This window comes from Salvelinus namaycush, chromosome 3 (genome assembly GCF_016432855.1).
Source record: "Salvelinus namaycush isolate Seneca chromosome 3, SaNama_1.0, whole genome shotgun sequence".
NCBI lineage: Eukaryota > Metazoa > Chordata > Actinopteri > Salmoniformes > Salmonidae > Salvelinus > Salvelinus namaycush.
Genome location: NC_052309.1, coordinates 86307965 through 86376892, shown reverse-complemented (window position 1 = coordinate 86376892; position 68928 = coordinate 86307965). Strand labels below are relative to the sequence as shown.

Sequence of the window (68928 nt, the reverse complement as noted above, 5' to 3'; positions counted from 1 at the left end):
TAGAACATTTTTCCTGAAATACCATCCTTAAAGCCTGGGACATGTTCAGCTGGGCACAATATTGTAGAATGAATGTTATATACATAGTCTTCCTTGACAAAGAAATGCAGGTGTGGTCCCCTTCTGCACGTTGAATGCATTTTAATGAAATTGCTGAGAACACTCATACTTGCTGACCAAAAGATTGAGTTTTCAGAACATTTATCTTAAGTAGTCACTTTAAATTTGTACTTTAATATTGAACAATTTCTCAGACTCACTACCCACTTGGCAATGTTTTAATTTAACACATTTTGCATTAAAGTAAAATTAATTTTGGATTTAGAAGTTAAATCTTTTACCTAAATCCTTTATTTGATATCTAGACATTGAACTGACATCTGGGCCGAGTGGGTAGACTATATCGATAACCGTTCAGAATATTTTTGAATATAACTAGGTGAGCCAGTTAAGAACAAATTCTTAATTACAGTGACTGCCTAACCCGGACAATGCTGGGCCAATTGTGCGCCACCCAATCGCGGCCGGTTGTGAATCAGCCTGGAATCGAACCAGGGTCTGTAGTGCTGCCTCTAGCACAGATGCAGTGCCTTCAGACCGCTGCGCCACTCGGGAGCCCCAATACATGCATATTCGTCTCCTTTTCAGCACCAATTGGTAATATGCAAATACTCAATTGTATATGTAAGGTTTGGAAAGTTTTTAAAAGTAAACTGGTTTAGACTATATTGGTGAAATAAAAATACTGTTCTGGATTGACCATGTCTAAAAGTAATGGACTATTGTTTCTCTTATTTGAGCTGTTCTTGCAATAATATGGCCTTGGTCTTTAACCAAATAGATATATCTTCTGTATACCACCCCTACCTTGTCACAACACAACTGATTGGCCCAAACACATTAAGAAGGAAAGAAATTACACAAATTAACTTTTAACAAGGCACACTTGTTAATTGAATTGCATTCCAGGCGACTACCTCATGGAGCTGGTTGAGAGAATGCCAAGAGTGTGCAAAGCTGTCATCAAGGCAAAGGGTTGCTACGTTGAAGAATCTCAAATATAAGATATATTTTTATTTGTTTAACACTTTTTTTGGTTACTACATGATTCCATATGTTATTTCATAGTTTTGATCTCTTCACTATTATTCTATAATGTAGAAAATAGTAAAAATAAAGAAAAACCCTTGAATGAGTAGGTGTTCTAAAACATTTGACTAGTAGTGTAGGCCATCTAAATATGTGAAAAGAGGGGCCTTGGGGAATAAACCCCTGCTTTACTGTACTGTGCTCTACTGTACCCTACTCTACTGTTCTCTACTCTACTGTACTGTGCTCTGCTGTACCCTACGGTATTGTGCTCTAAGGCTGTACGTTTGTTTATGTGTAACTCTGTGTTATTGTTTTTGTCGCACTGCTTTGCTTTATCGCAGTTGTAAATGAGAACTTGTTCTCAACTGGCCTACCTGGTTAAATAAAGGTGAAATAAAAATAAAATAAGTAAGGCACTGTGCTGTAACGTTCTCTACTGTTCTCTACTGTACTCTACTGTACTGTGCTCTACTATACTGTACTCTACTATACTATACTGTACCCTACTCTACTGTATTGCACTCTATTGCACTGTACCCTACTCTACTGTACTGTACTGTACCCTACTGTACTGTACTCTACTATACTATACTGTAGCCTACTCTACTGTGCTCTACTATACCCTACTCTACTGTTCTCTACTGTACTGTACTATACTGTGCTCTACTGTACTATACTGTACCCTATTCTACTGTTCTTTACAGTACTATACTGTACCCTAGTCTACTGTTCTCTAGTTGGGTGCTAGGGAATTCAGGTAAATATTTCAAATATGCAGTAAGTGTGTGAATAATATTCTGTGTATTCCTATCGGAAGACATGTGTGCAGAAAGTTTGGTAAAAATAGGATACAAATTAGTCATTTTTTTTAACACCAATTTTCACAACTTCTGCAGAATGACCCATATACTGTTAATATGTAATTAAAAGTTAAAGGTCCATTAACAGTCTAGCCTATGTCATCACTATGTGTTAATTTCATGAAATTTGAATTAAAGAAGACAATGTGTAAAGTAACTTTGTAAAAAATACTTTGAAGTACTACTTCAGTATACAGTATTTATACTATTACTCAAGTAGTATTTTACTTGGTTACTTCCATGTTGTATGAAGGTATCTTTACTTTTACTCAATGACAACTGGGTAGCCTACTTTATCTACCACTGGGCCTAGGTAGCCTAGCCAATTAAAGTTAATATAAACCAAAGTTGATCAAGTTCACATTTTCTCTTAACACAAATACATTGGTTCAGGCTATAAATACATAATGTTCCCACTTTGTTTCCCCTGGCCAGATGGGGACAGGGCGTATAGAGGCCTACAGTTGATCAGACTGATACTGCAGGTCAGATCACTAATGTTTAGGTGTAGGGCTGCTACACATTTCTCTAAAGAGTTTTTGCTTGTGTCTTTCGGGAGTGAGTTATTTTCTGTTTGCTAAAATAATACCTTATGGAAGTGGAATGCGTGCTCTGCTTTCTATAGACGTGTGCCATGCCTGACCAGCGATTTCTGGGAATCTGATTGGACACAGAGGTGGCAGTGGCACCACAGGTCCCAGATTGTTGGGGCCATTTTTTGTCTCCTGATGGTAACCAGGTAACAGTTTGGAACCTAGTTGTAGCAGGGACCTTAATCTTGTGAAAATTGTCCCGTATGGATTGGGCCAAAATAAAAATGTTTCTAACAGAAGAACTATAAAAAGGATATGCAAGACATGGTAGCAATTGGAAAGGAACACCAAAGGTGAGGACAAAACAGTTCACCTGACACAAGACTGAATCCAAACATTACACTGTTCAATTTATGTGCATTTTACATTTACTGTGCTATTTACAGCATTTGTCAATAACTACATCTGAAAATACTGTAAACATTCAGTAACATAAATAAGAATATTCATTCACAATTTGGATTAGCTGCAAGATAAGAAAAAACGATTACAAGGGTTTTGAGTGAGAGGTCCAACTGGTGTCTCCAAGTGGCAACAGAACTCTCCAACTGTAAAACGTTACTAAATAATTTCAATGCTCTATTATGACTCAAGGAAAGAGCCTTAAACTATCATGTGCTTTTTTGAGCGCTCTTAGCTTTGCCATTGAGGAACTGAATCAAGCACACTTGTAGTTTCCAATCCCAAAACATTCCATTATAAATCGCAATCTGGGTTAGGTGGGTGGGCATCATTTGAAAGGTATTCTATTGCCAACAAGGCAGTGTTAGCCCAGCTAGCACATAACGTTCTGAGAACCATTTGCTTCTTAGAGCTTGGTGTGAGTGAGGTCGTCCTATGGCTATTTTGCATAAAATCTTCCCACAATGCAGGCCCATCATTAAGGGTGGGCCCTTAAGTGTTCTCGTCCACCGTACCTTACTTCCTTGCCTGTCCAAATAAAATATTAAAATATTGATAATTTATTTGACAGAGATGCATGCAGATAGAAAGATGTATCTGATGTTGTCTGGACAAAAATAGTATGGCATGTCATACTATTTCTGGCCAGACAGCATCAGATACATGGGTCACATACAGTAAGACAGAGTGGCGCTGTTTTGCTCACACAGATGTTTTCTATGGTACGATAGATTCAGCAGAGAGGAAGAGAAGAAGTGAGAGGACACACTCTCGCAAAAAGATCTGTGCAGAATGAGCACAATGCGTTTCTATGGGCAGTATATGTAGACCTAAGCTTGTCGCATGCCTTCCTGACTTTGGAACGACTCCCATTGTTAGGGCGGAGACATGAGCATCTCGTCATTATAACAGATATCTGGTTTCAGTGCAGTTGCGAATTGGAAAGGAAAGTTGGTGGGTGCACAGAGCACTTGCTGGATTCCGCTAAAGTAAATGTATGTTTTGCCAAAATTATATAATTACACCTGTCTAAATAAAATAATTCAAAATACTTCACCAGAGACCATGACTTAACCATAGAGTATCATTAGCTTCTTAAAAAAAAAATATCTCTGCATTGTTTCAAATTACAAGTGCGTAGGCCATGCCTATTTTATTGGGAAGACCGAAATTGTGTTAGCACGCGTGGCAATAGAAATACTTGATTATTGATTTGTGGCTGTCAGTGAAAAGCAACTAAAATATGTGTTTTGAGTATAATTTAAAATATTGAGATGAAGAAGGGGAGGGGTGTGTGGCGAAGATATGGCGCGATTCAGTCCAGAATGCATGCACTCAGTTCTCCAGAAATGTGCTCAGCTCTCCCAACAATTCTTGCACATTCATTGTTTCATTGTGTGAATTGTTTGCCCTTTGTTAATTTTGATAAATTCTCCATTACATATGTACCAGTAGGCCCAGTAATTGTACTGTTAATACCCATCGTTTGGTTACATAGATTTATGTTAATGCAGGTATTAATTACATTCATTTACCGTTCTCAATCTCCGAGTGGAAACATTATTTGCAGAGTTCAACCTGCTACACTTTATTTCATAACCATCATTTACGAGTTTTGTCATTTTTTTCATTTACCTTTGTTAGGAGCGCTCCGTGTGCGCAATGAGCATGTGTCTGGTTTCTCTGTCCAGATAATGTTGAGTGAGCGCGCACCTGAGCGTGCATAAAAGTAAGCCTAAATGACCTGCTGTGGGCAAATGTAGGAAAGTGCCCATTAGGGGATATCGGAATTCTGATTGTCTTAACTCACCACGTCCACCACTAATAAGCTGAGCTTCTCAGTATTTGTTTCTTCACCTCACACAGTAGACCTGAGTCAACGAAGCCTGTTTTAAAAAAAAAACATCCATTACAAATAATAATAGTTCCTCACAGTATTTGAAAAATCTTTTCAACACCCGATAATCACAGAGCCTCGATGTGAAAGAGCAAAATATCATGATCTGATTATCCCATATCTCCAGTGGAAACGAAATTTAAAAAAAGCTGTCTGTCCCGAGCTCACTGGTTCAGAATAGGTTTATTCTAGTTGATACAATGTTGACAGTTCACTAGGAACAGCTTCGGCCCAGACCCAGTTGATTGATTTGATAGCTTACAATGTTGCAGTTAACCAGCGATGGCTCAAGACAGATAGAAAGGGGGGCAGACAGGCAGAGAAGATAGATTAATGTGATTGAAAGAACCTGCATTTTCATCAGGATATTTTCTTCTGTTTTTATTTGTTGGGTTTAGGATTATGTATTTGACTTAGTTGAAGACTGTATAGGCCTAATTCTGCATTGGCCTATAGGCTATCTCTGAGTTCCATGCGTTAATTTATTTAGCGACCAATGCATGGATCACGGTGTATCAATGTGTCCATATGGCAGAGGCTGGTACTCTTGCATTAGGTGAATTTTAATTCTGAGTTTATGATTAACCAAGTAAAAACATTGAGAAAAACAAAAAGGTTATTATTGAAATGAAACTGTTCAACGGAATGCTGTTATAAAAATAATCAACTGGTCGGCAGATCGGTAGAAATAGTAGGATAAATTGTAAGCTCCCCAAAATTGAAACTGACGAGCGGCCTATGGTCTTTACTCTTACACCCATTAAAAATGTGTGCCTGCATATAGAAATCAAATGCCCTTCCAACTGATTCCTTCTAGCGCTGGCCCTGCCACAACTTTATGGGAATGGTGCAGGATACCCAGCTAGCACATAACGTTCTGAGAACCATATGTTTCTTAGGTGGGAATTTCAGTACTTCTGCATAACGTTTCCTACAGGTTTGCTCATGGTTCTATTAAAGTAATGTTCTCCGATTGTTCAGGGAACATTAAGAAACAACGTTCTTCTGTGGGAATTGTAGTACTTCAACATAACATTTCCTACAGGTTTCCTCATGGTTCTATATAAAGTCATGTTCTCAGCACATTTAGAAAACTTTCTATAAAAACCACAAGAAAACATTGGTAACGCTCAAAGAACGTTCTAAGAATGTTATTTAAAAACATATACATTCTGTTCTCAGCGTCAACAAAAACTTTATCTATCCTGTGTGTGTGTTCAGGTGTATTGCCCGCACCCACTAATTGTCCACACCTGATCCCCCTTTGAAATGGGGTCTGTTTGAATATACTAAAATGAACGGCTTTGTATGAGTTAAAAATACATGGAATGCTAGCTCCATCTTGGTGATGCAGTGGACTAATTCCATGGATAGAGAACAGAGCATGTGAGCGGAGCTGGAGCGTTCTCAAATCTGACTGAAGCGCAGAGCAAGTTGCCCAAAGGCTGGAGCATCGGCCTTCTCGCCGCCTACAATTTCGCTCCAGTACCACTCCAGTACCGCTCACTTCACGAGCTCAGTGCATGCCTGGCCCAGCATGCATTTGTAGGCTACTTGTGTGCTGCTTTAGCCCCTTGCTTTAGCTACTGTCATGGAGTTCACTAAATATTTTCATAAAGAAACACAAAGGTTTGAAATCAAGGTGACTTACAAAGATGAGGACCAAGAGCAAGAGAGGGAGTGTGGTGATGTAGTGTCCACAACTAAAGAAGAGAGGGAGTGTGGTGATGTAGTGTCCACAACTAAAGAAGAGAGGGAGTGTGGTGATGTAGTGTCCACAACTAAAGAAGAGAGGGAGTGAGGTGATGTAGTGTCCTTCAACTAAAGAAGAGAGGGAGTGTGGTGATGTAGTGTCCACAACTAAAGAAGAGAGGGAGTGTGGTGATGTAGTGTCCACTACTAAAGAAGAGAGGGAGTGTGGTGATGTAGTGTCCACAACTAAAGAAGAGAGGGAGTGTGGTGATGTAGTGTCCACAACTAAAGAAGAGAGGGAGTGTGGTGATGTAGTGTCCACAATTAAAGAAGAGAGGGAGTGTGGTGATGTAGTGTCCACAACTAAAGAAGAGAGGGAGTGTGGTGATGTAGTGTCCACAACTAAAGAAGAGAGGGAGTGTGGTGATGTAGTGTCCACAACTAAAGAAGAGAGGGAGTGTGGTGATGTAGTGTCCACAACTAAAGAAGAGAGGGAGTGCGGTGATGTAGTGTCCACAACTAAAGAATCATTGTGAAATCTGAAAAGACATCCCGAAAGCATGATGGTGTACTATGTGCACATTCTAACAGAAAGGAATGGGGAGCTAGCTAAGTGTGTCATTATAGCAAAGTATTTATAAACTAAAATAAGATCTCTTAAAAGTTTTGTTAATTTTTGTTCTATTATCTTTACTATAGGCTATCACTGATTTGGCCCAATAGACCTGACATAGGACCTCTTTCAAGGAGCTTTCCATTTTGATTGGGTTATTCTACCATAAAATCTTCAGGCCAACCTATAAAATAAAAGTTTAAAAAATCTGCATCCCTGCCCAGCCTGGCAAGAGTGGCCCAATAGGTGTTTAGCATCCTCAGTGGCTCTGCAAGGTCTGAGAGGGTATTCTCCACTGCTGGCCTGCTCTACCGGCACCATCACATGAGCCTGAAGCCACAGACTCTGGCCAAACTCGTGTTTCTAAAAGTGAATTCAAAGGCACTGAGCCTAATAAAGCATCTTTTGTTTAATTTGTATTTAATTCTAATAATTCCTGTCTGTCTCCTGACCTATTTAGAGTGTTTATATGCTGTTTAATATGACATGTGGCCTATTTGAAATGATGAGTGCTTCTTACAGTCACCTTTTCATGTTGTTTACTAAAATACTTTTCATTCAAATCATATGGTTTGGTGTCGATACTTCAAAACCAAATAGTAGGTCCAGGTGGTCGTTCAAAATAAATGTTTTTTTGTGATTTTAATGAATGGAGCGAATTTGGAACTGCAGTTTTTTATCCTGTGAGGAGTGTTTTTAGCACTCAATTCCACTCACATGCTCTGATAGAGAACAGAAGATGCCACATTGAAAAATAAATGTGTTTGTATGATTAATGCCCAAGCAAATTAATTTCCCTGTTTCCTTTCTGTGCTTGGTTCAACAGTTAACCCAAACTAAGCTAGCAGTGATTTTAAAAATCGGATGGAAACATGTTCTCAGAATGTTCATTAATTACCTTCAAATAACCTAACATTTGCGTTCTCAGAACGTTAATAAAACCTCCCAGGGCAAATGTTCTCAGAACCTCCCTGCAACCTAAAAAAATCAAATTCCCAGAACAGGTGAAATGTTCACTAACGTTCTCAGACCGTAAAAATGTTTTTTTATTATTAAAAAAAAAAAGTAACGTCAGGAAACATATGGTTTCGTTTCCAGAACCAATGGGAAACCAAAAACTTATATTCCCACAACTTCCAAGGAACCAAATGTGCTAGCTGGGAGGCTTTCAAAGGGCACTTCAGACAAACAGATTGCAATTTTGGTGCGCATAGAATGGAGTCTTGAGTACATTCAAGTGCGTGTTCCATGGCAAATCTTCTGTTCAGGACAACCCAGGGCATAATGCATGTCACCCTAGTAACTGTGGATTAAACATAGAGCTCATGAACGTTGACACTGTAAATGACATGAGTTTTCAAATATGGAAATGTGAAGTGCACATTCGGATTCAAGGTGTGTGGTTTGCTTGTATGACATCAAAGCGGTATTTATTATGATCCTCAAGGCCTCATCTTCCAGAACACATCGACTCCTCTCGATTTAAAGCGTTTCCCTCACTCATACAATATGAATGAAAAAGGAAACCGCACACTGCTCTTGATAGTATCACTGATCTTTAATAAGCTTACGTATCGGCCTCACGGCCTTCGTCAGAGCTTTTGTGATTAAAAATAAATTAGCACCCTTATGTAGACCTAGCCCCACCCACATCCGTTCCACGCATAGAAAGGTGTTGGAATCGAAGGAAAAACAAACAAGTGCTACCAAATATAACAATATGCATTTCATAAATATTCGAATAAAGTGTTTAAATAAGACGTATTAAACACGTCTGTAAAACCGCAATGAGGACATAGCAAGTTTACATTAATCAGTGGGTACATCGTACGAAAAACATCAGAGTAATCTTAAATAGGGACATAATTCATGTTCAAATTCACCACATAACATACATAGGCATTTCACCATTAAGTCCTTTAGGAAATCATGTCTGGAGGGTGAAAATCCCAAAACATTCTCTTTTACTCAGAGTGTTATTAATATCACCTCCCCTGTCTGATATCTTAACTTTCTCTATGCCACAAAATCTAAAGGTAGAAATGTCATGCTTTAGGTCATTAAAATGTACTGCGACTGGATAATCCCTGTCGTTTCTCCTGATTGAACATTTATGTTCACTAATTCTCTGTTTGAGAGAACGAGAGGTTTTACCGACATAGCAGAGCCCACATGGGCATTTAATAATGTAAATAACATGGGTGGTGGAACACGTAATAATGTCATTTATTTGGAACCGTTTTCCTGTGTGTGGGTGGCAGAAATATTCACACTTCATCATATTGTTGCACTGTGCGCATCCTCTGCATTTATAGCTACCATTTGGAAGAGGGTGTAAAAGAGCCCGGCTGATTTTCTTTTGTGGCTGGCAGTTGGCATGAACCAATTTATAGCGTAAATTGCGACCTCTCCTATACACAATAGGTGGTGGATTTTTAAATTCAGCCGGAAAACCTGGGTCCGATGATAAAATATGCCAGTGTTTCTTGATCACATCTCCCACTTTTCGCGAGTTCAAAGTATATGTGGTTGTGAACATTACGGAGTGTACTTTAGCTTTAGCGGGTCTTTTTTGTAGCAGTTCATCTCGTGCCTCTTCTTAGAAACCGAATGCGCATCTCCGCTGCTTTTTCTAGATAATGCTCTGTGGAGGGGCATATACGGTGCAGTCTGAAATACTGGCTTCTAGGAAGTCCTATTTTTAATGGCTCAGGATGGAAGCTGTCCCCCTGTAATATAGTATTTCTGTCCGTTTCTTTTCTATACAGAGTTGTAAACAGGGTTCCATTTGATTTCTCAATCCACACATCGACGTAACGAACACGTTGAGTGTCACATTCAATAGTGAATTTGAGATTGGGGTCAATGTCATTGAGTAGTGCCATACTATCTGACAGCTCTTTTTCCGTTCCTTCCCATATGCAAAAAATGTCGTCAATATATCGATACCACTTCAGGACTTTATTCAAAAATTGATTCTCGTTTTCATTATTAACAAAACGTATTAATTATTAACATAAAAAGACCCACATAGAGGTTAGCATAGCTTGGAGCGAATGTGGAGCCCATCGATGTTCCATTCGTTTGGAGGTAGTATTCATCACCAAACCTCACTCATACAATAACAAATGTGCAAAAGTAGCCCAATTAGCGGGGGATGGGGCATCTTCTTGTTGTACACGGTGCTCAGGAGCATGCTAGTTTTCTGTTCTACCTGATAATGAATTGCATCCACCTGGTGTCCCTGGTCAAAATCAGTCCCTGATTAAAGAGGAACAATTAAAAAATGCAGTGGCACTGGCTTCACGTCGAGGTCCAGAGTTGAGTTTGAGGGGCCTAGGGCAAGTGAACTGACCTGAGCAGTCGGGCAAGTTGAGCCTGCTTGAAAGTTACTCTAGGTGTTTTAAAAAAGGAATTCAAATAGAGCATATCCTAAAACGGATATTTCTGGTTCATCACCATTGTTTAGGCGAAAGACAGACAATTTATGGAATTTATGGCAACCGTGCAAGTTGAGCCTGCTCTGTGGATGTCCCGTTAAACAGGGTATTTTTTTCCAATGCAGTTGCTATGGTTCTGGATTAATAGAACGCTCAGCCTACCGCTGGCTTCGTTCTGACTGTGGGAGGAGCTCACAGCCTGAAATAAAACGGGCTGATTAACAGCGAAGGGAAAACAGATTTCTAGGTGTTTGTCTGGGAACAAATTTGAATGTTCTAGTGTAGTTTACAATTCGACTGTTCTTTAGCTTCTGGAGTAAACATTTTATCTTACACTATAGATATATTTTCCAAAATGACTTGGTCTGTAAGCAGTTGTTTCATCACTCTGGTCGTTTTGTTCCTTTGGCGGATCGAAGACATTGCAGAAGCTTGCAAATGCGCTCCTGTGCATCTTCAACAGGCTTTTTGCAGCGCAGACGTCGGTAAGGCAACTTTGGCAATATTTCTGACTTCTCAGGTTCTCAACTCCGGTCCTCGAGTTACTCCAACGGTACACATTTTTATTGTAACCCTGGACAAGAGCACCTGATTCAACTAATCATCAGGCCCTCAATGAGTTGAATCAGGTGTTTTTGTCCGGGGACACAACAAAATATGTGCTGTTGTGTGTACTCGACGGCTGGAGTTGGCAACCACTGGGCTACTACACTGTATCAATGCGCAACATGCAAACATTTGAAGAATTCTGTGGTCGTTCTAATAATAATAATAACCATGACATAAACATGATCATTGTATTTACATAAGTAGGCAACAGTAAGATGGGCTACAGCCAGGGCTCTCCAACCCTGTTCCCGGAGAGCTGCCATCCTGTAGGTTTTTGAGCCAACCCTAATCTGCACACCTGATTCTAATAATTAGCTGGTTGATGAACTGAATCAGGTTCGTTACAACTGGGTTTGGATTGAAAACCTGCAGGAGGGTAGCTCTCCAGGAACAGGGTTGGAGAGCCCTGGCTGAGACCTCTGCTACACCAAGTGTTATTTGCCTCTAGGCCTACACATAATGCCTACAGTGTATGTATATAGACCAAAATTAAGTTAATATGTTATCTTCCTACATTTAACCCAAGGCACTCAGTTGTAGTGTAGACTTTGTAGTGTATACTATTTTATTTATATCAAATAGTGGTAAGCTACAGATGCCATATCTTAATTTGAGCCAGTTTCACACATCAGGAAAATAATCCTCGAGCAATGTGTATTGTTATGCGGCGTATAATGAATGGATTTTTTTGTTGTAGGGTTTGATATATTCTTCTTTGGGGCAAATCAAGTCTGGCATTTAAGTGGAAATGAATTACTTTAGTTGGCTTTTTAAACCTTGAATACACTACAAGTTTGCAGTTCCTGCAACGGGATGATTAAATTAAGATTTGGCAATTGTATATTACTATTATTGGTCAGTTAATTTCTTATGTGCTCCTTAAAAGGAATGTTCTCAACCTGAATTGTACTTGAATTAAGGAAACACATATATTCTGCACAACCGTGGGCTGTGGCTCCATCTTGAGGTCTGAAACATCTGCCACATGATGTTTTTAGAGTAATGTCCCATAGTTGGTACAGCTCTTAGTAAAAACCTTTTCTACTGTAGTTTCATTAGTTCAGGATGGCTGCAAAACCAACTGTAGTTCCAGTGATGAAGCAACAAGTACATCTATGTGGTGTACTGGTCCTAATGATGATGATAGACAGCTGTGGAATAGAGGGAACTTAACATTACAGGAGTAGTTCATCGGTTTGGCAAGGATTAATCGCTTGAATATCTTCTGAATCAGACTGAAGTGAAGAGGTTGTTGCTGTCAGCACCTTCTACCCAGACAGGTGGGCAGAGGAGGAGCATGTGTCATAAGGTCTGTGTGCCTGTGAAGGCGCTTCAGCAGGCCAGGAATATTCCCCTCTGATTACAGCTGATGGGACGCTCATGTGCCCCAGCACCTGGTTGGCACCTGAACATCTGCAGACCAGACAGGGCAGCATGGTTAAACCAGGCGTGTTGAATTAAAGACAGGGCAGCATAGTTAAACCAGGCGTGTTGAATTAAAAGCAGACGACCAGAGCTAGAAATCTAGGATCTGGAGGGAAAATGGACTCGTCTGTTTAGCCCAAACAGTGTGAACTTATGCGCAAACATTTTTAAGACTGTAATATCTTGGGTCTGTGTCGCTTTCTACGTTCTCTTAGATCTCATAACACCCTGAAATTGTCAGTGTCTTAATGACCATTAAAAGGAAAATAGATTGTCAGTTAAACCACGTTTCTCTCTTCCAGTGATCAGGGCAAAGGTGGTTGGAGTGGAAGTTGTGTCTGGTAACACCAAGTATGACATCCAACAGATCAAGGTATGATCAGACTTTTTATTAAGTGGTTGTTCCTTCCTGCACTGAACATTGAAGCCACCTGAACCCCAGTCTGACAGATGGTCCCAGTTCTCTCCTTTCCCCTGGGCTCCATCCCTTCAGTGTTTGCAGATCTGGGTTGGCATAAACGGTGTAGTTGTGGAGCTTCCACCATATGAAAAGGAGCTTCAGTAGAAATGGCTCATGCCTCTTGCTGGAAAGCACATTATTCAGTTGACGGTCCTACCAGTCCTAGACTATGGTGACATCATCTATGACTGCAGCTGCCATTTCATCAAAGCTTTTAAAAGCAGTTCATCATAATGCACTTTATTACTGGTGATGGGGGTTTGGTTCTCATCACTGTATTCTCTACCAGGAAGTTGGCTGACTCTTTGTCACGTTGGTGGATAAATTGCCAGATTTTTATTTATAAAGCCCTTTTACTAAAACTCTCACTGTACCTAACATTATTACCCACCTTTAGACATTATAGTTACAGCCTGTCTCAGATCAGGGATGTTTAACTCTGGATATTCCATTGGTCGCTACTGAGTTGGATGAATCTGCCTGAAATATTTTTGCCGAACGATCTTCAAAATGTTCTAAATGTGACGTTTATTTGCCTTTAGGGCGACTCAGAATTGATTTTGACTGTTCTGCTTACATTTTGTGTGTTTCTGAAATTCGGGGATCTAAAAAAAAAAATTACACCCTGATAAAAAATGAAGGTTAGATGAAGCAATGTTTTTGATCTACAAACATCAGGATGGGGAATAGGGAGGGAATTAGGAACGACTGCCAGTGCCTGAGAGCTGCAGTCGGTTAGGTTCAAAACTGTATATGTAGATGTTTGACAGATCCTTTGTTCTCTCTTTGTGATTGGCTAGATGTTCAAAGGTCCTGACCGGGTTATCCACGCCGTCTTCACTTCATCCTCTTCAGCCTCGTGTGGTGTGACCCTGGAAACCAACAAGGAGTATCTCTTCACGGGTGTGGTTCTCACTACGTCACCCAAGTTCATTGCTAGCGCCGGTTACACTGCTCAACCTGTGCTTGCAGCATCATGGCCTGTTCTAAACTATTGACTTCATCTCGTACAAGAAATCAAGTGCTTTAGAAAAAATACTTTACTTTTTTTTTTAACCTTTATTTATCTTGGTAAGTCAGTTAAACAAATTCTTGTTTGCAATGACGGCCAAACCCTGACGACGCTGGGCCAACTGTGCGCCGCCCTATGGGACTCCCAATCACGTCCGGATGTGATACAGCCTGGCTCTTCAAGTTACACTTTATAATACCTAATGTTATGAATTTAAATGTTTAATGCTTATAAATGTTTACAACTAATGCATCACTTATTTATTATGATAAATTCTAGTGTTCCAGGCTGCATCGGTATGTCTTCCTGCTCCAGGGTAAAGTTACCCCCAGGGACAGATCTAGGATCTGTTTCCCCCTCCCCCATTTCTAATCTTAACCATTTGTGGGGAAAAAGAGGAAATGGATCTAAGATCAGCATCTGGGGTAAACTTCTACCCCACAGGTTGTTGACTCACTGTCTTCTCTCTGTCTCCAGGCAGGATGAGTACTGATGGCAGTATGCATTTAGTCATGTGTGACTTTATTCAGTATTGGGAGGACTTGAATGGCACACAAAAGAAGAGCTTGACTCGACGCTACCAAAGCGGCTGCGATTGCACGGTGTGTGTGACAGGAATTATAGTCAAATTACTTTACACCACTTTTGTTAAATGTTTACTTTGTCACATTGGCTAAATACAAGAGCTAGATTATTGGGGTAATGATCAGTCAGTGATCTGGATCTTTCTCTCTCCCTGCTCTGATCTACAGATCATCCGCTGCTCTTCCCTCCCCTGTCCCGTCAGTGCCCCAGATGAGTGCCTTTGGACAGACTTGTTGTTGGCCGATGGCCAAAGCGGACCCCAGGCCAAGTACTCTGCCTGTCTCAAGGGGCGTGATTGGTCCTGTGCCTGGTACAGGATGGCTCCATCCAATAAGTAGTTCCTGGATATTGAAGACTCCTAAACTCTACAGGCCTTCCACTCACTGCTCAGTGGCTAAATATGCCTGCAATTTAAAAGCTGGTCACTTCTTGTGCAATAGAAATAAACTACTCCTCAAATATAGTGCTCTAAGTATTCATTTCTTGTGCCATTCATCTGTTTTTAAACTGGAACCAAAGGTGTTATTGAAAATCAAAAGTGATCTCTCTGTTGTTTCTGACTAGAACATTTTTCCTGAAATACCATCCTAAAGCCTGGGGCATGTTCAGCTAGGCACAATATTGTAGAATGAATGTTATATACATAGTCTTCCATGACAAAGAAATGCAGGTGTGGTCCCCTTCTGCACGTTGAATGCATTTTAATGAAATTGCTGAGAACACTCACACTTGCTGACCAAAAGATTGTCTGAGTTTTCAGAACATTTATCTTAAATCGTCTCTTTAAATTGTTCAATATTTTCTCGGACTCACTACCCACTGGGCAATGTCTTTGAAAACTTTTAGCTTCAAAGTGAAACTAATTTTGGATTTATGAAGTTAAATCTTTTACCTAAATCCTTTATTTGATATTTAGACGTTGAACTGACATCTGTGCCGAGTGGGTAGACTACATGGATAACCGTTCAGAATGTTTTTGAAAGCTTTGTAATGTATTTAACTAGGTGAGCCAGTTAAGAACACATTCTTAATTACAATGATGGCCTAACCCGGACAATGCTGGGCCAATTGTGCACCACCCAATCACGGCCAGTTGTGAATCAGGACTAGGGTCTGTAGTGACTCCTCTAGCACAGATGCAGTGCCTTTAGACCGCTGTGCCACTTGTCCCAATACATGCATATTCGTCAACTTTTCAGCACCAATTGGTAATATGCAAATACTCAATTGTATATTTAAGGTTTGGAAAGTTTTTAATAGTAAACTGGTTTAGACTATATTAGTGAGAAATAAAGTGTTCTGGATTGACTGACCATGTCTAAAAGTAATGGACTATCGTTTCTCTTATTTGAGCTGTCCTTGCAATAATATGGACTTGGTCTTTTACCAAATAGATATCTTCTGTATACCACCCCTACCTTGTCACAACACAACTGATTGGCTCAAACGCATTAAGATGGAAAGAAATTCCACAATTTAACTTTTTAGGCACACCTGTTAATTGAAATACTTTCCAGGTGACTACCTCATGAAGCTGGTTGAGAGAATGCCAAGTGTGCAAAGCTGTCATCAAGGCAAAGGGTGGCTACTTCGAAGGATCTCAAATATATTTGTTTAATGCTTTTTTTGGTTACTACATGATTCCATATGTGCTATTTCATAGTTTTGATGTCTTCACTATTCTACAATGTAGAAAATAGTAAAAATAAAGAAAAACCCTGGAATTAGTAGGTGTGTCCAAACTTGACTGGTACTGTACATCTGTCCAAATGAAAGATAGCCAGCTATATGTTAACTCAAAATTGTCCAAACCGAAACGGTCACACCTGCAACAGTTGACACCATAGATATATATATATATATATATATATATATACTGAGTATACCAAACATTATGAACACCTTCCTAATTTTGATTTGCACCCCCCTTTTTCCCCCCTCAGAACAGCCTCAATTCATGTGGGCTTGGACTCTCCTAGGTGTCAAAAGCGTTCCACAGGGATGCTGGCCCATGTTGACTCCAATGCTTCCCACAGTTGTCAAGTTGACTGGGTGTCTTTTGGGAGGTGGACCATTCTTGATGCACACGGGAAACTGTTGAGCATTAAAAACCCAGGAGTGTTGCAGTTCTTGACACAAACCGGTGCGCCTGGCCCCTACTACCATACCCAGTGTAGAGTATTGAGATGCATAGGCAGCAGGGGGGGGTTCCAACCCTCCAAGAGCCCAAACATTGAAATGTATTCTGTTCATTCTTATGCACAATGCTATGTTCCTGTGCTAATCGAATTAGGAAACTGACGTTTTCTTGCAAACTGGTTGTTATACAATTGCCATATTCAGCCAGTTAGCCAGTTGGATTATTATTTTATTAGCACAGGAGTGGTAAAAGTGCCTCACTGGGTTGAATTCACTATAACTGCTTTATTCAATTGAATGGCTTATCTGCTTATCTTACTACGGACAAAAATATTCAATTTCTCTGCAACGTAGATGGTAAACCTGGTTGATTTGGTTCACAGTGCAGGTTAGTGTTTCTCGTCAATCTTGTACTGGAGTCCACATTGCAGATGGACACAGGCATAAAATCTGATTTTAAACTTCACTTTCACCATACTGCTAACCTTAAATTAAGAAAAAATGCAAATTTTCCTTAATTAATTGTTATAATTTGGATTGTGCAGCTGGCCTCAGGGGAAATGGCCCAGGTCTGCCTCCAGGACAAGACTCATGACAAACATCAACCTGTTCAGTGTAATGTTAACAGTGGGTATTCACCACCCCTTGGATTTTTTTCACATTTTGTTAGCGGGATTGAAATAGATTTAAAAAAAATTGGGATCCCAAAAAATGCAGACAAATTAACAAAAAATAGTTGTACAGTATTAACCGCCTTTTAGGCAAACCTAAATTAGGTTAAGGAAAAGCATTTGGCTTAATAAATCACATAAATGACATGGACTGAAATAGTAGTTTACATGATTTTTGAGTGACTACCCTTCCTCTGTTCCTCAAAGACCAGGGAGCTTTTTGAAAGGCTTATAAAGAAGGGCAGTGATTGGTAGATGGGAAACAAAGTTAACAATTATGCTGTGGATTATGTATAACACCACCCAGACATAAAAGATAGTCGTCTTTCTGAACTGAGCTGCAGGACAGGAAGGAAACTGCTCAGGGGTGTCACCACGAGGCCATTTGGGGATTTTAAAATGGCTACGGACTTCAATGGCTGTGATGGGAGAAAACTGAGGATGGATCAACATCGTAGTGACTCTACAATAATGACCTAAATGACAGTGAAAATAAAATTATTCCAAAACATGCATCTTGTATGCAACAAGGCACTAAAGTAATACTGCAAAAAACATCTTGAATGAATAGACTTTTTGGTTTAAATGCAATACATTATGTTTGGGACAAATCCAACAACATATCACTGAGTAACTGCCTCCTTATTTTCAAGCATGGGGTGGCTGCATCAGGGTATGTGTATCCTTGACCTTGGCAAAGACTGGGGAGTTTTTCAGGATAAAAAGATACAGGATGGAGCTAAGCACAGGCAAAATCCTAAAGGAAAACCTGCTTCAGTCTGCTTACACCAGACACTGGGAGAGGAATGCACCTTTCAGAAATACAATAATCTACAAAGTTCCTGGCTGGTCACGTTAGTTTTGACTGAAATGTCCTTGAAAATTGCTGTCGAGCCATGATCCCCAACACTTTGACAGAGCTTGAAGATTTCTGAAAAGAATAATGGGCAAATATTGCCCAATCCAGGTGTGCAAAGCTCTTAGAGACTTAGGGCTCTATTCAATCAGATCCTCTTCAGCCAACATCCGCATAGCAGTCGTTTTGGCGGTGTCTGAGGTGGAACCGTGTTAGAGCAGTCAAATCCACAAGCGGCTCCTGGAATTATAGCTGAAACAGATATTGCCGTTGACTGCACAGAGTTGCATTAAGAGAAAACCCATGCAACCTTGTTTATGTTTGAAGCACCCCAAAATAGCTCACTATAAAGAACACGTTGCCTATAAAAAGACGATATTACTAGCATTACTACTGCCATCACTACCACTACTACTACTACTACTTCACAATAAATACTTCTAGACTAACAAGCACACCACATTTACTTCAGTAAATGTCCTTATCTAGTTTTTTTAATACATTTCATAGGTGACCTGATTAGACAGACTCTGTTCTCATTATGGCCCATATAAAACCGTTTTGCAACTGATTAATCATGGTCATACCCTACACAGAGATTGATAAGGTCTGAAAGGGACTTTCCCATCGGCCAAGCCTGCAGTCTTTCTTGGTTAACTGTTGATTTTGGTAACTTGCCTGAAAGTTGTTGTTTACACACAGAAATGCCACAACTTGTCGGTCTCTTAATTAAACAACAGGAAAGAAGCTGAAAAATATATTTTTCTCACAATGTGTAGCACTACCTAGCATGCTTGCTAGTTTGTTATCACCCACATGAGGGCGAAGCTGGTGTGGTTAGGCTGGTTAGTTACCGCTAAATAGTGTATCTCGGCCGAAGTAATAGGATAAATGTGTCTCAGCTCTGCTTGCCCTGACTAAAAGTTACACTTCCAGTGTAGCAGGCTTTAAAATAAAACGTATTTTGTGACGCCCCTACTGGAATTCTTTGCAGTTTGGTTGTTTTCTGTTAAAAATTCCCTGCCTAATGGGACAACAACAGAGCAGACTAAACTTGCCTAGCTGCCATAAATGCCATAAATTGTCCATCTTTCACTTTAAAAAAGAGTATAAACCAGAAAGATCAGTTTTAGGCTATGCCTACTGGAATTCCTTACAATTGTGTGGTTTTCTGTAGAAAAAAACACTTGGGTCAACTCTAACCCTGTAAGCCTTAAAGTCCCTGCATCAGCTCTTGGACCAACAGGCTCTGAGACAGCTTCTACCCCCAAGTCATAAAACTGCTTCATAGGCATAAGACTACTAAATAGTAAATTAATTGGTGACTCGGACTACATGCATTGACCCTATCTTACAATTACTATATGCACACCCACACGACTCTACAGTAAATACACACACTTTTACACTCATCATATGCTGCTGCTACTCTGCTCTTTATTTGACTATTATTATTATCTATCCTGATGCCTAGTCACATTACCCTGTCTTCATGTATGTACATAAATACCTCGTACCTCTGCACATTGATCTGGTACTAGTACCCCTGTATATAGCTCCATTCTTGTGTATTTTATTCCTTTTGTGTTACTATTTTCATTAAAATAGTTTTACTCTGTTTTGTTGGGAAGGGCTCGTAAGCAAGCATTTCACGGTAAAATTGATCCCCGTTGTATTCAGCTCATGTGACGAATAACATTTGATTTGACTTGAAATGAATAGGAGTGTCTCACGCTCGGCAAAAGTATTTAGAGTATTTAGCAGCTCCTCTTCCTGGGGTCCAAACAGGAACAAAACAATTACATCACAACAAAACAACACCCTACATCATAAATAAACCAATACATCATACAATAAATGACTACGTTATTACTCTAATATTACACATTTACAATATAAAATGTACATTACTACAATCTTAGTGTGTGTGTGTGTGAGAGAGAGAGAGTGTGTGTGTGTGCATGTGTGTCCTCACAGCACGTCAATACCTCTCACAAACACAAGTTGTGATGCAGTCAATCTCTCCTCTACTTTGAGCCAGGAGAGATTGACAAGCACGTTATTGATATTAGCCCTCTGTGTACATTTAAGGGCCAGCCACACTGCTCTGTTCTGGGCCAACTGTAATTTGCCTATGTCCTTCTTTGTAAACTTGAGCATATCACTGGGCAGTAGTCCAGGTGTGATAAAACTAGGGCCTGTAGGACTTGTTTTGTTGATGTGATATCAAGAAAGCAGAGCACCCCTTTATCAAGGTCAGACCTCTCCCCATATAGCTACTGTTGCATCAATATGTTTTGACCATTTCAGATTCCAATCTATGGTTACACCAAGCAGTTTAGACTCCTCAACTTGCTCAATTGCCACAATATTCATGACAAGATTTAGATGAGGTTTAGGGTTTTAGATGAGGTTTAGGGTTTTAGATGAGGTTCAGGGTTTTAGATGAGGTTTAGGGTTTTAGATGAGGTTTAGGGTTTTAGATGAGGTTCAGGGTTTTAGATCAGGTTCAGGTTCAGGTTTTAGATGAGGTTTAGGGTTTTAGATGAGGTTTAGGATTTTAGATGAGGTTCAGGGTTTTAGATGAGGTTTAGTGTTTTAGATAAGGTTTATGGTTTTAGATCAGGTTCAGGGTTTTAGATGAGGTTTAGGGTTTTAGATGAGGTTCAGGGTTTTAGATGAGGTTAGGGTTTTAGATGAGGTTGAGGGTTTTAGATGAGGTTTAGGGTTTTAGATGAGGTTGAGGGTTTTAGATGAGGTTTAGTTCTACCTGGTTTATGTTAGAGAGGCATCCATTAAAGAACAGCCTGTGTTCTATTAGATAGGTAACTCTCAATCCACGAAATGGCAGATAATGCAAAGACATAACACATATGTTTTTTATAACACCAGACTGATTGATAATGTAATAAGCTGCACTGGTCAACCAAAACAGCTCCCACAATCTTCTTATTATCCATTTATTTCAGCCAATCATCATTAATTTGTTTCAGTGCCGTACATGTCGAGTGCCCTTCCCTATAAGCATGCGACCATCCTCAGTAACTTTCCATCCAAGTTGTCAGTACCAGGTGGTTTGTCATAATTGTGGTTTGTTATTTTTGTTCACCTATTCCACACTCACTTTACAGAGTTAAAATGACAATGCTTATCTTTCATAATTTGGTCAGTTATGCATGTATATGAAAGTTCAGTGTTTGTTGTTGGCATGTCATGTTAGGCCTACTGTACCCGTCCGATGCAGCAGGCCAGTAAAACAGATGTTTCTGCTTCCTCCTTGTTGTTTCATTAAGAAACTGACATGTACGTGTTTCGTGAGAGTCTTGCCTTTCCACACAGGGGTCTTACACTATTTCTATTTTTGTGAGAAGACCGATTTTCGGGATGTCTCATGGTCTGACAAACACTGTTGTAGCTCAGCCACCTTCCACCGCAGATGTGGAAGGCTGCCAGTGGCGGATGAGGTGAATGAGACGCAGCCCATTATGAGGGAAAGTTTTATTGTCTGAAGAGATAGCCTCGAATTGTACACAGCATCTCCTCTCACTCTATCTTGGTTCGTGCAGGTGACTGTGACCTCTTCCTCAGACCAATTGTCAGTACACCCAGAACATTGCTCTGGGAACTAAAAGGACCATCTTGGTTTCAAGGTCCTAGCTTTGAGAGAAGAATCATCGTGAGGTATCAGTCAGTCACATGCAGGAACCAATGTTAATAAGAGATAATGAATAATGTCAATCATGCTTATATGACATGTTTGTGTAGCATTATATAAGGACTGAAAGGGAATGCCTTAGTTTTCATCAAGCTTGGATTGAGTTTGTGAACCTCTCCGGCTGTGATAATAAAGAGTGATTCATTTAAAATTGACTTCAGGTGTCCCTTCAATTTCCTCCACAATCTTGGCGTCAGTGAAGGTCTGTGAGGGAACACTGGTGGCGCATTCTGTGTGAAAGTGTGAGGGAAATTCCTGTCTGACCAAAGATGACCTGGACCCGCCCAGACCAGACTTTTACTGTGAGGTGCCCGGGGGAAGATACCTGATCCGGCAAACCTCTGAGGGACACGTCTACTGAATTTCAGTAAGTCAATTGTCACGCCCTGACCATAGAGAGCTGTTTATTCTCTATGTTGGTTGGGGCGTGAAAGTGACTAAGGTGGGTTATCTAAGTGATTAATGATCTATGTTGGCCTGGTATGGTTCCCAATCAGAGGTAGCTGTTTATCGTTGTCTCTGATTGTGGATCATATTTAGGCAGCCATTTCCTCATTGTGCTTTGTGGGATCTTGTCTAGATATAGTTGACTGAGAGCACTACTTTGAGCTTCACATTTAGTTTTTTTCGCTTTATTAGTTTTTTCCTTTGAGTTTCTCTTCCAAATAAAAAGGATGGAAACATACCACGCTGCATCTTGGTCCTCTCCTTATAACGATCGCTACAGAAGATCCCAACAACAACGGACCAAGCAGCGTGCCCAGGAGGAAAGCCAGGAGTGGAGGACATCCTGGACGTGAGACGAGATTATGGCAGGAGACAGAAGCCTTCCATGGAAGCAGGCGGAGGCAGCGAGGGAACAACAACGACAACACCGGGGTTCGCGGCCACGACGGAAGCCCGAGAGACATCCCGAATGTATATATCTTTTTTTGGGGGGGGGGGGTCTATCAGTGGTCTATCAGTTGATGTCCAATTTCATGAGTGTTGACCGTGTGTGTTATTAGTGGCTTTCAGGTAGCACTCTAATATTGCAATATCTTAGTAATTTGAAGGGTCTAAGGTTTCAGTACAAGGCCACATGATGAACAGAGGGATTGAGCCTTGGGACTGATATTAAATGAAAGGCTGCCATCTGGTGTTTGGGTTAAAGATAAGCCTCCTGTGGACCAGTAGATAAGCCTCCAATGAAAGTGAGTGGTACTCACGGAACTCAGGGTGTAAGGGACACAGTGGAAGCATTTGGGGCAGAGGTATGAATCATTTAATAAGATATGTTTTTGACCCTTTCCAATTATTTTTACTCATTTCGATAGTTTGAATAACTGAAGTAGATCCAAATTGAAGTAGATCCAAGTTGAAGTAGATCCAAATTGAAGTAGATCCAAGTAAATGTTTAAGTACCAAATATTAAGATGATAAGTCAGCACCAACTTTTTGAAGGCCCCAGTGGATTTGTTAAACAACAGTTTTTTTTTTTTACTATTTGATGTCCCAGGGACAGCTAATACAGAACACATGTCAATGCAACCTGATTGTGGTAAGAGCTATGGAAACAATGATTAAACATTGACAGATGCATTTACCTCTGAGTCTACGGATCCCTTGTGTATGTGTGTGTGTTGTTTAATAGATTCACTCCTGTTGATAGAAGTATAACCTTGCCTGTAGATTTGAGCTTTATTATGATGATAGTATTTCCATCAATTAAATTGTGTAAGGAAGAATGTGTGTAACTGATTGACTTACTAGAATGAAGGGTTTAAAAGGATAAACAATCTGGTTTTATGTGTTGATTTAGCTTACTTTAATAGAAGTATTTTGATAGAACCTCATTTGATAGTTTAAGCCATAATTGAATGATTACCTTAAAATATTACAATCGTAACCACAGAAGTGGTTATTTTATTGTCTGCAGAGATAGCCTTGAATTGTACACAGCATCTCCTCTCACTCTACCTTGGTTCGTGAAGTTGACTGGGACCTCCTCCTCAGACCAATTGGCAGTACGCCCAGAACATTGCTCTGGGAACCAAAGGAGTATCTCAGTTTCCAGGTCTCAGCTTTGAGAGAAGAAGCCTTTTGAGGTATCACTCAGTCACATGCAGGAACCAATGTTAATAATGAATAATGTAAATGATGCTTGTATGACTTGTTTGTGTAGCAGTATACAAGGACTGAAAGGGAACACCCATGGCAGTGTTTTCATCAAGCTTGGACTGAGTTTGTGAACCTCTCCAGACATCATAATAAAGAGTGATTCATTTAATATTGACATCAGGTGTCCCTGATGTTGAATTTCCACCACACCATGCAAAAAAACTGATATCACTAGCTTGAACAGACAGATTTTTTATTTTTATTTATTTTAATTTTACCCCCTTTTCTCCCCAATTTTCATGGTATCCAATCGCTAGTAATTACTATCTTGTCTCATCGCTACAACTCCCGTACGGGCTCGGGAGAGACGAAGGTCGAAAGCCATGCGTCCTCCGAAGCACATCCCAACCAAGCCGCACTGCTTCTTAACACAGCGCGCCTCCAACCAGGAAGCCAGCCGCACCAATGTGTCGGAGGAAACACCGTGCACCTGGCCCCCTTGGTTAGCGCGCACTGCGCCCGGCCCGCCACAGGAGTCGCTGGAGCGCGATGAGACAAGGATATCCCTACCGGCCAAACCCTCCCTAACCCGGACGACGCTAGACCAATTGTGCGTCACCCCACGGACCTCCCGGTCGCGGCCGGCTGCGACAGAGCCTGGGCGCGAACCCAGAGACTCCGGTGGCGCAGCTAGCGCTGCGATGCAGTGCCCTAGACCACTGCGCCACCCGGGAGTGAACAGACAGATTTTGATTGAGATTTTTGTATTATGCCAATTAGATTTCCGTGGGGCGTGGTCATTGATTCAAAAGTTTTTAAGGTGTAGGCTGCTACAACACGTGTGCCACATCCGACCCGCATGACCTGTGATTTCCGTGAATCTGATTGGTCAAAGAGGTGGCACCACTGGTCCCAGAGTGTTTTTTTTCTCCTGCTCTAAAGTTACCCCAAGTTATTATTTTTACTGAAAGCAACAACACTGTAAGGAATTCCAGTAGGCGTAGTCTAAAACAGATATTTCTGGTTCATCCCCATTATTTAAGTGAGACGGACAGTTTATGACATTTATGGCAGCCGGGCAAGTTGAACCTGCTCTGTGGTTGTCCCATTAGGCAGAGTATTTTTTAAACTAAATACAACCAAACTGTAAAATTCACAAAATACATATTTTTTACCTGCTACACTGGAAGTGTAACTTTTAGTCAGGGCGAGCAGAGCGCGAGCCACTTTATCCTGTTACTCCAGCTGAGATACTCTATATAGCAGTAACTCACCTAGCCATGCCAGCTTCACCCTCGTGTGGGTGCTAACAAGCATGCTAAGTAGTGCTAGGTATCAACAGCCATTGTCAACCAGTCAAGTAGGGGTTGGAAAATCTGGTGAGGTTCGATTGGTTACTCGCAAAGCAATATCACCAAATATTTGCTTGATGATCAGCCTTGCCCAACTTTAGTCCCTCCCTGTTCAGCTCCCTCTCCCATGCTTGCATCTCCCAATGGTCCCTGGCCACTGTGCTTCTCACCGCTTTACTTTCATTGAAAATGAATGGGAAGCTAATGTTTCACCATGTGATGCTGTCTCTAGTATATACGCCCTGTCAGACGTGAGCTGCACGTTGAAATCTTGAAATCACGCTCTGAAAAGTTTGGATTATCTGTCCGATGTAGCAGGCCATGAAAACAGATTTTTCTGCTTCCTCCCTGTAGTTTAATTAAGGGACGACAAAAAAAGTTATGGCATTTCTGTATGTAAACAACTATCGGGTAAGTGACCATAGTCTTCGGCAACCACAAAATACTGCTGATTTGGCCGATGGGAAAGTGCCTTTCAGACCTTAAAGTAAATCTCTCTCTGTAGGGTATGACATAGTGATGAATCAGTTGCAGAATGGTTGTATATGGGCTATGGTGACTTTTTCTAATCAGGTCACGTAGGTTTAAACTACTGGAAAAACTCCTGGCCCTATAGGGAGGATGAAAACCCTATCAAACTGCAGCAACCTTTCTCATATGATTTATAATTTAAAACTGGAATAACAGGGGAGTTTCCCTTACACAGACACAGAGACAACTGTGATGAGACAATACAACTAACAGGACCAAGCTTGCTTTATGCAGTGTTGCATCATGAAGGTCCAGGGATAGAAATGGACTGTGTCCAAAATCCTTCAATTCTACCCCTGTGTATTCATACCACTTGACTTTTTCCACATTTTGTTATGTTACAGTCTAAATTCAAAATTGATTACATTTATGTTTTTTCTTCACCCATCTACACACAGTACCCCATAATGACAAAGTGAAAACATGTTTTTAGAAATCATTGCAAATTTATTGAAAATGAAATACAGAAATATCTCATTTACATAAGTATTCACACCCCTGAGTCAATACTTTGTAGAAGCAACTTTGGCAGCGATTACAGCTGTGAGTATCTCTGGTTAAGTCTCTAAGAGCTTTCCACATCCTGGATTGTACATCATTTACCTATTATTCTTTTCAACATTTTTCAAGCTCTGTCAAATTTGTTGTTGATCATTGCTAGACCATTTTCAAGTTTTGTCATAGATTTTCGAGCAGATTTAAGTCATAGCTGTAACTCGGCCAATCAGGAACACGCACTTCTTGGTAATAAACTCCAGTGTAGATTTGGCCTTGTGTTTTAGGCTACTTTCCTGCTGAAAGGTGAATTCATCTCCCAGTGTCAGGCGGAAAGCGGACTGGACCAGGTTTTTTTCTAGGATTTTTCCTGCGCATAGCTAAATTTGGTTTCTTTTTTTTATCCTCAGTCCTTAACGATTACAAGCATACCCACAACATAATGCAGTCACCACTATGCTTGAAAATATGTAGAGTGGTACTCAGTAATGTGTTGTATTGGATTTGCCCTAAACATAACACTTTGTATTCAGAACAAAAACTGAATTGCTTTGCCACATTTTTAGCAGTATTACTTTAGTTCTTTTTTGAAAACAGGATGCATGTTTTGGCATATTTTGATTCTGTACAGGCTTCCTTCTTTTCACTCTGTCAATTAGGTTAATATTGTGGAGTAACTACAATGTTGTTGACCCATCCTCAGTTTTCTCCTATCACAGCCATTAAACTCTGTTACTGTTTAAAAGTCACCACTGGCCTAATAGTGATTAAAGTCACCACTAGCCTAATAGTGAAATCCCTGAGCGGTTTTCTTCCTCTCTCAGTTAGGAAAGACGCCTGTATCTTTGTAGTGACTGGGTGTATTGATACACCACCCAAAGTGTATTTAATAACTTCACCATGCTAAAAGGGATATTCAATGTCTGCTTTTTCACCCATCTACCAATAGGTGCCCTTCTTTGCTATTCATTGGAATACCTCCCTGGTCTTTGTGGTTGAATCTGTCTTTGAAATTCACTGTTTGACTGTGGGGCCTTACAGATAATTGTATGTATGGAGTACAGAGATGAGGTAGTCATTCAAAAATCATGTTAAACACTATTATTGCACGCAAAGTGAGTCCATGCAACTTATTATATGACTTGTTAAGCACATTTTTACTACTGAACTCAGGTTTGTTGGCTGCGCCCACTAATTGTCCACACCTGATCTTAATGAGTGCTTGTTTCCTTTGAAATGGGTGTGTTTGAATAGACTCATATTAACAGCGTTGTATGACTTAGCATGCTAGCTCCAACCTGGTGGCGCAGTGGACTAATTCTATGGATAGAGAACAGAAGATTCCACAACAAAAAAATGAATGCCTAAACAAATTAATTTCCATGTGTCCTATCTGTGCTTAGAGTTGAAAACAGTCAACCCAAACTAAGCTAGCAGTATTATTAAAAGTCTTATTTGAAACATGTTCTCAGAATGTTATTGAATTATCTTCAAATAACCTATCATTTCTGTTTTCAGGACATTAATAAAACTTCCCAGGAAAACTTTCATGGAACCATAGTAAAACGTTCTCAGAACCTCCCTGCAACCTAAAAATAAATGTTCCCGGAAACAGGTGAAGTTCACACTTCAGCTCTCAGGATGTTTAAAAAACAATATGTTTTACCAGTCAGGAAACTGATGGCTTTGTTCCCAGAACAAATAGGAAAACAGAAACCTGTATTCCCACAACTTCCAAGGAACCAAATGTGCTAGCTGGGAGGCTTTCAAAAGGCCCTACAAACAAACAGATTATAATTTTGGTGTGCAATAGAATTGTGTCTTTGGAGCATTCAAATGTATGTTCCGTGGCAATTTTTCTTCACAATATGACGCAGATAGGCTCATTCTGTTCAAGACAACCCAGGCTATAACGCATGTCATCATTGTAACTGTGGATAAAAAAAAGAGATCATAAACATTGATACTGTAAATTACATTAATTTTCAAATACAGAAATGTGAGTGGTTTGCTTGTATGACATCAAAGTGGTATTTATTATAAACCTTAATATCACATATTTTATAGCACATCGACTCCTCTCAATTTAACGCATTTCCCTCACCCAGACAACAACAAATGTGCAAAAGTAGCCCAATTAGCGGGAGGGAAGGTGTAATCTTCTTGTCTCTTGTAGTGCTCAAGTTTATAACGGCTGTCAGTCAAAACCCCTACCAGTGCTGTGAAGTGGAGAACCTGAGCTCTTATGTCATGTATGGCATATTACTGTACAGGCAATTTAGGCGCTTATCAACAACAAAATCTGCCATTTTCATCTCATATATGGGATGACAGGGGCAAGTGAACTGAGCAGTTGGGCAAGTTGAGCCTGCTCTGAAATTTCCCCAGGTGTTTAAATTTTTTTTACTGAAAGCAACAAAACTTGAAGGAATTCCAGTAGGCTTAGCCAATGTTTTTATTGAACCTTTATTTAACTAGGTAAATTCTTATTTACAATGACGGCATACCCTTCCAAACCTTGACGCTGGGCCAATTGTGCGCCGCCCTATGGTACTCCCAATCACGGCCAGATTGTGATACAGCCTGGAATCAAACCAGGGTCTGTAGTGACGCCACTAGCACTGAGATGCATTGCCTTAGATCGCTGCACCACTCGGGAGCCCCCCAAAAACAAAAAAATGATATTTCAGTTTCATCCCCAATTTATGGCAGCCGGGCATGTTGAGCCTGTGGTTGAGCCATTAGTTAGAGGATTTTTTTAATGAATGGTTGCTGTTCTGGAGTAATAGAATGCTCAGCCTACCATAGGCTGGGTTCTGACTGGGGGAGGAGCTCACAGCCTGCAATAAATAGCGGATGTCTACGTTGAGGGGAAAGTATTTGTAAGAGTTATCCGTCGTTCTGGGAACAGTCTCGAAGGGAAATACGTTTTATTGTAATTTACGCCTCACACTTTCATTAGTCGGATCCTTTTGTGATATTTGTGTAACCATAATTCGTTTCCAAATGACGCGGTATGTAAGCAGTTGTTTCATTACTCTGTTCGTTCTGTTCCTTTGGCGGGTCGAAGACATCGCAGATGCTTGCAGATGCTCCCCTCCGCATCCTCAACAGGCTTTTTGCGATGCAGATATCGGTAAGGCGAATTTGGCGATATTTCACTTTTCAGCTTTTCTTCACGTGTTGAAGCTATCAATACGCCGCATGGAAACATTTTATGTATTGTCTGTGGTCGTAGTATAAATAATTAGGACATGCTCATTAAGCCTGTTTACATATTCTCACACTTATTTACAGAATTAAGTAGGCGACAGTAAGATGGGCTCTCAACCCTGTTCCTGGAGAGCTATGCTCCTGTAAATGTTAAATCAAACCCGTTTGTAACGAACCTGAGTCAGTTTATCAACCAGTTAATTATTAGAATCAGGTGCGCTAGATTAGGGTTGGAGCGAAACATATAGGACGGCAGCTCTCCAGGAACAGGGTTGAGAGCCCTGCTTTGCTTTAGGCATAAAGTGTGCCTACACATTGAGGTCTGTTTACAAAACATTAAGGACACCTGCTCTTTCCATGACATGGACTGGCTAGGAGTTAACTATGATCCCTTATTGCTGTCACTTGTTCAATCCACTCCAATCAGAGTAGTTGAAGGGGAGTAGACAGGTTAAAGAAGGCTGTTTAAGCCCTGAGACATGGCTTGTGCCATTCAGAGGGTGAATGGGCAAGACCAAAGATTGAAGTGCTGTTAAATGGGGCATGGTAGTAGGTGCCAGGCGCACCGGTTTAAGTGAACTGCAACGCTGCTGGGTTTTTCACAACAGTTTCCTGTGTATCAAGAATGGCCCACCACCCAAAGGACATCCAGCCAACTTGACACAACTGTGGGAAGCATTGGAGTCCACATGGGCCGGCATAATTATGGAATACTTTCGACGCCTTGTCGAGTCCATGTGCCAATGACTTGAGGTTCTGTTCTATGGCATAATCTTATAGCAGCAGCTACTGTACCAGACACTCTGCCGCATCTTCCTACCTGAACCAATCATCTACAGAGGGCATGATTAAACCAGGTGTGTCAAATTAAAAGCAGAAGACCAGCGCTAGGAATGTAGGACCAGGAGGGAAATGGACTAGTCATCTGTTTTGGTGTAAACCTAGCCAGAATGTTACACTGAGTCTTAACTTATGCACAAACATTCTGAAAAGACTGTACAATTTTGGGTCTGTAAAGCATTCTACACTGTTCTCTGATCCATATCACCCTTAAACCATCAGTGTGACAGACAGTATAATTTCAATAATGTTAAACCTTTTCTCCCTCTTCTAGTGATCAGGGCGAAGGTGGTTGGCAAGAAAGCTTTGTCTAACGAGATCAAGTATGACATCCAACAGATCAAGGTATGATCAGCCTTTTTATGAAGTGGTTGTTTCTTCCTGCACTGAAACATTGAAGCCCCCTGAACCCCAGTCTGACAGATGGTACCAGTTCTCTCCTTTCCCCTGGGCTCCATCCCTTCAGTGTTTGCAGATCTGGGTTGGCATAAACAGTGTAGTTGTGGAGCTTCCACCATATGAAAAGGAGCTTCAGTAGAAATGGCTCATTCCTCTTGCTGGAAAGCACATTATTCAGTTGACGGTCCTACCAGTCCTAGACTATGGTGACATCATCTATGGCTGCCATTTCATCAAAGCTTTTAAATGCAGTTCATCATAATGCACATTATTACTGGTGATGGGGGTTTGGTACTCATCACTGTATTCTCTACCAGGAAGTTGGCTGGTTCTTTGTCACGTGTGTGGATAAATTGCCGGATTTTTATTTATAAAGCCCTTTTACTAAAACTCTCACTGTACCTAACATTATTACCCACCTTTAGACATTATAGTTACAGCCTGTCTCAGATCAGGGATGTTTAACTCTGGATATTCCATTTGTCGCTACTGAGTTGGATGAATCTGCCTGAATTATTTTTGCGGAACGATCTTCAAAATATTCTAAATGTGATGTTTAGTTGTCTCTAGGGCGACTCGGAATAATTTGACTGTGCTGCTTACATTTTGTGTGTTTCTGTAATTCGGGGATCTAAAAAATACCTTGGTCTCCGTATGACACCCTGATAAAAAGTAAGGTTAGTTTAATAAATATTTTTTGATCTGCAAACATCAGGCTGTGGGGATGGGGTATAGGGAGGGAATTAGGAACGACTGGCTGAGAGCTGCAGTCGGTTAGGTTCAAAACTGTATATGTAGATGTTTGACAGATCCTTTGTTCTCTCCTTGTGATTGGCTAGATGTTCAAAGGTCCTGACCGGGTTATCCACGCCGTCTTCACTTCATCCTCCCCAGCCTCGTGTGGTGTGACCCTGGAAACCAACAAGGAGTATCTCTTCACGGGTGTGGTTCTCACTACGTCACCAAGTTCATTGCTAGCACCGGTTACACTGCTCAACCTATGCTTGCAGCATCATGGCCTGTTCTAAACTATTGACTTCATCTTGTAAAAGAAATCCAAGTGCTTTAGAAAAAATACTTTATCTTACATTTTTTTTAATTAAACGTTTATTTAACTTGGTAAGTCAGTTAAAAACAAATTCTTGTTTGCAATGACGGCCAAAACCTGACGACGCTGGACCAACTGTGCGCCGCCCTATGGGACTCCCAATCACGTCCGGATGTGATACAGCCTGGCTCTTCAAGTTACACTTAATAATACCTAATGTTATGAATTTAAAAGTTAATGCTTATAAATGTGTACAACTAATGCATCACTTATTTATTATGATAAATTCTAGTGTTCCAGGCTGCATCGGTATGTCTTCCTGCTCCAGGGTAAAGTTACCCCCAGGGACAGATCTAGGATCTGTTTCCACCTCCCCCATTTCTAATCTTAACCATTTGTGGGGGGAAAAAAGAGGAAATGGATCTAAGATCAGCATCTGGGGTTAACTTTTACCCCACAGGTTGTTGACTCACTGTCTTCTCTCTGTCTCCAGGCAGGCTGAATACTGATGGCAGGATGCATTTAGTCATGTGTGACTTTATTCAATACTGGGAGGACTTGAATGGCACACAAAAGAACAGCTTGACTCAACGCTACCAAAGCGGCTGCGATTGCACGGTGTGTGACAGGAATTATAGTCAAGTTACTTTACACCACTTTTGTTAAATGTTTACTTTGTCACATTGGCTAAACACAAGAGCTAGAGTATTGGGGTAATGATCAGTCAGTGATCTGGATCTTTCTCTCTCCCTGCTCTGATCTACAGATCATCCGCTGCTCTTCCCTCCCCTGTCCCGTCAGCGCCCCAGATGAGTGCCTTTGGACAGACTGGTTGTTGGCCGATGGCCAAAGCGGACCCCAGGCCAAGTACTCTGCCTGTCTCAAGGGGCGTGATGGGTCCTGTGCCTGGTACAGGGGGATGGCTCCATCCAAGAAGTAGTTCCTGGATATTGAAGACTCCTTAACTCTACAGGCCATCCACTCACTGCTCAGTGGCTAAATATGCCTGCAATTTAAAAGCTGGTCACTTCTTGTGCAATAAAAATAAACTCCTCAAATATAGTGCTCCAAGTATTCATTTCTTGTGCCATTCATCTGTTTTTAAACTGGAACCAAAGGTGTTATTGAAAATCAAAAGTGATCTCACTGTTTCTGACTAGAACATTTTTCCTGAAATACCATCCTTAAAGCCTGGGACATGTTCAGCTGGGCACAATATTGTAGAATGAATGTTATATACATAGTCTTCCTTGACAAAGAAATGCAGGTGTGGTCCCCTTCTGCACGTTGAATGCATTTTAATGAAATTGCTGAGAACACTCATACTTGCTGACCAAAAGATTGAGTTTTCAGAACATTTATCTTAAGTAGTCACTTTAAATTTGTACTTTAATATTGAACAATTTCTCAGACTCACTACCCACTTGGCAATGTTTTAATTTAACACATTTTGCATTAAAGTAAAATTAATTTTGGATTTAGAAGTTAAATCTTTTACCTAAATCCTTTATTTGATATCTAGACATTGAACTGACATCTGGGCCGAGTGGGTAGACTATATCGATAACCGTTCAGAATATTTTTGAATATAACTAGGTGAGCCAGTTAAGAACAAATTCTTAATTACAGTGACTGCCTAACCCGGACAATGCTGGGCCAATTGTGCGCCACCCAATCGCGGCCGGTTGTGAATCAGCCTGGAATCGAACCAGGGTCTGTAGTGCTGCCTCTAGCACAGATGCAGTGCCTTCAGACCGCTGCGCCACTCGGGAGCCCCAATACATGCATATTCGTCTCCTTTTCAGCACCAATTGGTAATATGCAAATACTCAATTGTATATGTAAGGTTTGGAAAGTTTTTAAAAGTAAACTGGTTTAGACTATATTGGTGAAATAAAAATACTGTTCTGGATTGACCATGTCTAAAAGTAATGGACTATTGTTTCTCTTATTTGAGCTGTTCTTGCAATAATATGGCCTTGGTCTTTAACCAAATAGATATATCTTCTGTATACCACCCCTACCTTGTCACAACACAACTGATTGGCCCAAACACATTAAGAAGGAAAGAAATTACACAAATTAACTTTTAACAAGGCACACTTGTTAATTGAATTGCATTCCAGGCGACTACCTCATGGAGCTGGTTGAGAGAATGCCAAGAGTGTGCAAAGCTGTCATCAAGGCAAAGGGTTGCTACGTTGAAGAATCTCAAATATAAGATATATTTTTATTTGTTTAACACTTTTTTTGGTTACTACATGATTCCATATGTTATTTCATAGTTTTGATCTCTTCACTATTATTCTATAATGTAGAAAATAGTAAAAATAAAGAAAAACCCTTGAATGAGTAGGTGTTCTAAAACATTTGACTAGTAGTGTAGGCCATCTAAATATGTGAAAAGAGGGGCCTTGGGGAATAAACCCCTGCTTTACTGTACTGTGCTCTACTGTACCCTACTCTACTGTTCTCTACTCTACTGTACTGTGCTCTGCTGTACCCTACGGTATTGTGCTCTAAGGCTGTACGTTTGTTTATGTGTAACTCTGTGTTATTGTTTTTGTCGCACTGCTTTGCTTTATCGCAGTTGTAAATGAGAACTTGTTCTCAACTGGCCTACCTGGTTAAATAAAGGTGAAATAAAAATAAAATAAGTAAGGCACTGTGCTGTAACGTTCTCTACTGTTCTCTACTGTACTCTACTGTACTGTGCTCTACTATACTGTACTCTACTATACTATACTGTACCCTACTCTACTGTATTGCACTCTATTGCACTGTACCCTACTCTACTGTACTGTACTGTACCCTACTGTACTGTACTCTACTATACTATACTGTAGCCTACTCTACTGTGCTCTACTATACCCTACTCTACTGTTCTCTACTGTACTGTACTATACTGTGCTCTACTGTACTATACTGTACCCTATTCTACTGTTCTTTACAGTACTATACTGTACCCTAGTCTACTGTTCTCTAGTTGGGTGCTAGGGAATTCAGGTAAATATTTCAAATATGCAGTAAGTGTGTGAATAATATTCTGTGTATTCCTATCGGAAGACATGTGTGCAGAAAGTTTGGTAAAAATAGGATACAAATTAGTCATTTTTTTTAACACCAATTTTCACAACTTCTGCAGAATGACCCATATACTGTTAATATGTAATTAAAAAGTTAAAGGTCCATTAACAGTCTAGCCTATGTCATCACTATGTGTTAATTTCATGAAATTTGAATTAAAGAAGACAATGGTGTAAAGTAACTTTGTAAAAAATACTTTGAAGTACTACTTCAGTATACAGTATTTATACTATTACTCAAGTAGTATTTTACTTGGTTACTTCCATGTTGTATGAAGGTATCTTTACTTTTACTCAATGACAACTGGGTAGCCTACTTTATCTACCACTGGGCCTAGGTAGCCTAGCCAATTAAAGTTAATATAAACCAAAGTTGATCAAGTTCACATTTTCTCTTAACACAAATACATTGGTTCAGGCTATAAATACATAATGTTCCCACTTTGTTTCCCCTGGCCAGATGGGACAGGGCGTATAGAGGCCTACAGTTGATCAGACTGATACTGCAGGTCAGATCACTAATGTTTAGGTGTAGGCTGCTACAACATTTCTCTAAAGAGTTTTTGCTTGTGTCTTTCGGGAGTGAGTTATTTTCTGTTTGCTAAAATAATACCTTATGGAAGTGGAATGCGTGCTCTGCTTTCTATAGACGTGTGCCATGCCTGACCAGCGATTTCTGGGAATCTGATTGGACACAGAGGTGGCAGTGGCACCACAGGTCCCAGATTGTTGGGGCCATTTTTTGTCTCCTGATGGTAACCAGGTAACAGTTTGGAACCTAGTTGTAGCAGGGACCTTAATCTTGTGAAAATTGTCCCGTATGGATTGGGCAAAATAAAAATGTTTCTAACAGAAGAACTATAAAAAGGATATGCAAGACATGGTAGCAATTGGAAAGGAACACCAAAGGTGAGGACAAAACAGTTCACCTGACACAAGACTGAATCCAAACATTACACTGTTCAATTTATGTGCATTTTACATTTACTGTGCTATTTACAGCATTTGTCAATAACTACATCTGAAAATACTGTAAACATTCAGTAACATAAATAAGAATATTCATTCACAATTTGGATTAGCTGCAAGATAAGAAAAAACGATTACAAGGGTTTGAGTGAGAGGTCCAACTGGTGTCTCCAAGTGGCAACAGAACTCTCCAAACTGTAAAACGTTACTAAATAATTTCAATGCTCTATTATGACTCAAGGAAAGAGCCTTAAACTATCATGTGCTTTTTTGAGCGCTCTTAGCTTTGCCATTGAGGAACTGAATCAAGCACACTTGTAGTTTCCAATCCCAAAACATTCCATTATAAATCGCAATCTGGGTTAGGTGGGTGGGCATCATTTGAAAGGTATTCTATTGCCAACAAGGCAGTGTTAGCCCAGCTAGCACATAACGTTCTGAGAACCATTTGATTCTTAGAGCTTGGTGTGAGTGAGGTCGTCCTATGGCTATTTTGCATAAAATCTTCCCACAATGCAGGCCCATCATTAAGGGTGGCCCTTAAGTGTTCTCGTCCACCGTACCTTACTTCCTTGCCTGTCCAAATAAAATATTAAAATATTGATAATTTATTTGACAGAGATGCATGCAGATAGAAAGATGTATCTGATGTTGTCTGGACAAAAATAGTATGGCATGTCATACTATTTCTGGCCAGACAGCATCAGATACATGGGTCACATACAGTAAGACAGAGTGGCGCTGTTTTGCTCACACAGATGTTTTCTATGGTACGATAGATTCAGCAGAGAGGAAGAGAAGAAGTGAGAGGACACACTCTCGCAAAAAGATCTGTGCAGAATGAGCACAATGCGTTTCTATGGGCAGTATATGTAGACCTAAGCTTGTCGCATGCCTTCCTGACTTTGGAACGACTCCCATTGTTAGGGCGGAGACATGAGCATCTCGTCATTATAACAGATATCTGGTTTCAGTGCAGTTGCGAATTGGAAAGGAAAGTTGGTGGGTGCACAGAGCACTTGCTGGATTCCGCTAAAGTAAATGTATGTTTTGCCAAAATTATATAATTACACCTGTCTAAATAAAATAATTCAAAATACTTCACCAGAGACCATGACTTAACCATAGAGTATCATTAGCTTCTTAAAAAAAAAATATCTCTGCATTGTTTCAAATTACAAGTGCGTAGGCCATGCCTATTTTATTGGGAAGACCGAAATTGTGTTAGCACGCGTGGCAATAGAAATACTTGATTATTGATTTGTGGCTGTCAGTGAAAAGCAACTAAAATATGTGTTTTGAGTATAATTTAAAATATTGAGATGAAGAAGGGGAGGGGTGTGTGGCGAAGATATGGCGCGATTCAGTCCAGAATGCATGCACTCAGTTCTCCAGAATGTGCTCAGCTCTCCCAACAATTCTTGCACATTCATTGTTTCATTGTGTGAATTGTTTGCCCTTTGTTAATTTTGATAAATTCTCCATTACATATGTACCAGTAGGCCCAGTAATTGTACTGTTAATACCCATCGTTTGGTTACATAGATTTATGTTAATGCAGGTATTAATTACATTCATTTACCGTTCTCAATCTCCGAGTGGAAACATTATTTGCAGAGTTCAACCTGCTACACTTTATTTCATAACCATCATTTACGAGTTTTGTCATTTTTTTCATTTACCTTTGTTAGGAGCGCTCCGTGTGCGCAATGAGCATGTGTCTGGTTTCTCTGTCCAGATAATGTTGAGTGAGCGCGCACCTGAGCGTGCATAAAAGTAAGCCTAAATGACCTGCTGTGGGCAAATGTAGGAAAGTGCCCATTAGGGGATATCGGAATTCTGATTGTCTTAACTCACCACGTCCACCACTAATAAGCTGAGCTTCTCAGTATTTGTTTCTTCACCTCACACAGTAGACCTGAGTCAACGAAGCCTGTTTTTAAAAAAAACATCCATTACAAATAATAATAGTTCCTCACAGTATTTGAAAAATCTTTCCAACACCCGATAATCACAAAGCCTCGATGTGAAAGAGCAAAATATCATGATCTGATTATCCCATATCTCCAGTGGAAACGAAATTTAAAAAAAGCTGTCTGTCCCGAGCTCACTGGTTCAGAATAGGTTTATTCTAGTTGATACAATGTTGACAGTTCACTAGGAACAGCTTCGGCCCAGACCCAGTTGATTGATTTGATAGCTTACAATGTTGCAGTTAACCAGCGATGGCTCAAGACAGATAGAAAGGGGGGCAGACAGGCAGAGAAGATAGATTAATGTGATTGAAAGAACCTGCATTTTCATCAGGATATTTTCTTCTGTTTTTATTTGTTGGGTTTAGGATTATGTATTTGACTTAGTTGAAGACTGTATAGGCCTAATTCTGCATTGGCCTATAGGCTATCTCTGAGTTCCATGCGTTAATTTATTTAGCGACCAATGCATGGATCACGGTGTATCAATGTGTCCATATGGCAGAGGCTGGTACTCTTGCATTAGGTGAATTTTAATTCTGAGTTTTATGATTAACCAAGTAAAAAACATTGAGAAAAACAAAAAGGTTATTATTGAAATGAAACTGTTCAACGGAATGCTGTTATAAAAATAATCAACTGGTCGGCAGATCGGTAGAAATAGTAGGATAAATTGTAAGCTCCCCAAAATTGAAACTGACGAGCGGCCTATGGTCTTTACTCTTACACCCATTAAAAATGTGTGCCTGCATATAGAAATCAAATGCCCTTCCAACTGATTCCTTCTAGCGCTGGCCCTGCCACAACTTTATGGGAATGGTGCAGGATACCCAGCTAGCACATAACGTTCTGAGAACCATATGTTTCTTAGGTGGGAATTTCAGTACTTCTGCATAACGTTTCCTACAGGTTTGCTCATGGTTCTATTTAAAGTAATGTTCTCCGATTGTTCAGGGAACATTAAGAAACAACGTTCTTCTGTGGGAATTGTAGTACTTCAACATAACATTTCCTACAGGTTTCCTCATGGTTCTATATAAAGTCATGTTCTCAGCACATTTAGAAAACTTTCTATAAAAACCACAAGAAAACATTGGTAACGCTCAAAGAACGTTCTAAGAATGTTATTTAAAAACATATACATTCTGTTCTCAGCGTCAACAAAACTTTATCTATCCTGTGTGTGTGTTCAGGTGTATTGCCCGCACCCACTAATTGTCCACACCTGATCCCCCTTTGAAATGGGGTCTGTTTGAATATACTAAAATGAACGGCTTTGTATGAGTTAAAAATACATGGAATGCTAGCTCCATCTTGGTGATGCAGTGGACTAATTCCATGGATAGAGAACAGAGCATGTGAGCGGAGCTGGAGCGTTCTCAAATCTGACTGAAGCGCAGAGCAAGTTGCCCAAAGGCTGGAGCATCGGCCTTCTCGCCGCCTACAATTTCGCTCCAGTACCACTCCAGTACCGCTCACTTCACGAGCTCAGTGCATGCCTGGCCCAGCATGCATTTGTAGGCTACTTGTGTGCTGCTTTAGCCCCTTGCTTTAGCTACTGTCATGGAGTTCACTAAATATTTTCATAAAGAAACACAAAGGTTTGAAATCAAGGTGACTTACAAAGATGAGGACCAAGAGCAAGAGAGGGAGTGTGGTGATGTAGTGTCCACAACTAAAGAAGAGAGGGAGTGTGGTGATGTAGTGTCCACAACTAAAGAAGAGAGGGAGTGTGGTGATGTAGTGTCCACAACTAAAGAAGAGAGGGAGTGAGGTGATGTAGTGTCCTTCAACTAAAGAAGAGAGGGAGTGTGGTGATGTAGTGTCCACAACTAAAGAAGAGAGGGAGTGTGGTGATGTAGTGTCCACTACTAAAGAAGAGAGGGAGTGTGGTGATGTAGTGTCCACAACTAAAGAAGAGAGGGAGTGTGGTGATGTAGTGTCCACAACTAAAGAAGAGAGGGAGTGTGGTGATGTAGTGTCCACAATTAAAGAAGAGAGGGAGTGTGGTGATGTAGTGTCCACAACTAAAGAAGAGAGGGAGTGTGGTGATGTAGTGTCCACAACTAAAGAAGAGAGGGAGTGTGGTGATGTAGTGTCCACAACTAAAGAAGAGAGGGAGTGTGGTGATGTAGTGTCCACAACTAAAGAAGAGAGGGAGTGCGGTGATGTAGTGTCCACAACTAAAGAATCATTGTGAAATCTGAAAAGACATCCCGAAAGCATGATGGTGTACTATGTGCACATTCTAACAGAAAGGAATGGGGAGCTAGCTAAGTGTGTCATTATAGCAAAGTATTTATAAACTAAAAATAAGATCTCTTAAAAGTTTTGTTAATTTTTGTTCTATTATCTTTACTATAGGCTATCACTGATTTTGGCCCAATAGACCTGACATGTTACCTCTTTCAAGGAGCTTTCCATTTTGATAGGGTTATTTTACCATAAAATCTTCAGGCCAACCTATAAAATAAAAGTTTAAAAAATCTGCATCCCTGCCCAGCCTGGCAAGAGTGGCCCAATAGGTGTTTAGCATCCTCAGTGGCTCTGCAAGGTCTGAGAGTGTATTCTCCACTGCTGGCCTGCTCTACCGGCACCATCACATGAGCCTGAAGCCACAGACTCTGGACAAACTCGTGTTTCTAAAAGTGAATTCAAAGGCACTGAGCCTAATAAAGCATCTTTTGTTTAATTTGTATTTAATTCTAATAATTCCTGTCTGTCTCCTGACCTATTTAGAGTGTTTATATGCTGTTTAATATGACATGTGGCCTATTTGAAATGATGAGTGCTTCTTACAGTCACCTTTTCATGTTGTTTACTAAAATACTTTTCATTCAAATCATATGGTTTGGTGTCGATACTTCAAAACCAAATAGTAGGTCCAGGTGGTCGTTCAAAATAAATGTTTTTTTGTGATTTTAATGAATGGAGCGAATTTGGAACTGCAGTTTTTTATCCTGTGAGGAGTGTTTTTAGCACTCAATTCCACTCACATGCTCTGATAGAGAACAGAAGATGCCACATTGAAAAATAAATGTGTTTGTATGATTAATGCCCAAGCAAATTAATTTCCCTGTTTCCTTTCTGTGCTTGGTTCAACAGTTAACCCAAACTAAGCTAGCAGTGATTTTAAAAATCGGATGGAAACATGTTCTCAGAATGTTCATTAATTACCTTCAAATAACCTAACATTTGCGTTCTCAGAACGTTAATAAAACCTCCCAGGGCAAATGTTCTCAGAACCTCCCTGCAACCTAAAAAAATCAAATTCCCAGAACAGGTGAAATGTTCACTAACGTTCTCAGACCGTAAAAATGTTTTTTTATTATTAAAAAAAAAAAGTAACGTCAGGAAACATATGGTTTCGTTTCCAGAACCAATGGGAAACCAAAAACTTATATTCCCACAACTTCCAAGGAACCAAATGTGCTAGCTGGGAGGCTTTCAAAGGGCACTTCAGACAAACAGATTGCAATTTTGGTGCGCATAGAATGGAGTCTTGAGTACATTCAAGTGCGTGTTCCATGGAAAATCTTCTGTTCAGGACAACCCAGGGCATAATGCATGTCACCCTAGTAACTGTGGATTAAACATAGAGCTCATGAACGTTGACACTGTAAATGACATGAGTTTTCAAATATGGAAATGTGAAGTGCACATTCGGATTCAAGGTGTGTGGTTTGCTTGTATGACATCAAAGCGGTATTTATTATGATCCTCAAGGTCTCATCTTCCAGAACACATCGACTCCTCTCGATTTAAAGCATTTCCCTCACTCATACAATATGAATGAAAAAGGAAACCGCTCACTGCTCTTGATAGTATCACTGATATTTAATAAGCTTACGTTTCGGCCTCACGGTCTTCGTCAGAGCTTTTGTGATTAAAAATAAATGAGCACCCTTATGTAGACCTAGCCCCACCCACATCCGTTCCACGCATAGAAAGGTGTTGGAATCGAAGGAAAAACAAACAAGTGCTACCAAATATAACAATATGCATTTCATAAATATTCGAATAAAGTGTTTAAATAAGACGTATTAAACACGTCTGTAAAACCGCAATGAGGACATAGCAAGTTTACATTAATCAGTGGGTACATCGTACGAAAAACATCAGAGTAATCTTAAATAGGGACATAATTCATGTTCAAATTCACCACATAACATACATAGGCATTTCACCATTAAGTCCTTTAGGAAATCATGTCTGGAGGGTGAAAATCCCAAAACATTCTCTTTTACTCAGAGTGTTATTAATATCACCTCCCCTGTCTGATATCTTAACTTTCTCTATGCCACAAAATCTAAAGGTGGAAATGTCATGCTTTAGGTCATTAAAATGTACTGCGACTGGATAATCCCTGTCGTTTCTCCTGATTGAACATTTATGTTCACTAATTCTCTGTTTGAGAGAACGAGAGGTTTTACCGACATAGCAGAGCCCACATGGGCATTTAATAATGTAAATAACATGGGTGGTGGAACACGTAATAATGTCATTTATTTGGAACCGTTTTCCTGTGTGTGGGTGGCAGAAATATTCACACTTCATCATATTGTTGCACTGTGCGCATCCTCTGCATTTATAGCTACCATTTGGAAGAGGGTGTAAAAGAGCCCGGCTGATTTTCTTTTGTGGCTGGCAGTTGGCATGAACCAATTTATAGCGTAAATTGCGACCTCTCCTATACACAATAGGTGGTGGATTTTTAAATTCAGCCGGAAAACCTGGGTCCGATGATAAAATATGCCAGTGTTTCTTGATCACATCTCCCACTTTTCGCGAGTTCAAAGTATATGTGGTTGTGAACATTACGGAGTGTACTTTAGCTTTAGCGGGTCTTTTTTGTAGCAGTTCATCTCGTGCCTCTTCTTAGAAACCGAATGCGCATCTCCGCTGCTTTTTCTAGATAATGCTCTGTGGAGGGGCATATACGGTGCAGTCTGAAATACTGGCTTCTAGGAAGTCCTATTTTTAATGGCTCAGGATGGAAGCTGTCCCCCTGTAATATAGTATTTCTGTCCGTTTCTTTTCTATACAGAGTTGTAAACAGGGTTCCATTTGATTTCTCAATCCACACATCGAGGTAACGAACACGTTGAGTGTCACATTCAATAGTGAATTTGAGATTGGGGTCAATGTCATTGAGTAGTGCCATACTATCTGACAGCTCTTTTTCCGTTCCTTCCCATATGCAAAAAATGTCGTCAATATATCGATACCACTTCAGGACTTTATTCAAAAATTGATTCTCGTTTTCATTATTAACAAAACGTATTAATTATTAACATAAAAAGACCCACATAGAGGTTAGCATAGCTTGGAGCGAATGTGGAGCCCATCGATGTTCCATTCGTTTGGAGGTAGTATTCATCATCATACTCACTCATACAATAACAAATGTGCAAAAGTAGCCCAATTAGCGGGGGATGGGACATCTTCTTGTTGTACACGGTGCTCAGGAGCATGCTAGTTTTCTGTTCTACCTGATAATGAATTGCATCCACCTGGTGTCCCTGGTCAAAATCAGTCCCTGATTAAAGAGGAACAATTAAAAAATGCAGTGGCACTGGCTTCACGTCGAGGTCCAGAGTTGAGTTTGAGGGGCCTAGGGCAAGTGAACTGACCTGAGCAGTCGGGCAAGTTGAGCCTGCTTGAAAGTTACTCTAGGTGTTTTAAAAAAGGAATTCAAATAGAGCATATCCTAAAACGGATATTTCTGGTTCATCACCATTGTTTAGGCGAAAGACAGACAATTTATGGAATTTATGGCAACCGTGCAAGTTGAGCCTGCTCTGTGGATGTCCCGTTAAACAGTGTATTTTTTTTCCAATGCAGTTGCTATGGTTCTGGATTAATAGAACGCTCAGCCTACCACTGGCTTGGTTCTGACTGTGGGAGGAGCTCACAGCCGGCAATAAAACGGGCTGATTTACAGCGAAGGGAGAACAGATTTCTAGGTGTTTGTCTGTCTGGGAACATCTTTGAATGTTCTAGTGTAGTTTACAATACGACTGTTCTTTAGCTTCTGGAGTAAACATTTTATCTTACACTATAGATATATTTTCCAAAATGACTTGGTCTGTAAGCAGTTGTTTCATCACTCTGGTCGTTTTGTTCCTTTGGCGGATCGAAGACATTGCAGAAGCTTGCAAATGCGCTCCTGTGCATCTTCAACAGGCTTTTTGCAGCGCAGACGTCGGTAAGGCAACTTTGGCAATATTTCTGACTTCTCAGGTTCTCAACTCCGGTCCTCGAGTTACTCCAACGGTACACATTTTTATTGTAACCCTGGACAAGAGCACCTGATTCAACTAATCATCAGGCCCTCAATGAGTTGAATCAGGTGTTTTTGTCCGGGGACACAACAAAATATGTGCTGTTGTGTGTACTCGACGGCTGGAGTTGGCAACCACTGGGCTGCTACACTGTATCAATGCGCAACATGCAAACATTTGAAGAATTCTGTGGTCGTTCTAATAATAATAATAACCATGACATAAACATGATCATTGTATTTACATAAGTAGGCAACAGTAAGATGGGCTACAGCCAGGGCTCTCCAACCCTGTTCCCGGAGAGCTGCCATCCTGTAGGTTTTTGAGCCAACCCTAATCTGCACACCTGATTCTAATAATTAGCTGGTTGATGAACTGAATCAGGTTCGTTACAACTGGGTTTGGATTGAAAACCTGCAGGAGGGTAGCTCTCCAGGAACAGGGTTGGAGAGCCCTGGCTGAGACCTCTGCTACACCAAGTGTTATTTGCCTCTAGGCCTACACATAATGCCTACAGTGTATGTATATAGACCAAAATTAAGTTAATATGTTATCTTCCTACATTTAACCCAAGGCACTCAGTTGTAGTGTAGACTTTGTAGTGTATACTATTTTATTTATATCAAATAGTGGTAAGCTACAGATGCCATATCTTAATTTGAGCCAGTTTCACACATCAGGAAAATAATCCTGGAGCAATGTGTATTGTTATGCGGCGTATAATGAATGGATTTTTTTGTTGTAGGGTTTGATATATTCTTCATTGGGGCAAATCAAGTCTGGCATTTAAGTGGAAATGAATAACTTTAGTTGGCTTTTTAAACCTTGAATACACTACAAGTTTGCAGTTCCTGCAACGGGATGATTAAATTAAGATTTGGCAATTGTATATTACTATTATTGGTCAGTTAATTTCTTATGTGCTCCTTAAAAGGAATGTTCTCAACCTGAATTGTACTTGAATTAAGGAAACACATATATTCTGCACAACCGTGGGCTGTGGCTCCATCTTGAGGTCTGAAACATCTGCCACATGATGTTTTTAGAGTAATGTCCCATAGTTGGTACAGCTCTTAGTAAAAACCTTTTCTACTGTAGTTTCATTAGTTCAGGATGGCTGCAAAACCAACTGTAGTTCCAGTGATGAAGCAACAAGTACATCTATGTGGTGTACTGGTCCTAATGATGATGATAGACAGCTGTGGAATAGAGGGAACTTAACATTACAGGAGTAGTTCATCGGTTTGGCAAGGATTAATCGCTTGAATATCTTCTGAATCAGACTGAAGTGAAGAGGTTGTTGCTGTCAGCACCTTCTACCCAGACAGGTGGGCAGAGGAGGAGCATGTGTCATAAGGTCTGTGTGCCTGTGAAGGCGCTTCAGCAGGCCAGGAATATTCCCCTCTGATTACAGCTGATGGGACGCTCATGTGCCCCAGCACCTGGTTGGCACCTGAACATCTGCAGACCAGACAGGGCAGCATGGTTAAACCAGGCGTGTTGAATTAAAGACAGGGCAGATTAGTTAAACCAGGCATGTTGAATTAAAGACAGGGCAGCATAGTTAAACCAGGCGTGTTGAATTAGACAGGGCAGCATAGTTAAACCAGGCGTGTTGAATTAAAAGCAGACGACCAGAGCTAGAAATCTAGGATCTGGAGGGAAAATGGACTCGTCTGTTTAGCCCAAACAGTGTGAACTTATGCGCAAACATTTTTAAGACTGTAATGTCTTGGGTCTGTGTCGCTTTCTACGTTCTCTTAGATCTCATAACACCCTTAAATTGTCAGTGTCTTAATGACCATTAAAAGGAAAATAGATTGTCAGTTAAACCACGTTTCTCTCTTCCAGTGATCAGGGCAAAGGTGGTTGGAGTGGAAGTTGTGTCTGGTAACACCAAGTATGACATCCAACAGATCAAGGTATGATCAGCCTTTTTATGAAGTGGTTGTTCCTTCCTGCACTGAAACATTGAAGCCCCCTGAACCCCAGTCTGACAGATGGTACCAGTTCTCTCCTTTCCCCTGGGCTCCATCCCTTCAGTGTTTGCAGATCTGGGTTGGCATAAACAGTGTAGTTGTGGAGCTTCCACCATATGAAAAGGAGCTTCAGTAGAAATGGCTCATTCCTCTTGCTGGAAAGCACATTATTCAGTTGACGTTCCTACCAGTCCTAGACTATGGTGACATCATCTATGACTGCAGCTGCCATTTCATCAAAGCTTTTAAATGCAGTTCATCATAATGCACATTATTACTGGTGATGGGGGTTTGGTTCTCATCACTGTATTCTCTACCAGGAAGTTGGCTGACTCTTTGTCACGTTGGTGGATAAATTGCCAGATTTTTATTTATAAAGCCCTTTTACTAAAACTCTCACTGTACCTAGCATTACTACCCACCTTTAGACATTATAGTTACAGCCTGTCTCAAATCAGGGATGTTTAAGTCTGGATATTCCATTTGTCGCTACTGAGTTGGATGAATCTGCCTGAAATATTTTTGCCGAATGATCTTCAAAATGTTCTAAATGTGACGTTTATTTGCCTTTAGGGCGACTCAGAATTGATTTTGACTGTTCTGCTTACATTTTGTGTGTGTTTCTGAAATTCGGGGGTCTGTAAAAAAAAAAATTACACCCTGATTAAAAATGAAGGTTAGATTAAGCAATATTTTTTGATCTGCAAACATCAGGCTGAGGGAATAGGGAAGGAATTAGGAACGACTGACAGTGCCTGAGAGCTGCAGTCGGTTAGGTTCAAAACTGTATATGTAGATGTTTGACAGATCCTTTGTTCTCTCCTTGTGATTGGCTAGATGTTCAAAGGTCCTGACCGGGTTATCCACGCCGTCTTCACTTCATCCTCTTCAGCCTCGTGCGGTGTGACCCTGGAAATCAACAAGGAGTATCTCTTCACGGGTGCGGTTCTCACTACGTTACCCAAGTTCATTGCTAGCGCCGGTTACACTGCTCAACCTGTGCTTGCAGCATCATGGCCTATTCTAAACTATTGACTTCATCTTGTACAAGAAATCAAGTGCTTTAGAATAAATACTTTTTTAAAAACCTTTATTTAACTTGGTAAGTCAGTTAAACAAATTCTTGTTTGCAATGACGGCCAAACCCTGACGACGCTGGGCCAACTGTGCGCCGCCCTATGGGACTCCCAATCACGTCCGGATGTGATACAGCCTGGCTCTTACATTTACATTACATTTAAGTCATTTAGCAGACGCTCTTATCCAGAGCGACTTACATTTTTAACCTTTTTTTTTATTTAACTAGGCAAGTCAGTTAAGAACAAACTCTTATTTTCAATGACGGCCTAGGAACAGTGGGTTAACTGCCTTGTTCAGGGGCAGAACGACAGAGCTTGTCAGCTCGGGGATTTGAACTTGCAACCTTTCGGTTACTAGCCTCTTCAAGTTACACTTTATAATACCTAATGTTATGAATTTAAATGTTAATGCTTATAAATGTTTACAACTAATGCATCGCTTATTTATGATAAATTCTAGTGTTCCAGGCTGCATCGGTATGTCTTCCTGCTCCAGGGTAAAGTTACCCCCAGGGACAGATCTAGGATCTGTTTCCCCCTCCCCATTCCTATTCTTAACCATTTGTGGGGGGAAAAAGAGGAAATGGATCTAAGATCAGCATCTGCGGTTAACTTCTACCCCACAGGTTGTTGACTCACTGTCTTCTCTCTGTCTCCAGGCAGGATGAGTACTGATGGCAGTATGCATTTAGTCATGTGTGACTTTATTCAGTACTGGGAGGACTTGAATGGCACACAAAAGAAGAGCTTGACTCAACGCTACCAAAGCGGCTGCGATTGCACGGTGTGTGTGACAGGAATTATAGTCAAATTACTTTACACCACTTTTGTTAAATGTTTACCTTGTCACATTGGCTAAACACAAGAGCTAGATTATTGGGGTAATGATCAGTCAGTGATCTGGATCTTTCTCTCTCCCTGCTCTGATCTACAGATCATCCGCTGCTCTTCCCTCCCCTGTCCCGTCAGCGCCCCAGATGAGTGCCTTTGGACAGACTTGTTGTTGGCCGATGGCCAAAGCGGACCCCAGGCCAAGTACTCTGCCTGTCTCAAGGGGCGTGATTGGTCCTGTGCCTGGTACAGGATGGCTCCATCCAAGAAGTAGTTCCTGGATATTGAAGACTCCTAAACTCTACAGGCCTTCCACTCACTGCTCAGTGGCTAAATATGCCTGCAATTTAAAAGCTGGTCACTTCTTGTGCAATAGAAATAAACTACTCCTCAAATATAGTGCTCTAAGTATTCATTTCTTGTGCCATTCATCTGTTTTTAAACTGGAACCAAAGGTGTTATTGAAAATCAAAAGTGATCTCTCTGTTGTTTCTGACTAGAACATTTTTCCTGAAATACCATCCTAAAGCCTGGGGCATGTTCAGCTAGGCACAATATTGTAGAATGAATGTTATATACATAGTCTTCCATGACAAAGAAATGCAGGTGTGGTCCCCTTCTGCACGTTGAATGCATTTTAATGAAATTGCTGAGAACACTCACACTTGCTGACCAAAAGATTGTCTGAGTTTTCAGAACATTTATCTTAAATCGTCTCTTTAAATTGTTCTATATTTTCTCAGACTCACTACCCACTGGGCAATGTCTTTGAAAACTTTTAGCTTCAAAGTGAAACTAATTTTGGATTTATGAAGTTAAATCTTTTACCTAAATCCTTTATTTGATATTTAGACGTTGAACTGACATCTGTGCCGAGTGGGTAGACTACATGGATAACCGTTCAGAATGTTTTTGAAAGCTTTGTAATGTATTTAACTAGGTGAGCCAGTTAAGAACACATTCTTAATTACAATGATGGCCTAACCCGGACAATGCTGGGCCAATTGTGCACCACCCAATCACGGCCAGTTGTGAATCAGGACTAGGGTCTGTAGTGACTCCTCTAGCACAGATGCAGTGCCTTTAGACCGCTGTGCCACTTGTCCCAATACATGCATATTCGTCAACTTTTCAGCACCAATTGGTAATATGCAAATACTCAATTGTATATTTAAGGTTTGGAAAGTTTTTAATAGTAAACTGGTTTAGACTATATTGGTGAAATAAAAATACTGTTCTGGATTGACTGACCATGTCTAAAAGTAATGGACTATCGTTTCTCTTGAGCTGTCCTTGCAATAATATGGACTTGGTCTTTTACCAAATAGATATCTTCTGTATACCACGCCTACCTTGTCACAACTGATTGGCTCAAACGCATTAAGATGGAAAGAAATTCCACATTAACTTTTTAGGCACACCTGTTAATTGAAATACTTTCCAGGTGACTACCTCATGAAGCTGGTTGAGAGAATGCCAAGAGTGTGCAAAGCTGTCATCAAGGCAAAGGGTGGCTACTTCGAAGGATCTCAAATATATTTGTTTAATGCTTTTTTTGGTTACTACATGATTCCATATGTGCTATTTCATAGTTTTGATGTCTTCACTATTCTACAATGTAGAAAATAGTAAAAATAAAGAAAAACCCTGGAATTAGTAGGTGTGTCCAAACTTGACTGGTACTGTACATCTGTCCAAATGAAAGATAGCCAGCTATATGTTAACTCAAAATTGTCCAAACCGAAACGGTCACACCTGCAACAATTGACACCATAGATATATATATACTGAGTATACCAAACATTAGGAACACCTGCCTAAATTTGATTTGCACCCCCCTTTTTCCCCCCTCAGAACAGCCTCAATTCATGTGGGCTTGGACTCTACTAGGTGTCAAAAGCGTTCCACAGGGATGCTGGCCCATGTTGACTCCAATGCTTCCCACAGTTGTGTCAAGTTGACTGGGTGTCTTTTGGGAGGTGGACCATTCTTGATGCACACGGGAAACTGTTGAGCATTAAAAACCCAGGAGTGTTGCAGTTCTTGACACAAACCGGTGCGCCTGGCACCTACTACCATACCCAGTGTAGAGTATTGAGATGCATAGGCAGCAGGGGGGGTTCCAACCCTCCAAGAGCCCAAACATTGAAATGTATTCTGTTCATTCTTATGCACAATGCTATGTTCCTGTGCTAATCGAATTAGGAAACTGACGATGTCTTGCAAACTGGTTGTTATACAATTGCCATATTTAGCCAGTTGGATTATTATTTTATTAGTACAGGAGTGGTAAAAGTGCCTCACTGGGTTGAATTCACTATAACTGCTTTATTCAATTGAATGGCTTATCTGCTTATCTCACTACGGACAAAAATATTAAATTTCTCTACAAAGTAGATGGTAAACCTGGTTGATTTGGTTCACAGTGCAGGTTAGCGTTTCTCGTCAATCTTGTACTGGAGTCCACATTGCAGATGGACACAGGTATAAAATCAGATTTTAAACTTCACTTTCACCATACTGCTAACCTTAAATTAAGACAAAAAAGCACATGTTCCTTAATGAATTGTTATAACTTCGACTGTGCAGCTGGCCTCAGGGGAAATGGCCCAGGTCTGCCTCCAGGACAAGACTCATGACAAACATCAACCTGTTCAGTGTAATGTTTACAGTGGGTATTCACCACCCCTTGGATTTTTTTTCACATTTTGTTAGCGGGATTGAAATAGATTTTTTAAAAATTGGGATCCCCAAAAAATGCAGACAAATGAACAAAAAATAGTTGTACAATATTAACCGCCTTTTAGGCAAGCCTAAATTAGGTTAAGGAAAAGCATTTGGCTTCATAAATCACATAAATGACATGGACTGAAATAGTAGTTTACATGACTTTTGAGTGACTACCCTTCCTCTGTTCCTCAAAGACCAGGGAGCTTTTTGAAAGGCTTATAAAGGTCAGTGATTGGTAGATGGGAAACAAAGTTAACAATTATGCTGTGGATTATGTATAACACTACCCAGACATAAAAGATAGTCGTCTGCCTGAACTGAGCTGCAGGACAGGAAGGAAACTACTCAGGGGTGTCACCACGAGTCCATTTGGGGATTTTAAAATGGCTACGGACTTCAATGGCTGTGATGGGAGAAAACTGAGGATGGATCAACATCGTAGTGACTCTACAATAATGACCTAAATGACAGTGAAAATAAAATTATTCCAAAACATGCATCTTGTATGCAACAAGGCACTAAAGTAATACTGCAAAAAACATCTTGAATTAATAGACTTTTTGGTTTAAATGCAATACATTATGTTTGGGACAAATCCAACAACATATCACTGAGTAACTGCCTCCTTATTTTCAAGCATGGGGTGGCTGCATCATGGTATGTGTATCCTTGACCTTGGCAAAGACTGGGGAGTTTTTCAGGATAAAAAGATACAGGATGGAGCTAAGCACAGGCAAAATCCTAAAGGAAAACCTGCTTCAGTCTGCTTACACCAGACACTGGGAGAGGAATGCACCTTTCAGAAATACAATAATCTACAAAGTTCCTGGCTGGTCACGTTAGTTTTGACTGAAATGTCCTTGAAAATTGCTATTGAGCCATGATCCCCAACACTTTGACAGAGCTTGAAGATTTCTGAAAAGAATATTGGGCAAATATTGCCCAAACCAGGTGTGCAAAGCTCTTAGAGACTTAGGGCTCTGTTCAATCAGATCCTCTTCAGCCAACATCCACATAGCAGTTGTTTTGGCGGTGTCTGAGGTGGAACTGTGTTAGAGCTGTCAAATCCACAAGCGGCTCCTGGAATTATAGCTGAAACAGATATTGCCGTTGACTGCACAGAGTTGCATTAACTTCTAGTTGCACACAATCCCGGATCCGGGAGCACCCCCATCAGTAAAAAAGCTGACTAGCATAGCCTAGCATAGCGTCACAAGTAAATACTAGCATCTAAATATCATTAAATCACAAGTCCAAGACACCAGATGAAAGATACACATCTTGTGAATCCAGCCATCATTTCTGATTTTTTAAATGTTTTACAGGGAAGACACAATATGTAAATCTATTAGCTAACCACGATAGCAAAAGACACAACTTTTTTTTCCCACCATTTTTTTCCTGCATAGGTAGCTATCACAATTTCGACCAAATAAAGATATAAATAGCCACTAACCAAGAAACAACTTCATCAGATGACAGTCTGATAACATATTTATTGTATAGCATATGTTTTGTTCGAAAAATGTGCATATTTCAGGTATAAATCACAGTTCTACATTGCAGCTGCAATCTGAAATAGTGCCGAAGCAGCCAGAATAATTACAGAGACCAACGTCAAATACCTAAATACTCATCATAAAACATTTCTGAAAAATACACAGCATACAGCAAATGAAAGACCAACATCTTGTGAATCCAGCCAATATTTCAGATTTTTAAAGTGTTTTACAGCGAAAACACAATATAGCATTATATTAGCTTACCACAATAGCCAGAAACACAAGCCGTTTACCAGCAGCAAAGGTTAGCGATCCTAACAAACCAGCAAAAGATATATAATTTTTGCCTAACCTTCATATACTTCATCAGATGACAGTCCTGTAACATCATATTACACAATGCATATAGGATTTGTTCGAAAATGTGCATATTTAACGGCACAAATCGTGGTTATACAATGTGAATTGTAGCCAAACTTGAAGCAATCTGTCCGGCGCCATCTTGGAGAGGCACCTAATCTAATCGATAACTAATCGTAAACTTGACTAAAAAATACAGGTTGGACAGCAAATGAAAGATACATTAGTTCTTAATGCAACCGCTGTGTTAGATTTTTAAAATTAACGTTACTCGACATACAGCGTGCGTTACAGCGAGACCATGCCGAAATTAATGGCGGACTAATAATTTAACATTTTTCCACAGAAATACGAATTAACATCATAAATATCTCTTACTTTTTGATGAGCTTCCATCAGAATCTTGGGCAAGTGGTCCTTTGTCCAGAACAATCGTCTTTTGGTTGAAAGATGTCCTCTACTCCTGTAGAATTAGCTGCTAACGCCAGCGATGTACCGGAGAGGTGCCCAACTCGCGATAACGCCTGACAAAGAAACTCCAGAAAATCGCAATAAACTGATATAAACTGCTATTATTCGGTTTAAATTAACTACCTTATGAAGTTTTTAAGACAAAAAACAAATTAAATCAGAGCCGGAGATATAGAACTGCTAAACCGAAAGCTTTTCAGGACGCCATGCTGGTGTCCCTCCTGCGTCAGGCCCCGCGTCGAAAAGGTTGGTCCTTCCGTTCCAAGAGGCTTTATACTCCCCCAGATGGTGCTATCCACTCCATTCAAAGTCTCACCGCTTACTGACATCTAGGGGAAGGCGTATGCAGTGCATGTAGCCCCATAGCTTACAAGGGAATTTATAAACCGACCCTGGAACAGAGACCTCGATTTCAGAAATCTCACTTCTTGACAGGAAGTGTGCTGCAGAATGAGTTCTGTTTCACTCAGAGAAAAAATTCAAACGGTTTTAGAAACTAGAGAGTGTTTTCTATCCAATAGTAATAATAATATGCATATTGTACGAGCAAGAATTGAGTACGAGGCAGTTTAATTTGGGAACGAATTTTTTACAAAGTGCAAATAGCACCCCCTATTGACAAAAGGTTTTAAGAGAAAACCCATGCAACCTTGTTTAAGTTTGAAGCACCCCAAAATAGCTCACTATAAAGAACACGTTGCCTATAAAAAAAATGATATTACTACCATTACTACTGCCATCACTACCAATACTACTACTTCACAATAAATACTTCTAGACTAACAAGCACACCACATTTACTTCAGTAAATGTCCTTATCTAGTTTTTTTAATACATTTCATAGGTGACCTGATTAGACAGACTCTGTTCTCATTATGGCCCATATAAAACCGTTTTGCAACTGATTAATCACTGTCATACCCTACACAGAGATTGATAAGGTCTGAAAGGGACTTTCCCATCGGCCAAGCCTGCAGTCTTTCTTGGTTAACTGTTGATTTTGGTAACTTGCCTGAAAGTTGTTGTTTACACACAGAAATGCCAGAACCTGTCGGTCTCTTAATTAAACAACAGGAAAGAAGATGAAAAATATATTTTTCTCACAATGTGTAGCACTACCTAGCATGCTTGCTAGTTTGTTATCACCCACATGAGGGCGAAGCTGGTGTGGTTAGGCTGGTTAGTTACCGCTAAATAGTGTATCTCGGCCGAAGTAATAGGATAAATGTGTCTCAGCTCTGCTTGCCCTGACTAAAAGTTACACTTCCAGTGTAGCAGGCTTTAAAATAAAACGTATTTTGTGACGCCCCTACTGGAATTCTTTGCAGTTTGGTTGTTTTCTGTTAAAAATTCCCTGCCTAATGGGACAACAACAGAGCAGACTAAACTTGCCTAGCTGCCATAAATGCCATAAATTGTCCATCTTTCACTTTAAAAAAGAGTATAAACCAGAAAGATCAGTTTTAGGCTATGCCTACTGGAATTCCTTACAATTGTGTGGTTTTCTGTAGAAAAAAACACTTGGGTCAACTCTAACCCTGTAAGCCTTAAAGTCCCTGCATCAGCTCTTGGACCAACAGGCTCTGAGACAGCTTCTACCCCCAAGTCATAAAACTGCTTCATAGGCATAAGACTACTAAATAGTAAATTAATTGGTGACTCGGACTACATGCATTGACCCTATCTTACAATTACTATATGCACACCCACACGACTCTACAGTAAATACACAGTACATACTGTACACGCACACTGAACGTACACTCTCGCACAAAACCCACACATATTGACATACACTACACACACACACTTTTACACTCATCATATGCTGCTGCTACTCTGCTCTTTATTTGACTATTATTATTATCTATCCTGATGCCTAGTCACATTACCCTGTCTTCATGTATGTACATAAATACCTCGTACCTCTGCACATTGATCTGGTACTAGTACCCCTGTATATAGCTCCATTCTTGTGTATTTTATTCCTTTTGTGTTACTATTTTCATTAAAATAGTTTTACTCTGTTTTGTTGGGAAGGGCTCGTAAGCAAGCATTTCACGGTAAAATTGATCCCCGTTGTATTCAGCTCATGTGACGAATAACATTTGATTTGACTTGAAATGAATAGGAGTGTCTCACGCTCGGCAAAAGTATTTAGAGTATTTAGCAGCTCCTCTTCCTGGGGTCCAAACAGGAACAAAACAATTACATCACAACAAAACAACACCCTACATCATAAATAAACCAATACATCATACAATAAATGACTACGTTATTACTCTAATATTACACATTTACAATATAAAATGTACATTACTACAATCTTAGTGTGTGTGTGTGTGAGAGAGAGAGAGTGTGTGTGTGTGCATGTGTGTCCTCACAGCACGTCAATACCTCTCACAAACACAAGTTGTGATGCAGTCAATCTCTCCTCTACTTTGAGCCAGGAGAGATTGACAAGCACGTTATTGATATTAGCCCTCTGTGTACATTTAAGGGCCAGCCACACTGCTCTGTTCTGGGCCAACTGTAATTTGCCTATGTCCTTCTTTGTAAACTTGAGCATATCACTGGGCAGTAGTCCAGGTGTGATAAAACTAGGGCCTGTAGGACTTGTTTTGTTGATGTGATATCAAGAAAGCAGAGCACCCCTTTATCAAGGTCAGACCTCTCCCCATATAGCTACTGTTGCATCAATATGTTTTGACCATTTCAGATTCCAATCTATGGTTACACCAAGCAGTTTAGACTCCTCAACTTGCTCAATTGCCACAATATTCATGACAAGATTTAGATGAGGTTTAGGGTTTTAGATGAGGTTTAGGGTTTTAGATGAGGTTCAGGGTTTTAGATGAGGTTTAGGGTTTTAGATGAGGTTTAGGGTTTTAGATGAGGTTCAGGGTTTTAGATCAGGTTCAGGTTCAGGTTTTAGATGAGGTTTAGGGTTTTAGATGAGGTTTAGGATTTTAGATGAGGTTCAGGGTTTTAGATGAGGTTTAGTGTTTTAGATAAGGTTTATGGTTTTAGATCAGGTTCAGGGTTTTAGATGAGGTTTAGGGTTTTAGATGAGGTTCAGGGTTTTAGATGAGGTTTAGGGTTTTAGATGAGGTTGAGGGTTTTAGATGAGGTTTAGGGTTTTAGATGAGGTTGAGGGTTTTAGATGAGGTTTAGTTCTACCTGGTTTATGTTAGAGAGGCATCCATTAAAGAACAGCCTGTGTTCTATTAGATAGGTAACTCTCAATCCACGAAATGGCAGATAATGCAAAGACATAACACATATGTTTTTTATAACACCAGACTGATTGATAATGTAATAAGCTGCACTGGTCAACCAAAACAGCTCCCACAATCTTCTTATTATCCATTTATTTCAGCCAATCATCATTAATTTGTTTCAGTGCCGTACATGTCGAGTGCCCTTCCCTATAAGCATGCGGGAACTAAAAGGAGCATCTTGGTTTCAAGGTCCGAGCTTTGAGAGAAGAATCATCGTGAGGTATCAGTCAGTCACATGCAGGAACCAATGTTAATAAGAGATAATGAATAATGTCAATCATGCTTATATGACATGTTTGTGTAGCATTATATAAGGACTGAAAGGGAATGCCTTAGTTTTCATCAAGCTTGGATTGAGTTTGTGAACCTCTCCGGCTGTGATAATAAAGAGTGATTCATTTAAAATTGACTTCAGGTGTCCCTTCAATTTCCTCCACAATCTTGGCGTCAGTGAAGGTCTGTGAGGGAACACTGGTGGCGCATTCTGTGTGAAAGTGTGAGGGAAATTCCTGTCTGACCAAAGACGACCTGGACCCGCCCAGACCAGACTTTTACTGTGAGGTGCCCAGGGGAAGATACCTGATCCGGCAAACCTCTGAGGGACACGTCTACTGAATTTCAGTAAGTCAATTGTCACGCCCTGACCATAGAGAGCTGTTTATTCTCTATGTTGGTTGGGGCGTGAAAGTGACAAGGTGGGTTATCTAAGTGATTAATGATCTATGTTGGCCTGGTATGGTTCCCAATCAGAGGTAGCTGTTTATCGTTGTCTCTGATTGTGGATCATATTTAGGCAGCCATTTCCTCATTGTGCTTTGTGGGATCTTGTCTAGGTATAGTTGACTGAGAGCACTACTTTGAGCTTCACATTTAGTTTTTTTCGCTTTATAGTTTTTTCCTTTGAGTTTCTCTTCCAAATAAAAAGGATGGAAACATACCACGCTGCATCTTGGTCCTCTCCTTATAACGATCGCTACAGAAGATCCCAACAACAACGGACCAAGCAGCGTGCCCAGGAGGAAAGCCAGGAGTGGAGGACATCCTGGACGTGAGACGAGATTATGGCAGGAGACAGAAGCCTTCCATGGAAGTAGGCGGAGGCAGCGAGGGAACAACAACGACAACACCGGGGTTCGCGGCCACGACGGAAGCCCGAGAGACATCCCGAATGCATATATCTTTTTTTGGGGGGGGGGGGGGGGGGGGTCTATCAGTGGTCTATCAGTTGATGTCCAATTTCATGAGTGTTGACCGTGTGTGTTATTAGTGGCTTTCAGGTAGCACTCTAATATTGCAATATCTTAGTAATTTGAAGGGTCTAAGGTTTCAATACAAGGCCACATGATGAACAGAGGGATTGAGCCTTGGGACTGATATTAAATGAAAGGCTGCCATCTGGTGTTTTGGGTTAAAGATAAGCCTCCTGTGGACCAGTAGATAAGCCTCCAATGAAAGTGAGTGGTACTCACGGAACTCAGGGTGTAAGGGACACAGTGGAAGCATTTGGGGCAGAGGTATGAATCATTTAATAAGATATGTTTTTGACCCTTTCCAATTATTTTTACTCATTTCGATAGTTTGAATAACTGAAGTAGATCCAAATTGAAGTAGATCCAAGTTGAAGTAGATCCAAATTGAAGTAGATCCAAGTAAATGTTTAAGTACCAAATATTAAGATGATAAGTCAGCACCAACTTTTTGAAGGCCCCAGTGGATTTGTTAAACAACAGGTTTTATTTTTTGACTATTTGATGTCCCAGGGACAGCTAATACAGAACACATGTCAATGCAACCTGATTGTGGTAAGAGCTATGGAAACAATGATTAAACATTGACAGATGCATTTACCTCTGAGTCTACGGATCCCTTGTGTATGTGTGTGTGTTGTTTAATAGATTCACTCCTGTTGATAGAAGTATAACCTTGCCTGTAGATTTGAGCTTTATTATGATGATAGTATTTCCATAAATTAAATTGTGTAAGGGAGAATGTGTGTAACTGATTGACTTACTAGAATGAAGGGTTTGAAAGGATAAACAATCTGGTTTTATGTGTTGATTTAGCTTACTTTAATAGAAGTATTTTGATAGAACCTCATTTGATAGTTTAAGCCATAATTGAATGATTACCTTAAAATATTACAATCGTAACCACATAAGTGGTTATTTTATTGTCTGCAGAGATAGCCTTGAATTGTACACAGCATCTCCTCTCACTCTACCTTGGTTCGTGAAGTTGACTGGGACCTCCTCCTCAGACCAATTGGCAGTACGCCCAGAACATTGCTCTGGGAACCAAAGGAGTATCTCAGTTTCCAGGTCTCAGCTTTGAGAGAAGAAGCCTTTTGAGGTATCACTCAGTCACATGCAGGAACCAATGTTAATAATGAATAATGTAAATGATGCTTGTATGACTTGTTTGTGTAGCAGTATACAAGGACTGAAAGGGAACACCCATGGCAGTGTTTTCATCAAGCTTGGACTGAGTTTGTGAACCTCTCCAGACATCATAATAAAGAGTGATTCATTTAATATTGACATCAGGTGTCCCTGATGTTGAATTTCCACCACACCATGCAAAAAAACTGATATCACTAGCTTGAACAGACAGATTTTTTATTTTTATTTATTTTAATTTTACCGCCTTTTCTCCCCAATTTTCGTGGTATCCAATCGCTAGTAATTACTATCTTGTCTCATCGCTACAACTCCCGTACGGGCTCGGGAGAGACGAAGGTCGAAAGCCATGCGTCCTCCGAAGCACATCCCAACCAAGCCGCACTGCTTCTTAACACAGCGTGCCTCCAACCAGGAAGCCAGCCGCACCAATGTGTCGGAGGAAACACCGTGCACCTGGCCCCCTTGGTTAGCGCGCACTGCGCCCGGCCCGCCACAGGAGTCGCTGGAGCGCGATGAGACAAGGATATCCCTACCGGCCAAACCCTCCCTAACCCGGACGACGCTAGGCCAATTGTGCGTCACCCCACGGACCTCACGATCGCGGCCGGCTGCGACAGAGCCTGGGCGCGAACCCAGAGACTCCGGTGGCGCAGCTAGCGCTGCGATGCAGTGCCCTAGACCACTGCGCCACCCGGGAGTGAACAGACAGATTTTGATTGAGATTTTTGTATTATGCCAATTAGATTTCCGTGGGGCGTGGTCATTGATTCAAAAGTTTTTAAGGTGTAGGCTGCTACAACACGTGTGCCACATCCGACCCGCATGACCTGTGATTTCCGTGAATCTGATTGGTCAAAGAGGTGGCACCACTGGTCCCAGAGTGTTTTTTTTCTCCTGCTCTAAAGTTACCCCAAGTTATTATTTTTACTGAAAGCAACAACACTGTAAGGAATTCCAGTAGGCGTAGTCTAAAACAGATATTTCTGGTTCATCCCCATTATTTAAGTGAGACGGACAGTTTATGACATTTATGGCAGCCGGGCAAGTTGAACCTGCTCTGTGGTTGTCCCATTAGGCAGAGTATTTTTTAAACTAAATACAACCAAACTGTAAAATTCACAAAATACATATTTTTTACCTGCTACACTGGAAGTGTAACTTTTAGTCAGGGCGAGCAGAGCGCGAGCCACTTTATCCTGTTACTCCAGCTGAGATACTCTATATAGCAGTAACTCACCTAGCCATGCCAGCTTCACCCTCGTGTGGGTGCTAACAAGCATGCTAAGTAGTGCTAGGTATCAACAGCCATTGTCAACCAGTCAAGTAGGGGTTGGAAAATCTGGTGAGGTTCGATTGGTTACTCGCAAAGCAATATCACCAAATATTTGCTTGATGATCAGCCTTGCCCAACTTTAGTCCCTCCCTGTTCAGCTCCCTCTCCCATGCTTGCATCTCCCAATGGTCCCTGGCCACTGTGCTTCTCACCGCTTTACTTTCATTGAAAATGAATGGGAAGCTAATGTTTCACCATGTGATGCTGTCTCTAGTATATACGCCCTGTCAGACGTGAGCTGCACGTTGAAATCTTGAAATCACGCTCTGAAAAGTTTGGATTATCTGTCCGATGTAGCAGGCCATGAAAACAGATTTTTCTGCTTCCTCCCTGTAGTTTAATTAAGGGACGACAAAAAAAGTTATGGCATTTCTGTATATAAACAACTATCGGGTAAGTGACCATAGTCTTCGGCAACCACAAAATACTGCTGATTTGGCCGATGGGAAAGTGCCTTTCAGACCTTAAAGTAAATCTCTCTCTGTAGGGTATGACATAGTGATGAATCAGTTGCAGAATGGTTGTATATGGGCTATGGTGACTTTTTCTAATCAGGTCACGTAGGTTTAAACTACTGGAAAAACTCCTGGCCCTATAGGGAGGATGAAAACCCTATCAAACTGCAGCAACCTTTCTCATATGATTTATAATTTAAAACTGGAATAACAGGGGAGTTTCCCTTACACAGACACAGAGACAACTGTGATGAGACAATACAACTAACAGGACCAAGCTTGCTTTATGCAGTGTTGCATCATGAAGGTCCAGCGATAGAAATGGACTGTGTCCAAAATCCTTCAATTCTACCCCTGTGTATTCATACCACTTGACTTTTTCCACATTTTGTTATGTTACAGTCTAAATTCAAAATTGATTACATTTATGTTTTTTCTTCACCCATCTACACACAGTACCCCATAATGACAAAGTGAAAACATGTTTTTAGAAATCATTGCAAATTTATTGAAAATGAAATACAGAAATATCTCATTTACATAAGTATTCACACCCCTGAGTCAATACTTTGTAGAAGCAACTTTGGCAGCGATTACAGCTGTGAGTATCTCTGGTTAAGTCTCTAAGAGCTTTCCACACCTGGATTGTACATCATTTACCTATTATTCTTTTCAACATTTTTCAAGCTCTGTCAAATTTGTTGTTGATCATTGCTAGACCATTTTCAAGTTTTGTCATAGATTTTCGAGCAGATTTAAGTCATAGCTGTAACTCGGCCAATCAGGAACACGCACTTCTTGGTAATAAACTCCAGTGTAGATTTGGCCTTGTGTTTTAGGCTACTTTCCTGCTGAAAGGTGAATTCATCTCCCAGTGTCAGGCGGAAAGCGGACTGGACCAGGTTTTTTTCTAGGATTTTTCCTGCGCATAGCTAAATTTGGTTTCTTTTTTTTATCCTCAGTCCTTAACGATTACAAGCATACCCACAACATAATGCAGTCACCACTATGCTTGAAAATATGTAGAGTGGTACTCAGTAATGTGTTGTATTGGATTTGCCCTAAACATAACACTTTGTATTCAGAACAAAAACTGAATTGCTTTGCCACATTTTTAGCAGTATTACTTTAGTTCTTTTTTGAAAACAGGATGCATGTTTTGGCATATTTTGATTCTGTACAGGCTTCCTTCTTTTCACTCTGTCAATTAGGTTAATATTGTGGAGTAACTACAATGTTGTTGACCCATCCTCAGTTTTCTCCTATCACAGCCATTAAACTCTGTTACTGTTTAAAAGTCACCACTGGCCTAATAGTGATTAAAGTCACCACTAGCCTAATAGTGAAATCCCTGAGCGGTTTTCTTCCTCTCTGAGTTAGGAAAGACGCCTGTATCTTTGTAGTGACTGGGTGTATTGATACACCACCCAAAGTGTATTTAATAACTTCACCATGCTAAAAGGGATATTCAATGTCTGCTTTTTCACCCATCTACCAATAGGTGCCCTTCTTTGCTATTCATTGGAATACCTCCCTGGTCTTTGTGGTTGAATCTGTCTTTGAAATTCACTGTTTGACTGTGGGGCCTTACAGATAATTGTATGTATGGAGTACAGAGATGAGGTAGTCATTCAAAAATCATGTTAAACACTATTATTGCACACAAAGTGAGTCCATGCAACTTATTATATGACTTGTTAAGCACATTTTTAATACTGAACTCAGGTTTGTTGGCTGCGCCCACTAATTGTCCACACCTGATCTTAATGAGTGCTTGTTTCCTTTGAAATGGGTGTGTTTGAATAGACTCATATTAACAGCTTTGTATGACTTAGCATGCTAGCTCCATCCTGGTGGCACAGTGGACTAATTCCATGGATAGAGAACAGAAGATTCCACAACAAAAAATGAATGCCTAAGCAAATTAATTTCCATGTGTCCTATCTGTGCTTAGAGTTGAAAACAGTCAAACTAAGCTAGCAGTATTATTAAAAGTCTTATTTGAAACATGTTCTCAGAATGTTATTGAATTATCTTCAAATAACCTATCATTTCTGTTTTCAGGACATTAATAAAACTTCCCAGGAAAACGTTCAGGGAACCATAGTAAAACATTCTCAGAACCTCCCTGCAACCTAAAAATAAATGTTCCCGGAACAGGTGAAGTTCACATTTCAGCTCTCAGGATGTTTAAAAAACAATACATTTTACCAGTCAGGAAGCTGATGGCTTTGTTCCCAGAACCAATGGGAAACCAAAAACCTGCATTTCCACCACCTCCAAGGAACCAAATGTGCTAGCTGGGAGGCTTTCAAAGGGCACTTCAGACAAACAGATTATAACTTTGGTGTGCAATAGAATTGTGTCTTTGGAGCATTCAAATGTATGTTCCGTGGCAATTTTTCTTCACAATATGACGCAGATAGGCTCATTCTGTTCAGGACAACCCAGGCTATAACGCATGTCATCCTTGTAACTGTGGATAAAAAATAGAGATCATAAACATTGATACTGTAAATTACATTCATTTTCAAATACAGACATGTGAGTGGTTTGCTTGTATGACATCAAAATGGTATTATTATAATCCTTAATATCACATATTTTATAACACATCGACTCCTCTCAATTTAACGCATTTCCCTCACTCAGACAACAACAAATGTGCAAAAGTAGACCAATTAGAGGGAGGGAAGGTGTTATCTTCTTGTCTCTTGTGGTGCTCAAATTTATAACGGCTGTCAGTCAAAACCAGTGCTGTGAAGCGGAGAACCTGAGCTCTTATGTCATGTATAGCGTGTTACTGTACAGCCAATTTAGGCGCTTAACAACAATCTGCCATTTTCATCTCATTTATGGGATGACAGGGGCAAGTGAACTGAGCAGTTGGGCAAGTTGAGCCTGCTCTGAAATTTCCCCAGGTGTTTTTATTTTTTTACTGAAAACAACAAAACTTTAAGTAAGTCCAGTAAGCTTAGACAATTTATTATTGAACCTTTATTTAACTAGGTCAATTCTTATTTACAATGACGGCATACCCTTCCAAACCCGGACGCTGGGCCAATTGTGCGCCGCCCTATGGTACTCCCAATCACGGCCAGATTGTGATACAGCCTGGAATCAAACCAGGGTCTGTAGTGACGCCACGAGCACTGAGATGCATTGCCTTAGATCGCTGCACCACTCGGGAGCCCCCAAAACAAAAAATGATATTTCAGTTTCATCCCCAATTTATGGCAGCCGGGCATGTTGAGCCTGTGGTTGAGCCTGTGGTTGAGCCATTAGTTAGAGGATTTTTTTAATGAATGGTTGCTGTTCTGGAGTAATAGAATGCTCAGCCTACCATAGGCTGGGTTCTGACTGGGGGAGGAGCTCACAGCCTGCAATAAATAGCGGATGTCTACGTTGAGGGGAAAGTATTTGTAAGAGTTATCCGTCGTTCTGGGAACAGTTTCGAAGGGAAATACGTTTTATTGTAATTTACGCCTCACACTTTCATTAGTCGGATCCTTTTGTGATATTTGTGTAACCATAATTCGTTTCCAAATGACGCGGTATGTAAGCAGTTGTTTCATTACTCTGTTCGTTCTGTTCCTTTGGCGGGTCGCAGACATCGCAGATGCTTGCAGATGCTCCCCTCCGCATCCTCAACAGGCTTTTTGCGATGCAGATATCGGTAAGGCGAATTTGGCGACATTTCACTTTTCAGCTTTTCTTCACATGTTGAAGCTATCAATACACAGCATGGAAACATTTTATGTATTGTCTGTGGTCGTAGTATAAATAATTAGGACATGCTCATTAAGCCTGTTTACATATTCTCACACTTATTTACAGAATTAAGTAGGCGACAGTAAGATGGGCTCTCAACCCTGTTCCTGGAGAGCTATGCTCCTGTAAATGTTAAATCAAACCCGTTTGTAACGAACCCGAGTCAGTTTATCAACCAGTAAATTATTAGAATCAGGTGCGCTAGATTAGGGTTGGAGCGAAACATATAGGACGGCAGCTCTCCAGGAACAGGGTTGAGAGCCCTGCTTTGCTTTAGGCATAAAGTGTGCCTACACATTGAGGTCTGTTTACAAAACATTAAGGACACCTGCTCTTTCCATGACATGGACTGGCCAGGAGTTAACTATGATCCCTTATTGATGTCACTTGTTCAAACCACTCCAATCAGAGTAGATGAAGGGGAGTAGACAGGTTAAAGAAGGCTGTTTAAGCCCTGAGACATGGCTTGTGTATGTGTGCCATTCAGAGGGTGAATGGGCAAGACCAAAGATTGAAGTGCTGTTAAATGGGGCATGGTAGTAGGTGCCAGGCGCACCGGTTTAAGTGAACTGCAACGCTGCTGGGTTTTTCACAACAGTTTCCTGTGTATCAAGAATGGCCCACCACGCAAAGGACATTCAGTTAACTTGACACAACTGTGGGAAGCATTGGAGTCCACATGGGCCGGCATAATTATGGAATACTTTCGATGCCTTGTCGAGTCCATGTGCCAAAGACTTGAGGTTCTGTTCTATGGAGTAATCGTATAGCAGCAGCTACTGTACCAGACACTCTGCTGCATCTTCCTACCTGAACCAATCATCTACAGAGGGCATGATTAAACCAGGTGTGTCAAATTAAAAGCAGAAGACCAGTGCTAGGAATGTAGGACCAGGAGGGAAATGGACTAGTCATCTGTTTTGGTGTAAACCTAGCCAGAATGTTACACTTGAGTCTTAACTGATGCACAAACATTCTGAATAGACTGTCAAATTTTGGGTCTGTAAAGCATCCTACACTGTTCTCTGATCCATATCACCCTTAAACCATCAGTGTGACAGACCAGTATACCGGAATAGATTTCAATAATGTTAAGCCTTTTCTCCCTCTTCTAGTGATCAGGGCGAAGGTGGTTGGCAAGAAAGCTTTGTCTAACGAGATCAAGTATGACATCCAACAGATCAAGGTATGATCAGCCTTTTTATGAAGTGGTTGTTCCTTCCTGCACTGAAACATTGAAGCCCCCTGAACCCCAGTCTGACAGATGGTACCAATTGGCTCCAACCTTTCAATGTTTACAGATCTTAAGGATATGGATAGGGGAAAGCTGTGCAGTTGTGGAGCTTCCACCATAAGAGTCTACTTGTATTTAATGCTTCTCCCTAAAGCATTAATGTAGTTCAGTTGATGTTCCTGTTGGTCCAAGTCTATGGTGACATACTCTATATGAACTCAGCTGCCACTTCATTAAAGCCATCACTACATTCTCTACCAGATAGTTGGCCCTCTGATGTCACAGGTTGCTACATTGCTGTGTTTAATTCATAAAGCCCTTCTACTAAAACTCCCACTGTGCCTTACATGGTTACTAATCTTTAGACATGAGCTAGCCGTCCTTGAGGCTGGGTGTGGTAACTGGAATAAATGACTGCTTGCACCTTACAGATCTGTGAATATCAAAGGGTGAAGACTGACAGTGGCTGAGAGCTGTAGTTGGTGAGGTTCTAAACTATATGTGTAGATGTTTGACAGATCCTTTCTCTCCTTGTGATTGGCTAGATGTTCAAATGTCCTAACCAGGTTATCCACGCCATCTACACTGCATCATCCCCAGCCGCATGCGGTGTGACTCTGGAAATCAACAAGGAGTATCTCTTCACAGGTGCTTTTCTCAATACGTTACCCACGTTCTATTGCCAGCACTGGTTAACCCCATCAGTCCTGAGACTCACCCACAAATCAGCTTTCCATTTATCTGCATGTCCAGCCCTTAGATTTAGCCTCAGTGTTTTACTACTTCTATTTTCAGGATAACCTGGGCTACAAGTAAACAATTTGGCATTGAGTTTCATTGACAAATGTTAACATGAGGTCTGCTAAAGCAAATACTTGATAATACTTTACATTTTTTAAATTACCTTTATGTAACTACACAAGTCAGTTTAGAACAAAGTCTTATTTTCAATGACGGTCTTGGAACAGTGGGTTAACTGCCTTGTTCAGGGGTAGAACGGCAGAATTTTACCTTGTCAGCTCGGGGATTCGATCTTGCAGCCTTTTGGTCACTAGTCCAACGCTCTAACCACTAGGCTAATTACAGCATTCATAAATAAAGTATTATCTTCTCTTTTGAAGAACCCCTTACCTTCTAATGACTCTTGATTAGCTTGTGAGCATCATATAGCACAACATGTTACATGTTTAGAGTCTCAGGTTTTTAATCTCCTGAACAAACATATCAATGCCACAGCTTCTAAAATTTTTACATATAAAATTCATATAAGCAAATCAGTAAATTGAAATACACTGCTCAAAAAAATAAAGGGAACACTTAAACAACACAATGTAACTCCAAGTCAATCACACTTCTGTGAAATCAAACTGTCCAATTAGGAAGCAACACTGATTGACAATAAATTTCACATGCTGTTGTGCAAATGGAATAGACAAAAGGTGGAAATTATAGGCAATTAGCAAGACACCCCCAATAAAGGAGTGATTCTACAGGTGGTGACCACAGACCACTTCTCAGTTCCTATGCTTCCTGGCTGATGTTTTGGTCACTTTTGAATGCTGGCGGTGCTCTCACTCTAGTGGTAGCATGAGACGGAGTCTACAACCCACACAAGTGGCTCAGGTAGTGCAGTTCATCCAGGATGGCACAGCAATGCGAGCTGTGGCAAAAAGGTTTGCTGTGTCTGTCAGCGTAGTGTCCAGAGCATGGAGGCGCTACCAGGAGACAGGCCAGTACATCAGGAGACGTGGAGGAGGCCGTAGGAGGGCAACAACCCAGCAGCAGGACCGCTACCTCCGCCTTTGTGCCAGGAGGTGCACTGCCAGAGCCCTGCAAAATGACCTCCAGCAGGCCACAAATGTGCATGTGTCTGCTCAAACGGTCAGAAACAGACTCCATGAGGGTGGTATGAGGGCCCGACGTCCACAGGTGGGGGTTGTGCTTACAGCCCAGCACCGTGCAGGATGTTTGGCATTTGCCAGAGAACACCAAGATTGGCAAATTCGCCACTGACGCCCTGTGCTCTTCACAGATGAAAGCAGGTTCACACTGAGCACATGAGCACATGTGACAGACGTGACAGAGTCTGGAGACGCCGTGGAGAACGTTCTGCTGCCTGCAACATCCTCCAGCATGACTGGTTTGGCTGTGGGTCAGTCATGGTGTGGGGTGGCATTTCTTTGTGGGGCCGCAGAGCCCTCCATGTGCTCGCCAGAGGTAGCCTGACTGCCATTAGGTACCGAGATGAGATCCTCAGACCCCTTGTGAGACCATATGCTGACATGCACATTTGTGGCCTGCTGGAGGTCATTTTGCAGGGCTCTGGCAGTGCACCTCCTTGCACAAAGGCGGAGGTAGCGGTCCTGCTGCTGGGTTGTTGCCCTCCTACGGCCTCCTCCACGTCTCCTGATGTACTGGCCTGTCTCCTGGTAGCGCCTCCATGCTCTGGACACTACGCTGACAGACACAGCAAACCTTTTTGCCACAGCTCGCATTGATATGCCATCCTGGATGAACTGCACTACCTGAGCCACTTGTGTGGGTTGTAGACTCCGTCTCATGCTACCACTAGAGTGAGAGCACCGCCAGCATTCAAAAGTGACCAAAACATCAGCCAGGAAGCATAGGAACTGAGAAGTGGTCTGTGGTCACCACCTGCAGAATCACTCCTTTTTTGGGGGTGTCTTGCTAATTGCCTATAATTTCCACCTTTTGTCTATTCCATTTGCACAACAGCATGTGAAATTTATTGTCAATCAGTGTTGCTTCCTAAGTGGACAGTTTGATTTCATAGAAGTGTGATTGACTTGGAGTTACATTGTGTTGTTTAAGTGTTCCCTTTATTTTTTTGAGCAGTGTATATTCATTAGGCCCTAATCTATGGATTTCACATGACTGGGAAAACAGATTTTAATCTGTTGGTCGGAGATACTGTACCTTAAAAACAAATCTAGGGCTGTGGATCAGAACAAGTTTCTGGTATAACCAACATTTGCCTCATGCAGCGCAACACATCACCTACGCATAGTTTAGGCTGTAGCTTGTGGCATGTTGTCCTGCTCGACGGTGCTGGATATGGCTGGAACTGGAAGACTTCGAACCAGTGTATCTGAAATATGCTCAATGGGTTACATTTCTTCCTATGGAGGAAG

General features: G+C 40.7%; 4 protein-coding genes across 4 annotated transcripts in view; all 4 read left to right on the top strand.

Annotated features, from left to right (window-relative positions):
* The first annotated feature begins 10834 nt into the window (after window positions 1-10834).
* LOC120044694 (metalloproteinase inhibitor 2-like) lies at window positions 10835-15018 on the top strand. Its single transcript, XM_038989371.1, has 5 exons — window positions 10835-11074; window positions 12926-12996; window positions 13884-13986; window positions 14573-14697; window positions 14848-15018. The coding sequence occupies exons 1-5, from the start codon at window positions 10945-10947 to the stop codon at window positions 15016-15018; spliced, it is 600 nt and encodes a 199-aa protein (XP_038845299.1). The 5' UTR covers window positions 10835-10944.
* A 14417-nt stretch (window positions 15019-29435) lies between these two features.
* Window positions 29436-33074, top strand: LOC120044693 (metalloproteinase inhibitor 2-like). The gene is made up of 5 exons (XM_038989369.1): window positions 29436-29675; window positions 30867-30937; window positions 31831-31933; window positions 32533-32657; window positions 32806-33074. Exons 1-5 carry the CDS (start codon window positions 29546-29548, stop codon window positions 32977-32979), a joined length of 603 nt encoding a protein of 200 aa, XP_038845297.1. The 5' UTR covers window positions 29436-29545; the 3' UTR covers window positions 32980-33074.
* A 10974-nt stretch (window positions 33075-44048) lies between these two features.
* LOC120044692 (metalloproteinase inhibitor 2-like) lies at window positions 44049-48622 on the top strand. Its single transcript, XM_038989368.1, has 5 exons — window positions 44049-44275; window positions 46203-46273; window positions 47168-47270; window positions 48069-48193; window positions 48344-48622. The coding sequence occupies exons 1-5, from the start codon at window positions 44146-44148 to the stop codon at window positions 48512-48514; spliced, it is 600 nt and encodes a 199-aa protein (XP_038845296.1). The 5' UTR covers window positions 44049-44145; the 3' UTR covers window positions 48515-48622.
* Window positions 48623-64203: 15581 nt separating this feature from the next.
* LOC120044093 (metalloproteinase inhibitor 2-like) overlaps window positions 64204-68928 on the top strand; it is an 8988-nt gene continuing 4263 nt past the window's right edge. The window contains exons 1-3 of the mRNA XM_038988682.1: window positions 64204-64447; window positions 65658-65728; window positions 66322-66424. Of these exons, the coding sequence (XP_038844610.1) occupies window positions 64318-64447; window positions 65658-65728; window positions 66322-66424 (304 nt within the window). The 5' untranslated portion in view covers window positions 64204-64317. The remainder of the gene's footprint in view (window positions 64448-65657; window positions 65729-66321; window positions 66425-68928) is intronic.

Coding starts and splice junctions, on each gene's coding strand:
- LOC120044694 (XM_038989371.1), top strand. CDS start 10,945: ATGACTTGGTCTGTAAGCAGTTGTTTCATCACTCTGGTCGTTTTGTTC. Junction 11,075..12,925: donor TTTTTGCAGCGCAGACGTCG/GTAAGGCAACTT, acceptor TCTCTCTTCCAG/TGATCAGGGCAAAGGTGGTT. Junction 13,987..14,572: donor CAAGGAGTATCTCTTCACGG/GTGTGGTTCTCA, acceptor CTCTGTCTCCAG/GCAGGATGAGTACTGATGGC.
- LOC120044692 (XM_038989368.1), top strand. CDS start 44,146: ATGACTTGGTCTGTAAGCAGTTGTTTCATCACTCTGGTCGTTTTGTTC. Junction 44,276..46,202: donor TTTTTGCAGCGCAGACGTCG/GTAAGGCAACTT, acceptor TCTCTCTTCCAG/TGATCAGGGCAAAGGTGGTT. Junction 47,271..48,068: donor CAAGGAGTATCTCTTCACGG/GTGCGGTTCTCA, acceptor CTCTGTCTCCAG/GCAGGATGAGTACTGATGGC.
- LOC120044693 (XM_038989369.1), top strand. CDS start 29,546: ATGACGCGGTATGTAAGCAGTTGTTTCATTACTCTGTTCGTTCTGTTC. Junction 29,676..30,866: donor TTTTTGCGATGCAGATATCG/GTAAGGCGAATT, acceptor TCCCTCTTCTAG/TGATCAGGGCGAAGGTGGTT. Junction 31,934..32,532: donor CAAGGAGTATCTCTTCACGG/GTGTGGTTCTCA, acceptor CTCTGTCTCCAG/GCAGGCTGAATACTGATGGC.